The following is a 72,089-nucleotide window of genomic DNA, read 5'->3' as shown; positions in this document are numbered from 1 at the left end:
AAAGTGGTCTAAAAGCTTTGGAATTCTTTCTTTTCCATTTTACTAACTATGACCAGGAGTTTCAGAAATTTGTGGTGAGATTAGCTAAGTTTCTTTTGACACATAACTTTTTTCGCTTTGAGGGGGATTTCTTTCTCCAAAGATGTGGTACTGCCATGGGTGCCAAATTCACACCATCATATGCCAACTTATATCTTGGATGGTGGGAGATGGCACACATCTTTGGGGAGGGAAATCCCTTCAGGCACTTTATTGGAATGTACAAATGTTTCATTGATGATCTGTTGTTGATCTGGTGTGGACCAGAAAATGTAATTATGGATTTTGTAGGATATCTTAACAACAATGACATGGGCCTGCGGTTCACATTTGAGTTTAATTCGACATCCATAAACTTCCTGGATGTGACCCTAAAAGGTAATGAGGATGGTACGATGGACTCAAATGTGTACCGCAAGCCAATCTCAGGTAATACACTTCTCCATGCCTCCAGCAGCCACCCAGAGCATGTAAGATATGCAGTGGCCAAGGGTCAGTTTATGAGATTGAAACGCAATTGTAGCAATCTTTCTGACTACCGAGTGGCTGCTGATGATTTGGAGAAAAGACTACGGGAAAGGAAATACTAGAAGAGAGATATTGAAAGGGCAAAAAAAGAGGTCAACGCTATTGATAGGCGGACTCTAATCACTGAGAATAAACCACAGGACAACTCTTCACAAACACAGGGGGTTTATTTTGTAACTGGTTATAGCTCTCAATATTCAGAGGTTTGTGCAATTTTTAAGAAACACTTTTCTCTTTTATCAGCGGATGATGGGTTGCAGGAGGTGGTTAGAAAAGGTCTGAGATGCTCTTATCGTAAGAGCTGTACTCTAGGGTCTAGGTTAGCACCCACTCAACTTAAGCAAACAGGGAGCTCTACCATGGTTAAAACACCTGGGTATGTTCAGATGTGGACATAGGAAGTGCAGGCCCTGCGAGTTTGTTCAAATTACCACCAATTTCAAGTCCTGTGTGACTGAAGAAACATTTGATATTCAATCATGTCTAAACTGTACATCGGAGTGTGTAGTGTATCTGTTAGAGTGTACCCTGTGTCATATTCAATATGTAGGGCTCACAGGTAGAGATGTCAACTCTAGGATCAGGGAACACCTGTCCACACTCACTTTAGGCAAGGCTGCTACGCTATTGGTACAGCATTTTGCCACCAAACATGACAGAAAGATAGACTCTTTAAAGTGGTTTGCTATAGAAAAGGTAAGACCACCCAAGAGAGGTGGTGACCTTGAAAGGTTGTTGGCGAAACGGGAGATGTACTAGATCTTTAGGTTAGGTATGCGAATCCCCAGGGGTCTTAATTCCAAGTATGACCTTATTAACTTTTGGGAATGACAACCTTTGTTAGGGTATGGTATTCCATCATCTGGTTGTTCTAAATCTCTAGACCAGTGCATCTCCCGTTAGTTTCCAACATCCTAATTCTATTCATACATGTAGTGAATATTATTCAGCTTGATTATAGGTCCACATTGTAGGTATTTATAGGTGTTTTTGATTACTTCCCATATGGAAAATCCTCTTAGTTTAGCATATATTTTCATATTAGCGACTGCAGTATGTATTCCTTTGGTACTTTATTTTATTTTAAACATTACACTTTACTCCTTGAATATACATACATGATTTAGGATAATTCATCTTCCTTATGAGTATTGGAAAAGCTACATTAGGTCTCTTTAGGATATATTCCTTAGATATGACTTTAATTTATTTAATATTTTTTCAGTTGACTACCTTTACGCATTTTCTTAGATCATGAATGTGGCAATGATTACCACTGCCCTTTATCCTTCTAATTAATTTTGGTTAGTATATATATATATATATATATATATATATATATATATATTTTCCCCCTAAGTATTCATTCCATGAACTACATATGTATTTTGTTCTAATTTTGCTATTACCAAGTATATTTGTTCATTTGCCATCCATGTTCCTTTAACTTAAATCTTATAAGTTTATTTATGTATTTATTTATTTATTTATTAAATTTAAATGTATATCTCCTTAATAACAGTCATATGAAAAGGTGTACTAATGGATTTAGGGTAAGACATGTCGATGAATTTAATTATTAATTATTATATGTAATTTATTAGAATGATTACTTTTAAAATGTTCGCTGGCTGTGTTCTGATATTTCATATCAGTCTACCAAATATTGCAACATCTTTGTAAATATTCATAACTATTTTGTATCCTTTTGTATATATATCCTCTAATTTACATATTAATTATTGTTATAGTGTGCTAGTAGTTCCAAATTATGCAAATGCAGAGTAGGCGTACTTTGTTTATTACTTATTTCTTTGAACCAATTAAATTTTAGTGTGTGTCTTAAAAGATGGGGGAGTGGACCCAGCACCTATGGCTATGACTACGGCAACCGCCAAAACGCATAAGCCAGTTTAGGTGTCAGCCTACTCTGCTTATCCCATGCTTGTTCCATGAACTTTTTTTAAAATTTATTGAAATAAAAGAAATTTGTTTTTAACAAACTGTCCGAACCTCTTGTTGTATTTTCTAAGGACTGCCTCAGGTACTTTTGCTTGCTTGTTACCTGTTACTACAGAGTTCCAGTTTACAGCATATGCAAGTATCCTGCCTGTTATTACAAAGATCTGCATTCCTGCCTGTTACTACAGAGTGCCAGTTTAAGCCTATGCAAGTATCCTGCCTGTTCTTACAAAGATCTACATTCCTGCCTGTTACTACAGAGTTCCAGTCTACAGCATATGCAAGTATCCTGCCTGTTATTATAAATTTACCTGATTACAGCATCTCTTCATATCCTGCCTGTTACTGCCAAGTTTTGGTCTACAGCATATCTACGTATCCTGCCTGCTATTGCCAAGTTTCTTGTCTACAGTTTATTTACATTTTTGCCTGCTTAAGACTAAACCAAGTTACTTTGTATTCTTGTCTACACAGAGACTTTGCCTTTTATCTAGTTTGCATCTCAATGCATTGCTAATTAACCTATCAATAAAACCTTCACCTTTATTTTCTAAAGCCCTTGTACCAGTTTAATTATGCCAAAAAGGAAAGACTCACGCAGACAAAACACCACTTTAACCCCAGAACCTGACACCTCTGCACAACAGCTCCCAACACTTGAACCTGCTCCCTTGAAGAGTGTGACAGAGAGAAAGACAGTTAGTGATATGGGTTAGCAAGGAAGGAGATAGGTCTGGTGCAGAGAAGTAGATACTTGCGGTACTCCGACAGAAAGTGGTGACGGGGCAGAGGAGGCCCCAGAGAAGGCCACACTAAAGGTACGGTTTGACAGGTAGGAAGAGAGCCACGAGAGGGCTGTGTCACAGATGCCGAAGGATTGGAGGGTTTTGAGAAAAAGAGGGTGGTCAACAGTATCAAAGGCTGCAGACAGATCAAGGAGGATAAGCAGAGAGAAGTGGCCTTTTGATTTTTCTGTAAGTAGGTCGTTGGTAACCTTAACAATTGCTGTCTCTGTGGAGTGATGGGGACGAAATCCAGATTGCAGTGAGTCAAGGAGGGAGTTTAATGTAAGAAAATGGGATAGGCGTGCATATACTAGTTTTTTGAGAAGCTTTGAGGCAAGAGGGAGGAGGGAAAAAGGGCAATAGTTGGATGGGGAGATTGGATCAAGGGAAGGTTTTTTTGAGGATAGGTGTAAGAAGTGCATGTTTCAGAGATGAGGGAAATATACTGGTGCTGAGGGAGAGGTTGAAAATGTGTGTGAGTATAGGGGTAAGGGTAAAAGAGAGGGAGGGGAGTAGCTGTGAGGGGATAGGATCGAGGGGACAGGTAGTGAGGTGAGAGCGCAGTATAAGTGCCAAAATGTCTTCCTCAGTAACAGGGGAGAAAGAGCTAAGTTTATGGCTATGTGGGTTGTGGTTGATTGAGAGCGTTTGAGGGGGTGAGAGAATGGAATTATCTTGAGAGCTGATTTAGTTTCTGATGGAGTTGATTATGTTATTGAAGTGGCTGGAAAAGTCTTAAGCTGACAGAGAAATGGTATTAGGAGGCGGGGGTGGGTGGAGAAGAGTATTGAAAGTGGATAACAGACATTTTGGGTTTGAAGAAAGATTAGAGATAAGAGTAGATAAGCAGAGTTGCTTATAGAGATTAAGTGCAGAATAGTAGGAGTTCAAGATGAAGAGTATATTTTTTTTACTATGGATGCTGATCCCAAGCTTTCTCTGTCATTTGATAAATGTCTTTATTGTGCAGATGCCCAGGTTTTTCCTCCTGTGCAACTTTGTTCCCCTTGCCTTAATAAGGTTTTATTATCTAAGGATAAGAACTCCATATCTGAGCATTCTTTTTCTCATGATAATACTGTTCAGGGGTTGTCTCAGCCTTCCTCTAACATGTCCCAGTCTTTGACAGATTCACATGCAGTGCCCTGTGGTTCCTCTCAGTCAGTTTCTGGGAGTGTTTGTTTGCCTAAAGATTTTTGCTGAGCAGTTGACTTCTGCAGTTTCTGCAGCCCTAAGTGCTTTACCTAGTTCTGGTAAAAGGAAGAGGAAATCTAAGAACATTTCTATGGGTTCTATTTCCGCCAAGACTGATTTGGTTAGTCTTTCTCAGTTATCTAGCAAGGATCATTCCTCTGCAGCTTCTGAGGGTGAGATCTCTGATTCGGAATCTGTGATTCCTAGTACAGTCAATTCTGAGGAGGTTCATTTTAGATTTAAACTGGAGCATCTCCGTTTACTTTTGAAGGAGGTGTTAGCTACTTTGCATGACTCTGAAACAATTGCAGAGGCTCCTAAGAAGGCTAATAAACTAAATAGAGTTTTTGATGCCAAACCTAAATCTGTGGAGGTTTTTCTGTTCCAGATCTCATGACTGACATTATATCTCAGAAATGTGAGAAGCCGGGTGTTTCTTTTAACCTGTCTCCTGTGTTTTTAAAGATGTTTCCTGTGGCTGATTCAGTGCGAGATCTGTTGGCACACTGTTCCTAGAGTAGAGGGCGTTATATCTACCTTAGCCAAGAGAACTACTATTCCTCATGAGGAGAGTTCCTCTTTTAGATACCCTATGGATAAGAAACTGGAGGGTTATTTTAGAAAAATGTTTCTTCATCAGGGTTTGCAGTGGCAACCAGTTGCTAGTATTGTGAAAGTTGCTGGTGCAGCCTCTTATTGCTGTGACTCATTGTTTGTTCTAATTTCAGAGGAGACTACTATAGAGGAGATCCAAGATAGGATCAAGGCTCTAAAGTTGGCTAATACTTTTATCTGTGATGCTAGTATGCAGGTTGTCAGGCTGGGAGCCAAGATTTCTAGTTTTGGGATAATAGCCCGCAGAGCGCTTTGGTCAAAGTCTTGATCTGCGGATGTGACTTCCAAATCCAAGCTTCTGTCTCTACATTTTAAGGGTAAGACTTTATTTGGTCCTGGTCTGGCAGAGATCATTTCCATGGTTAATGGTGGAAAAGGAGTCTTTTTACCACAGGATAAGGGTAATAGACCCAAGGATCCTCAGACTTCTAATTTTCATTCCTTGCCCTTGGTCCAGTTCTAGATCAGGTAGGGGGCAGGCTTTCCTTCTTTCAGCAGGCTTGGATTTGTGATGTTTCAGATCCTTGGGCAGTAGATGTAGTCTCCAGGGATACAGAATAGGATTAAAATCTTGTCCCCCCAGGGACAGATTTCTATTATGAAGATTATCTGTAAACCAGGTAAAGACAGAGGCCTTCTTAAACTGCGTAAGGGATCTGTCTTCTCTGGGAGTAATTATCCCAGTTCCTCTAGCAGAACAGGGTCAGGGATTTTATTCAAATCTTTTTGTGGTTCCAAAAAAGTAGAGGGAACTTTTCAACCTTTTCTAGACCTCAAGTTTCTCAAGGTTCTGTCCTTCAAAATGGAGACTATTTGTTCTATTCTCCCTCTGGTTCAGGAGGGTCAATTTATGACCGCCATAGACCTAAATGATGCTTATCTTCATGTACCTATCCACAGGGAACATTTCAAGTTCCTGAGGTTTGCTTTTTTGATCAACATTTCCAATTTGTAGCCCTTCCTTTCGGCCTTGTCACTGCTCCTCGGATCTTTACAAAGGTTCTAGGTGCTTTTCTGACTGTGGCCAGGTCTCTGGGGATTGCGGTGGCTCCTTACCTTGACGATATCTTGGTTCAGGCGCCATCTTTTCAGTAAACAAAATCCCATACAGATTATCTGTTAATCATTCTCCGCTCTCATGGGTGGAAGGTGAATCTAGGGAAAAGTTCCTTGATGCCAAATACTAGGGTATGTTTTCTGGGGACAATCAAAAACAGTATCAATGAAGATTTTTTTTGACGGAGGTTAGAAAATTCAAGCTTCTGGAGGCCTGTTGTTCTCTTCAGTCCTCTGTTCGTCTATCAGTGGCAGTATGCATGGAATAATTAGTCTCATGGTGGCATCCGTGGACATTATTCCATTTGCTCACTTCCACCTGAGACCTCTACAGTACTGTATGCTCAGTCAATGGAATGGAGTTCACTTGGATCTCTCTCAGAGGATAGTTTTAGACTCTCAGGCAAGGATTTATCTTTGTGGATCTCCCAGGACCACTTGTCTTAGGGCACCTGTTTCCTAAGACCTTCTTGGGAGATTGTCACCACGGATGCCAGCCTATTAGGCAGGGGAGCAGTTTGGAGGTCCCTAAGAGCTCAGGGACTTTGGACTCAGGAGGAGTCTGCCCTCCCTATAAATATCCTAGAATTAAGAGCAATTCTCAATGCTCTAACAGATTGGCCTCAACTGAGTTTAGTCCGGTTTATCAGATTTCAATCAGACAACATCCCTTTGGTGGCGTATATCAACCACCAAGGAGGAACTCGAAGCTTGTTAGCTATGAAGGAGGTGACTCACATTCTTCAGTCAGGGTGATGGGGGAACAAAATAGAGTTGGGTGTATGCACACTACACTTTTAATATTGAAACAAGTCACTTGTCCACATACTGCTTAAACGCTATAGCAGTTACCACTGGAAACAGATAAGGGGAAGTTGACCCCCACAACAAGCCCCTATTGTTTCAAAATAGAGGAACCATCACATCAAATATTACTGAGACAGTACTTTATAATCCAAAGTGACTCACCACACTCCTGTTGCTAGGTGCAGTCCTCTTGCTCTCTCCTTGATGTGATATGCCCGTAGAGTTAGTTTCTCCACCTGTACTTTCTCTTCCTCCACATGGTTGGCAGGTGGCTGGCAGGTACCTCTTGGTGGTATAAAACTGCCCAAGCAGAGTGGTATGGAAAATTTACCTCCGCAGCAAAGGTGCAAAAATTGAACTCTCTCTCTGTGCTCACTATGGCCACTACTTGCAAATATTCAGAGAAAAAAAGGTTGTCAAGAGCACCAGAAAGTGAGTTAAAAATTAAACTTTATTTAAACAAAGGGTTAAAGTTACCCCAGGGTAAGAGACAAAAAAACTAATTGAAAAACAGTTGACAAAAAGGCTGACCGGTTTCGGCGTCTGCCTTAATCCTAGCCTGCTTAAAAACTGACTGTTTGTTACCAGTTTAAAAACCCACCTCTGTAATTCAATTGGTTGTGATATTCACACCTCTTTCTTAATCAACCAATGTTGTTGTTCTGACGTTATGACACCTGTGTTGTCTGATAAATATTATCTAGGCTATTTTTATCAAAAAGCGAATTATTTGAAGATATTAAATCACTCCGTTTAGTTAATATCTGTGTTATATTTTGAGTACCAATGTAAAAAAGCCTAGATCTCTGCCTAATATTTATAAAAAGTGATATACATGGACCAGTGGCGGTGTTTGTGCACTTTTATTGCTACAACACTGGCCGCACTTCACCTTCCAATTTGTTACAAATTAGCCATGGCCGAGTTGGCCCCACCTCTCTCTAGAGGAGCGTTTGCTAACATTTTACTACAACCGCACTGATCTGCTGTACAGACCCTTCTGTCAGTGCTGGCTGTTTTGTTTACATATAGTCGTGACGTAGGCAATCCTCCTTCTGCCTGCTCAATATGCATCCATCACCCAGTCAGCATCTGACCGCATCTACCCATGATAACATAGGTGCTCATGAAGGATTAAATTAGCTGGCATTGATCTCAGTCTAATATTTGAAAGTATGAATGTAGAGACCTAGTGCAGCATATATACAGATTGTAGCTGTATCTCTATCTTCCCCTAACTTACGGCAAATTAGCTGTGGCAATTTTGGCCCCACCCCTCACTATGGGAGTGATCGCTGTTATCTATTTCAACCGCAACAATATGCATTTGTTGTAAGGTCCCTTTTTTTCTCAGTGCTGGCTGAATTGTTTGTATATGACCTGACGTAGGGTTTCCTCCCCCCGCCTACTTGTTATGCATACTTCACCCTGTCAGAAACTGACAGCGTCTACCCATGATCAGGATTCACTCTATCCACTGTATAAGCCTATGAATCAACAAGCCTAACTCAATGATATCATGCACTGTTTACTAAATTCCCTAGTACTGTCTTCGCTATTTTGGCTATTAATCAAGGGAGTAATGTATATTTCCAAACTCTCTTTAAATTGTTAGTGGCTAACATAGTGGTGATATATGGCTAAAGATAGGTCCAGCCATAAAGAGCTCTATTGGATAGTTGCATTTTTATGGGAATTATACCATTTAAGATGGAACTGGCCTGGGAAGGAAGAAAAAGGGGGAAAGAAGAAAAAAAAGGGGGGGGGGGAGTGGAAGGGGGTGCTGAGGGGGGAAAGGGAATGGGGGGGAAATGGGGGGGGGGGGGGGGTTGTGGTGTTAGTGGGGAAAAGATAATTACCAAAAGTTTATTAGATCAAATTCTGACTTTAGACCTTCTGGAACTCTGGTTTTTAACCGGAAGATCCAGAAGGCCTCCCTTTCACACAATTTACGGGTTCTATCTTTCCCTCTACTTTGTACTTTGTATACCTGCCCTTATATCTGCCAAGTGCTTCTTTATTCTGACTCTTGCCTCCCTGGTCGTTAGACCCACATACTGGAGGGCACAGTGGGTGCACGAGATTATATATACTACAAAATTCGATCAACAGTTCAAGCAAAGGCTCTTCTGAAAGCTTTCTCCAGTGACAAGAGACACAAATGTGTCCCCTACAGTCACTCTTTCACATGCCTTACAAGAGAGATGATTGCATCTTAAGGTACCATTTAGTCTAAGCCAAGCTGAGCCACTTATTTCCTCTTGTTTCAATTTGGTAGGGGCTATTATATTACCTATTGTTCTGTTCCTCTTGTACGTGAATCTTATACCTTCCATTACTGTTTCTTTTAATGCATCATCAGCTAAAAGCAGTTGATAATTGTTATTAATTATCTCACATATCTGATTATATTGTTTTGAGTAGTCAGTTGTAATTTGAATTTTCTTAATTTCAATTTGTTCCTGCCTCTTCTAACCTTTGCTCATGTATTTATCTTTGTTTCTAGTTTGTTTGAGAAGTTCCTCTCTACTGATTCTGCTGACAATGTTCCTTTCCTTGATTACCACTGACCGTTGGTAGCCCCTCTCTACTAACCTATCTGCTAGTTCATCTGCTTGTTTCTCATATGTATGGTAACTGGTACAATTTCTCTTCAAGCGGATGAACTGACCTCTTGCTACACCTCTGAATACTCCCTTTGGGTGACAACTTGATGCATGTAGGAGGGAGTTCCCTGATATGGGTTTGCGATAGGTTTCTGTGTTAATCTTCTGGCCTATATGTCCCTTCAGTGTGATATCCAAAAAGTTTACTGTGTGTTCCTGTATGTCTGAGGTAAAGCTAATACCTACAGTGTTCTGATTCAGTCCCTCTATGAAGTTCTCAAGATCCTCTCTCGATCCTTTCCAAATGAAAAGGAGATCGTCAATAAAACGCCTCTACCACACTATCTCCCGTCTGTAGGAGTTTCGCTCTCCAAAGACGTGGGAGAGCTCCCACCAACCCATAAATAGGTTGGCATAGGAGGGGGCAAATTTTGCCCCCATTGCCGTCCCACGCCTCTGGAGAAAGAATTCCCCCTCAAACAAGAAATAGTTGTGGGTCAGGAGAAAACTGGTTACCCTCAGAATATATTTGATAAACTCCTGTTCCCCTGAGAACTCCCTAGAGAGAAAGAATTCCAATGCCTCAAGTCCTTTCTCATGGGGTATTGTGGAATAAAGGGACTTAACATCTACTGTAAGCCAATTGAAATTCTTCTGCCAGGTAACTTCCGAAAGTAAATTTAGGACATGTTTTGTGTCAGCCAGAAAACTCCAAAGGGTGTTCACAATCGGCTGCAGGATACCGTCCAGCCATTCCGAAAGGTGCTCTAATAATTAGCCAATTCCACTCACAATTGGCCTCCCTTGGACATTTTCGATGGACTTGTGTACTTTCGGTAAGTGGTTAAACACAGGTATAACTGGATTTTGCACTAGTAAATATGTTTTTGTTTCCTGGTTAATATAACCTAACTCCACCCCGTCGTCCACAAGGGAGGCCGATTGACGCTGGAACAACCTGGTTGGATCCTGCCGTAGTTTCTCATAGTGTGACTCCATTCTCAGTTGCCTAAAGGCTTCTCGTACAAAATTTTGCCTGTCCTGAACCACAATGGCTCCGCCCTTATCTGCTGACCTCACTACTATATTCTTGTTATTTCTCAAATTTTTTAAGGCTGTCTTTTGCTTTCTTGTAATATTAGATTCCTGTCCCCTCTGTGTGATATAGTGGAGCTTGACTAAGTCACTCTCCACCCGTTTCTGGAATTTCTCCAAAAGGGGGCCCCTGCTTTGTATGGGATAGAAGGAGGATTTAATCTTTAATGTTGGGGTATTACAGCCCCTGCAATCCCTGTTTTCAACATCCCCTTGGAGTGACTCCAGAACCCTAACATCACAGAGCTCTTGGAAATCCATCGCTATACTAGAATCTACCTGTGCCTGTGTACTCTCAACGGATCCTGGACTCTCATTTGGTTCACAGTAATCTCCCACTTCGGTCTTGAAGTGCTTTCTCAGGGTCAGGTTGCGTATCATTTTGTTGACGTCCAATAAAGTCTTGAATAAATTGAAATCCACAGTTGGTACAAAAGTTAAACCTAAACTGAGAACCTCTAATTCAAATTTATTCAACTCATTACTTGACAAATTAATAACATTTAGTCCCTGTAGTTGCCCCTCATCCGTCCTCTCCTTTGGGGGTATCTTCTCTGCTCTCTTGGATGTTGATAATGATCTTGACTGTCTCTTCCCCCCCCTTCTGATGCTCTTGGGGGTACTTGAAAAACCTGTTCAAGTTGGGATCTTTCTGATTCTCCTGGGTGCTCCTGGGTTGCACTCATTTGGGCAGGTTCCTCCCTGTAGTGTGAAGTAGTTGGAGCAGAGTTTGGTCCCTTGTGCTTCAGGATCGATGGTAGTCGATTGGGCCCTTCTTTTGGCCTCACCACAGGTACTTGTATTGTCTGATCTTCTCCTCCAGAGGAGGAGCCCTCGTCCCAAGACTCTCCTTCGTTTTCCTGGAAATTCACTCGTCTGTCACGGTTGTTCTTGGATCTATTGCCCCTCCTCCATCTATTGAAATGGGAAACCTGTTTGTTTTGTTCCTTTCTTAAGGCAAACCGATCTCTCCTGTTCCAAACGTAAACTCTATTCAAATTATAATCTTGTAGATCTCTCAGGTATTTTGTACGTTTTGTTTCAAGTAACACAGACTTGGCCTCTGCCAATACTTTTTGTAGAGTGGCATCAAATTTCAAGAAACTTGGTTCTTCACTTCTCTTATTGAGCTCATCTTGTAATTCATTGATTTTAATACCAAGATCCTCAATAGCTTTCTGCTTGAAATCACAGATCAATTTAATTAATTTGAAAGAGCATTGCATTAAATGGTCATTCCATTTCTCCATGAACGACTTGTCATCTGTGATAAAGGTCGGGAATTTGTTCAATCTCAAACCTCTAGGTACCAGGCCTAGCTCCAAATATTTATTCAATGTATTAACATCCCACTTTAATTGGTCCTCTTTAATGAGGAGGAATTCCACCTCTTCAAATAAATTGATCAAGCTGTAGTTTGTTTTGTTGAGAGAGAAAATTTGGTTACAGTCCCAAGCTGCTGCTTCCCTATCTTTAGCTGATCGCAGGGAAAATAACACAGGTGTCCTGATAATAGTGCTCTCACCCTGCATACCTTAAGCTGTGTAGTACCATACAATAATATTTCTGTGCAAAACACCCTGAGCTCGGCCACAGCTCAAGCAAATGCTTAATACAGTCAGGGTGATGGGGGAACAAAATAGAGTTGGATGTATGCACACTACACTTTTAATATTGAAACAAGTCACTTGTCCACATACTGCTTAAACGCTATAGCAGTTACCATTGGAAACAGATAAGGAGAAGTTGACCCCCACAACAAGCCCCTATTGTTTCAAAATAGAGGAACCATCACATCAAATATTACTGAGACAGTACTTTATAATCCAAAGTGACTCACCACGCTCCTGTTGCTAGGTGCAGTCCTCTTGCTCTCTCCTTGATGTGATATGCCCGTAGAGTTAGTTTCTCCACCTGTACTTTCTCTTCCTCCACCTGGTTGGCAGATGGCTGGCAGGTACCTCTTGGTGGTATAAAACTGCCCAAGCAGAGTGGTATGGAAAATTTACCTCCGCAGCAAAGGTGCAAAAATTGAACTCTCTCTCTGTGCTCACTATGGCCACTACTTGCAAATATTCAGAGAAAAAAGGTTGTCAGGAGCACCAGAAAGTGAGTTAAAAATTAAACTTTATTTAAACAAAGGGTTAAAGTTACCCCAGGGTAAGAGACAAAAAAAAACAAATTGAAAAACAGTTTACAAAAAGGCTGACCGGTTTCGGCGTCTGCCTCAATCCTAGCCTGCTTAAAAACTGACTGTTTGTTACCAGTTTAAAAACCCACCTCTGTAATTCAATTGGTTGTGATATTCACACCTCTTTCTTAATCAACCAATGTTGTTGTTCTGACGTTATGACACCTGTGTTGTCTGATAAATATTATCTAGGCTATTTTTATCAAAAAGCGAATTATTTGAAGATATTAAATCACTCCGTTTAGTTAATATCTGTGTTATATTTTGAGTACCAATGTAAAAAAGCCTAGATCTCTGCCTAATATTTATAAAAAGTGATATACATGGACCAGTGGCGGTGTTTGTGCACTTTTATTGCTACAACACTGGCCGCACTTCACCTTCCAATTTGTTACAAATTAGCCATGGCCGAGTTGGCCCCACCTCTCTCTAGAGGAGCGTTCGCTAACATTTTACTGCAACCGCACTGATCTGCTGTACAGACCCTTCTGTCAGTGCTGACTGTTTTGTTTACATATAGTCGTGACGTAGGCAATCCTCCTTCTGCCTGCTCAATATGCATCTGTCACCCAGTCAGCATCTGACTGCATCTACCTGTGATGAGAGCAGGATGTGATGTCACTAGTTTGGGGGCGGGGCTTAGGTCCGGTAGTCTGTGTCGCAGTTAGTTAGTACAATCAACCTGACTAGATGTGTATTGCTATGCTCTGTAATAAAATAGAGTTGTACCATCATTGCTGTGTCCTGCATATGTCCTGCATCTCATGACATGGTGTCAGAAGTTCTGGCCTGCGCTTCTGTTCCTGATCGATTGCAATGTCAAAGTTTACCCCACCTGAGCCTTTTGACTTCTCTCAGCCTGCAGCTTGGCCCACATGGTGTCAGCGGTTTCAGCGCTTCAGGATTTCTTCCAAACTGAACAAGGAGAGTGGTGAAGTACAAGTTAATTCTCTTTTATACTCTATGGGGAAAGATGTGGAGCCAGTGTTTAATGCTTTTACTTTCCAAGAAGGGGAAGAATTTAACTTTGATATAGTTATGGATAAACTCAGTGCCCACTTTGTGCCCAAAAGAAATGTGATTCATGAGAGAGCTTGTTTTCACAAACGTAATCAGCGTGTGGGAGAATCTGTGGAGTCATTTGTGCGCAGCCTGTAAGAACTGGCTGAATTCTGTGAGTTTGGTGTTGCTAAAGAAGAGCAAATCAGAGACAGAATAGTTATTGGAATTGCAGATGCTGAAGTCTCACTGAAGCTGCAGTTAGAGCCTGATTTAACATTAGATGGGGCTATTAGGATGGCCCGCCAGAGTGAACTGGTGAAAAAGCAGAGTGCTGATCTGAGGTCTGAGAGTATTGTGGATGAAGTGCAACAGTCCAGGAAAACTGCTAGTGAAAGGCACAGTGTGAGCGGTAGATCTAAAGTAATGGAAAGGCCTAGAAGTGGATGGGCGCAACATACCCGATGCACACGGTGCTACCGTGCCCATGATCAGAGTGTTATATGCCCGGCCAGAGATAAAAGATGCAGAAAATGTAACAGAATGGGCCATTTTGAAGTGGTGTGTAAAACTGAATACATTAAGGAGATGCAGGTGGACAGTGACCAGGAGGGTCAGGAAGTGTCTTTTGTGGGGTCCGTTGTGGAACGGCCAAGCTCAGAGGAAGATTGGAAAGTTACTTTTACTGTAATGGGAGCCAAAGTTGATTTTAAGATTGACACGGGAGCAGATATCACTGTAATGTCTTTTGCTGAATTTATGAAACTGCCTCGACAGCCCCAGCTGGCGAAGGTTACTACAAATGTCCATAGTCCTGGTGGCCGCATTGATTGTGTGGGGAAATTTCTTGCCAGCTGTGAGTACAAGCAAAGAAAGTTCACCATGTGGGTGCATGTGATTCGAGGCCTGTGTGTTAACAATTTATTGAGCAGAAAAGCAGCCTGTGACTTGGGCCTCGTGACCAGAGTGAATGAGATTTCCGAAGATATGTTTGGCGAGTTGGGCCTACTAAATTGCAAACCAGTCCGTATAGCACTTAAAAGTGCCGCAGTCCCATACAGTATTTCTACTCCCCGTAGAATTCCGTTCCCGCTCATGCCTCAAGTGGAGAAAGAGCTTATGCGCATGAAGTCTATGGGGGTTATTGAAGAGGTTGTTGAAGCGACTGATTGGTGTGCCCCCATTGTTCCAGTTGCAAAGAAAAACGGAAAGGTGCGCATCTGTGTGGACCTGAAAAGGTTGAATGAGGCAGTGAAGAGAGAGAGATTTGTGCTGCCGACATTGGAATATATAGCTCCAAAGTTGGCTGGGGCAAAGTTCTTTTCCACATTAGAGGCTTCTAGTGGCTTTTGGCAGATCCCCCTAGATCCAAAGTGCCGCAAACTGACTACCTTTATCACACCGGTAGGTCGGTTCTGCTTCTGCAGACTCCCCTTTGGGATATCCTCCGCTCCTGAAATCTTTCAAAGGGAAATGAGTTCTCTCCTGAGTGACCACGTGGGCACAGCGGTCGTCATGGACGACATTCTAGTGTATGGGTCTACAGTGGAGGAGCATGATCAGCGCTTAAGTTGTGTGCTACAGGCTATCAAAGAGTCTGGGCTGAAGCTGAATAAAGAAAAATGTCATTTTAGGAAAACTGAATTATGTTACTTTGGGCATATCATCAATGGGGATGGCATCAAGCCAGACCCCGAGAAAATTTGTGCTATTGAACAGATGAAAAGACCTTCTGATGTACATGAGCTGAGACAGATATTGGGCCTTGTAAATTACGTGGGCAAGTTTCTTCCAGATTTATCAACAGTTTTACACCCTATCACAGAGTTGCTTAAGAAAGACGTTGCCTGGGTCTGGGGACCTTCACAAGAAAAAGCTTTGCCAAGTCCCTGCTGGGGTCTGCCCCAGTGCTGGGGTCCTACGACCCTTCAAAAAAGACTGTTGTTAGTGCCGATGCAAGCAGTTATGGGTTGGGGGCTGCACTCCTGCAGTTAAATGAAAATAAACTACAGCCCATCGCCTACTGTTCCCGCACACTGTCGGCTGCGGAGTCAAAATACGCTCAAATTGAGAAAGAGTGCCTGGCTGCAGTTTGGGCATGTGAGCGCTTTCAGCGTTATCTAGTGGGTTTGGAGAAATTTAGGCCTAGATTTAGAGTTCGGCGGTAAAAGGGCTGTTAACGCTCCGCGGGCTTTTTTCTGGCCGCACCATAAATTTAACTCTGGTATCGAGAGTTAAAACAAATGCTGAGTTAGGCTCCAAAAAAGGAGCGTAGGGCATTTTTACCGCAAATGCAACTCTCGATACCAGAGTTGCTTACGGACGCGGCCGGCCTCAAAAACGTGCTCGTGCACGATTCTCCCATAGGAAACAATGGGGCTGTTTGAGCTGAAAAAAAACCTAACACCTGCAAAAAAGCAGCGTTCAGCTCCTAACGCAGCCCCATTGTTTCCTATGGGGAAACACTTCCTACGTCTGCACCTAACACTCTAACATGTACCCCGAGTCTAAACACCCCTAACCTTACACTTATTAACCCCTAATCTGCCGCCCCCGCTATCGCTGACCCCTGCATTACAGTTTTAACCCCTAATCTTCCGCTCCGTAAACCGCCGCAACCTACGTTATCCCTATGTACCCCTAATCTGCTGCCCTAACATCGCCGACCCCTATGTTATATTTATTAACCCCTAATCTGCCCCCCACAACGTCGCCGACACCTGCCTACACTTATTAACCCCTAATCTGCCGAGCGGACCTGAGCGCTACTATAATAAAGTTATTAACCCCTAATCCGTCTCACTAACCCTATCATAAATAGTATTAACCCCTAATCTGCCCTCCCTAACATCGCCGACACCTACCTTCAATTATTAACCCCTAATCTTCCGATCGGAGCTCACCGCTATTCTAATAAATGTATTAACCCCTAAAGCTAAGTCTAACCCTAACACTAACACCCCCCTAACTTAAATATAATTTTTATCTAACAAAATAAATTAACTCTTATTAAATAAATTATTCCTATTTAAAGCTAAATACTTACCTGTAAAATAAATCCTAATATAGCTACAATATAAATTATAATTATATTATAGCTATTTTAGGATTAATATTTATTTTACAGGCAACTTGGTATTTATTTTAACCAGGTACAATAGCTATTAAATAGTTAAGAACTATTTAATAGTTACCTAGTTAAAATAATAACAAATTTACCTGTAAAATAAATCCTAACCTAAGATATAATTAAACCTAACACTACCCTATCAATAAAATAATTAAATAAACTACCTACAATTACCTACAATTAACCTAACACTACACTATCAATAAATAAATTAAACACAATTGCTACAAATAAATACAATTAAATAAACTAGCTAAAGTACAAAAAATAAAAAAGAACTAAGTTACAGAAAATAAAAAAATATTTACAAACATAAGAAAAATATTACAACAATTTTAAACTAATTACACCTACTCTAAGCCCCCTAATAAAATAACAAAGCCCCCCAAAATAATAAATTCCCTACCCTATTCTAAATTAAAAAAGTTACAAGCTCTTTTACCTTACCAGCCCTGAACAGGGCCCTTTGCGGGGCATGCCCCAAGAAGTTCAGCTCTTTTGCCTGTAAAAGAAAACATACAATACCCCCCCCCCCCAACATTACAACCCACCACCCACATACCCCTAATCTAACCCAAACCACCCTTAAATAAACCTAACACTAAGCCCCTGAAGATCTTCCTACCTTGTCTTCACCATACCAGGTTCACCGATCCGTCCTGGCTCCGATATCTTCATCCAACCCAAGCGGGGGCTAGACATCCACTGAAGAAGTCCAGAAGAGGGTCCAAAGTCTTCCTCCTATCCGGCAAGAAGAGGACATCCGGACCGGCAAACATCTTCTCCAAGCGGCATCTTCTATCTTCTTCCATCCGGTGCGGAGCGGGTCCATCTTGAAGCAGGCGACGCGGATCCATCCTCTTCTTCCGATGTCTCCCGGCGAATGACGGTTCCTTTAAGGGACGTCATCCAAGATGGCGTCCCTCGAATTCCGATTGGCTGATAGGATTCTATCAGCCAATCGGAATTAAGGTAGGAATTTTCTGATTGGCTGATGGAATCAGCCAATCAGAATCTAGTTCAATCCGATTGGCCGATCCAATCAGCCAATCAGATTGAGCTCCCATTCTATTGGCTGTTCCGATCAGCCAATAGAATGCGAGCTCAATCTGATTGGCTGATTGGATCGGCCAATCGGATTGAACTAGATTCTGATTGGCTGATTCCATCAGCCAATCAGAAAATTCCTACCTTAATTCCGATTGGCTGATAGAATCCTATCAGCCAATCGGAATTCGAGGGACGCCATCTTGGATGACGTCCCTTAAAGGAACCGTCATTCGTCGGGAGACATCGGAAGAAGAGGATGGATCCGCGTCGCCTGCTTCAAGATGGACCCGCTCCGCACCGGATGGAAGAAGATAGAAGATGCCGCTTGGAGAAGATGTTTGCCGGTCCGGATGTCCTCTTCTTGCCGGATAGGAGGAAGACTTTGGACCCTCTTCTGGACTTCTTCAGTGGATGTCTAGCCCCCGCTTGGGTTGGATGAAGATATCGGAGCCAGGACGGATCGGTGAACCTGGTATGGTGAAGACAAGGTAGGAAGATCTTCAGGGGCTTAGTGTTAGGTTTATTTAAGGGTGGTTTGGGTTAGATTAGGGGTATGTGGGTGGTGGGTTGTAATGTTGGGGGGGGGGGTATTGTATGTTTTCTTTTACAGGCAAAAGAGCTGAACTTCTTGGGGCATGCCCCGCAAAGGGCCCTGTTCAGGGCTGGTAAGGTAAAAGAGCTTGTAACTTTTTTAATTTAGAATAGGGTAGGGAATTTATTATTTTGGGGGGCTTTGTTATTTTATTAGGGGGCTTAGAGTAGGTGTAATTAGTTTAAAATTGTTGTAATATTTTTCTTATGTTTGTAAATATTTTTTTATTTTCTGTAACTTAGTTCTTTTTTATTTTTTGTACTTTAGCTAGTTTATTTAATTGTATTTATTTGTAGCAATTGTGTTTAATTTATTTATTGATAGTGTAGTGTTAGGTTAATTGTAGGTAATTGTAGGTAGTTTATTTAATTATTTTATTGATAGGGTAGTGTTAGGTTTAATTATATCTTAGGTTAGGATTTATTTTACAGGTAAATTTGTTATTATTTTAACTAGGTAACTATTAAATAGTTCTTAACTATTTAATAGCTATTGTACCTGGTTAAAATAAATACCAAGTTGCCTGTAAAATAAATATTAATCCTAAAATAGCTATAATATAATTATAATTTATATTGTAGCTATATTAGGATTTATTTTACAGGTAAGTATTTAGCTTTAAATAGGAATAATTTATTTAATAAGAGTTAATTTATTTCGTTAGATAAAAATTATATTTAAGTTAGGGGGGTGTTAGTGTTAGGGTTAGACTTAGCTTTAGGGGTTAATACATTTATTAGAATAGCGGTGAGCTCCGATCGGAAGATTAGGGGTTAATAATTGAAGGTAGGTGTCGGCGATGTTAGGGAGGGCAGATTAGGGGTTAATACTATTTATGATAGGGTTAGTGAGGCGGGTTAGGGGTTAATAACTTTATTATAGTAGCGGTGCGGTCCGCTCGGCAGATTAGGGGTTAATAAGTGTAGGCAGGTGTCGGCGACGTTGAGGGGGGCAGATTAGGGGATAATAAATATAATATAGGGGTCGGCGGTGTTAGGGGTAGCAGATTAGGGGTACATAGGGATAACGTAGGTGGCGGCGCTTTGCGGTCGGAAGATTAGGGGTTAATTATTTTAAGTAGCTGGCGGCGATGTTGTGGGGGGCAGATTAGGGGTTAATAAATGTAATATAGGGGTCGGCGGGGTTAGGGGCAGCAGATTAGGGGTACATAAGTATAACGTAGGTGGCGGTCGGAAGATTAGGGGTTAAAATTTTTAATCGAGTGGCGGCGATGTGGGGGGACCTCGGTTTAGGGGTACATAGGTAGTTTATGGGTGTTAGTGTACTTTAGGGTACAGTAGTTAAGAGCTTTATAAACCGGCGTTAGCCAGAAAGCTCTTAACTCCTGCTATTTTCAGGCGGCTGGAATCTTGTCGTTAGAGCTCTAACGCTCACTGCAGAAACGACTCTAAATACCAGCGTTAGAAAGATCCCATTGAAAAGATAGGCTACGCAAATGGTGTAGGGGGATCTGCGGTATGGAAAAGTCGCGGCTGTAAAGTGAGCGTTAGACCCTTTAATCACTGACTCCAAATACCAGCGGGCGGCCAAAACCAGCGTTAGGAGCCTCTAACGCTGGTTTTGACGGCTACCGCCGAACTCTAAATCTAGGCCTTAGTCTGGAAACTGACCACAAACCGCTAGTCCCTCTAATCAACTCTTATGACATTGACAAAACACCCTTGAGATGCCAGAGACTTTTAATGAGACTGCTCAGGTTCAATGTTCAGGCAGTGCATGTGCCGGGGAAACAACTGGTTGTGGCGGATACACTATCCAGGCTCCCGCTGGCTGCTGCTGAAGAATCCTCCACAGAATCTGATGTGAAAGTGTATGTTGATTCAGTTCTGGCCTCTAAGTCCATTTCTTCAAGGAAACTGGAAGAGATAAAGAAAGAGACATATTTGGACATAGATCTGCAAGAGGTTATAAAGTGCATAAAAGAAGGCTGGCCCGAGAGCCGGGCAGCCTGGATGTCTTTAAGTGCTTACCAGCCAGAGAGGTCGCAGCTCACGGAGCTGGAGGGGTTGGTGTTGTTTCAAGACCGCCTCATTATTCCTGTCAGCATGAGGAAGGAGATGTTAAACAGGATTCATGATGGCCACTTAGGCATCACAAAGTGCAGAGAAAGGGCAGCTACAGCTGTGTGGTGGCCTGGGATCAGCTACAACATTGCAAATCACGTGTCTAAATGTGCCTTTTGCCGGGAATGCCGGCCTACTCAGAGAAGGGAGCCCTTGATTTCTACTCCGCTTGCCTGCGGGGCCGTGGCAGAAAATAGCTGCTGATTTGTGTGAACTGCATGGGAAAAAGTTCCTTGTTGTGATCGACTACTATTCCAGGTATTTGGAAATTGCACCCCTGAATGATATCACAAGTCAGGCCGTTATCATTCGCCTGAAGAGCTTGTTCGCCCGCTGGGGCATTCCAATGGAGCTGGTGAGTGATAATGGTATGCAGTTCACTTCTACAGAGTTCAGTGCTTTCAGCAGGGAATATGATTTTGTACATTCCACGTCAAGTCCACATTATCCGCAGGCCAACGGAATGGCTGAAAGGGCAATTCAAACAACAAAATTCATTCTAAAGAAATCTGAGCCGTACCTAGCCCTCTTGTCATACAGGGCGATGCCCATTCAAGCCACCGGGTTTAGCCCGGCACAGCTGATGCTAGGACGCCAGATTCGCACCACTTTACCCTCAGTGGGTGTCTTCAAGCCGCCTGGCCCTGTTCCTCGGGACGAAGTCCTTAGGAGGGATGAAGAGGCCAAAAAGGGTTATCGTTTCTTCTACGACAGGAGACATTCTGTCAGGCCCTTACAGGAACTGAAAGCGGGCCAAAGTGTCAGAATTAAACTGGATGATGAGAAGAAATGGAAGACGCCTGCTACGGTAGTTGGCCGCTCTCAAGAACCAAGGTCTTATACAGTCCTTACTGAGGGAGGGACGGTTACACGCCATAACCAAAGACATCTTCAGCCTGTACCTGAGAGTCTGGAACTGGATGCCTCAGTACCACCGCCGGTGGGATCCCCTGTTCTAACAGAGGTGCCTTCCCCTCAGCAAGACCACAACGGGGATATATCTTTGCCTCCAGCGGACTCTTGTTCACCATCTTCTGTATCAGAGGACAGTTCATGCAAAGTTACATCAAGCGGAAGAGTGGTGAAACTTCCGGCCCAATATAGGGACTGACTTTAGCTAGAACAGTGACCGGAAGTATGGGCAGAATAATCCCATGGTCACTGTGGACCAGGGCAGTCTACCCCGATGTCCAAGTCAGGATGTAATTTATGTGTTTATATTTTCTGAACCTATTTGTTTATATATTGTTCAAAAAAATGTTGTTGTATACTATGTTCGTATACCTTGTTATTTGTTATATTCAAATGTATGCTTCGCCTTTGAAAAAGGGGAAGATGTGATGAGAGCAGGATGTGATGTCACTAGTTTGGGGGGGGCTTAGGTCCGGTAGTCTGTGTCGCAGTTAGTTAGTACAATCAACCTGACTAGATGTGTATTGCTATGCTCTGTAATAAAAAAGAGTTGTACCATCATTGCTGTGTCCTGGATATGTCCTGCATCTCATGACACTACCCATGATAACATAGGTGCTCATGAAGGATTAAATTAGCTGGCATTGATCTCAGTCTAATATTTGAAAGTATGAATGTAGAGACCTAGTGCAGCGTATATACAGATTGTAGCTGTATCTCTAGCTTCCCCTAACTTACTGCAAATTAGCTGTGGCCATTTTGGCCCCACCCCTCACTATGGGAGTGATTGCTGTTATCTATTTCAACCGCAATAATATGCGGTTGTTGTAAGGTCCCTGATGATGCATTAAAAGAAACAGTAATGGAAGGTATAAGATTCACGTACAAGAGGAACAGAACAATAGGTAATATAATAGCCCCTACCAAATTGAAACAAGAGGAAATAAGTGGCTCAGCTTGGCTTAGACTAAATGGTATCTTTAGATGCAATCATCTCTCTTGTAAGGCATGTGAGTGACTGTAGGGGACACATTTGTGTCTCTTGTCACTAGAGAAAGCTTTCAGAAGAGCCTTTGCTTGAACTGACAATCAAATTTTGTAGTATATCTAATCTCGTGCACTCACTGTGCCCTCCAGTATGTGGGTCTAACGACCAGGGAGGCAAGAGTCAGAATAAAGGAGCACCTGGCAGATATAAGGGCAGGTATACTTACAACACCCTTAATTAACCATTTCTCAGATGTACACCAAAAAGACCCAAGATTTTTCACATGGACCATCATTGAGAGAGTCCCCATACAAAGTAGAGGGGAAGATAGAACCCGTAAATTGGGTGAAAGGGAGGCCTTCTGGATCTTCCGGTTAAAAACCAGAGTTCCAGAAGGTCTAAATTCGGAATTTGATCTAATCAACTTTTGGTAATTATCTTTTCCACACTAACACCACAACCCCCCCCCCATCTTCCCCCCCATCCCCTTCCTCCCCCCCCCCCTCAGCACCCCACCCCCACCCCCTTTTTTTTTGGTTTTCTTCTTTCCACCTTTTTCTTCCTTCCCAGGCCAGTTCCATCTTAAATGGTATAATTCCCATAAAAATGCAACTATACAACTATACAATAGAGCTCTTTATGGCTGGAGCTATCTTTAGCCATATATCCCCACTATTTTAGCCACTAACAATTTAAAGAGAGTTTGGAAATATACATTACTCCCTTGATTAATAGCCAAATAGCGAAGACAGTACTAGGGAATTTAGTAAACAGTGCATGATATCATTGAGTTAGGCTTGTTGATTCATAGGCATATACAGTGGATAGAGTGAATCCTGATCATGGGTTGCTGACAGGGTGAAGTATGCATAACAAGTAGGCGGGGGGAGGAAACCCTACGTCAGGTCATATACAAACAATTCAGCCAGCACTGAGAAAAAAGGGACCTTACAACAACCGCATATTATTGCGGTTGAAATAGATAACAGCGATTACTCCCATAGTGAGGGGTGTGCCAAAATGGACACAGCTAATTTGCAGTAAGTTAGGGGAAGCTAGAGATACAGCTACAATCTGTATATACGCTGCACTAGGTCTCAAAATTCATACTTTCAAATATTAGACTGAGATCAATGCCAGCTAATTTAATCCTTCATGAGCACCTATGTTATCATGGGTAGATGCTGACTGGGTGACGGATGCATATTGAGCAGGCAAAAGGAGGATCGCCTACATGTAAACAAAACAGCCAGCACTGACAGAAGGGTCTGTACAGCAGATCAGTGCGGTTGCAGTAAAATGTTAGCGAACACTCCTCTAGAGAGAGGTGGGGCCAACTCGGCCATGGCTAATTTGTAACAAATTGGAAGGTGAAGTGCGGCCAGTGTTGTAGCAATAAAAGTGCGCAAACACCGTCACTGGTCCATGTATATCACTTTTTATAAATATTAGGCAGAGATCTAGGCTTTTTTACATTGGTACTCAAAATATAACACAGATATTAACTAAACGGAGTGATTTAATATCTTCAAATAATTCGCTTTTTGATAAAAATAGCCTAGATAATATTTATCAGACAACACGGGTGATAAAAATCTCAGAACAACAACATTAGTTGATTAAGAAAGAGGTGTGAATATCACAACCAATTGAATTACAGAGGTGGGTTTTTAAACTGGTAACAAACAGTCAGTTTTTAAGCAGGCTAGGATTAAGGCAGACGCCGAAACCGGTCAGCCTTTTTGTCAACTGTTTTTCAATTTGTTTTTTTTGTCTCTTACCCTGGGGTAACTTTAACCCTTTGTTTAAATAAAGTTTAATTTTTAACTCACTTTCTGGTGCTCCTGACAAACTTTTTTCTCTGCACATTCTTCAGTGAGCAGAGTCTCACAATTGTCATCTCTCTGCCATTCATATCCCAGGGGTGGACACCTGGGAAGGGGATTATCTAAGCAGGCAGACGTTTCATCCAGGGGAAAGGGCTCTCCATCCAGAGGTTTTCTCATGTTAACCCTCAAATGGGGAGTTCCAGAGTTGAATCTGATGGCATCTTGTCTAAAAGCCAAGCTTCCAAAATACGGAGCAAGTTCAAGAGATCCTCAAGCAGTTCTTGTAGTCGCCCTGGCAGTGCCATGGGATTTCAGTCTAATTTATCTGTTTGCTCCAGTTGCCCTCCTTCCTTGGGTAATAGCTTGTATCAAACAGGAGCAGGCTTTGGTGATTCTAATAGCTCCAGTGTGGCCTCACAGAACTTGGTTTGCGGACCTAGTGAAGATTTTGTCATTTCCCCTGTGGAAATTGGCTCTGAGGAGTGATCCTCTTCTTCAGGGTCCCTTCCTCTATCCGAAATTAGTCACTCTGAAGCTGACTGCTTGGAGATTGAATGCTTAGTCTTGTCCAGACGAGGTTTTCCTGTGAAGGTTATTGAGACAATGATTCAGGCTTGTAAGTCTGTTACTTGCAAGATTTATTATAAGATATGGTGTAAATACCTTCATTAGTGCGGATCTAGGGGTTTTTCTTGGAGTCAGATGAGAATTTACCGTATTCTGTCCTTTCTTCAGGAAGGCCTGGAGAAGGGTTTATCGGTTAGATTTCCGCTCTGTCGATTCTTCTGGAGAAGCATCTGGCAATTTTGCCAGATGTTCAATCTTTTGTCAAGGCATTGGTTAGAATCAGGCCTGTGTTTAGGTCAATTGCTTCTCCTTGGAGTCTTAATCTAGTTCTTAAAGTTCTGCGGCAGGCTCCATTTGAGCATATGTATTCTGTTGATATTAAGTTATTGTCCTTGAAGGTTTTTGTTTCTGCTGGCAATTTCTTCTGCCCATAGAGTTTCGGGAACTTATGGCTCTACAGTGTGATTCTCCTTATCTTATTCTTAATGCGGATAAGGCGGTTCTCCGTACAAAATTAGGATTCCTATCTAAGGTGGTTTCGGAACGCAATATTAACCAAGAAATTGTTGTTCCTTCTTTTTGTCCAAATCCTTTCTCTAGGAATGAGCGATTGTTGCACAATCTGGATGTTTTGCGTGCTTTGAAGTTCTATGTACAGGTTACGGAAGATTTTCGTCAATCTTCTGCTCTTTTTTTTGTCTTTTCTGGGGTCAGAAGGCCACGGTGGGGTCAGAAGGCCACTTCTTCTACTCTCTCCTTCTGGTTGAGAAGTGTTATTCGATTGGCTTATGAGACAGCTGGACAGCAGCATTCAGGGAAAATTACAGTTCAGTCCACTAGGGCTGTCGCCTCCTCTTGGGCCTTTAAAAATGATGCTTCAATGGAACAGATTTGCAAGGCGGCCACTTGGTCATCATTGGATACTTTTTCCAAATATGATGTTTTTCCTTAGCTGAGGCTTATTTTGGGAGGAAAGTTCTTCAAACAGTGGTGCCTTCTGTTTAGGTTCACCTGTGTATCCCTCCCTTCCATTCTGTGGACTCTAGCTTTGGTATTGGTTCCCACTATTAATTGAATGGATTCATGGACGCTCCATGCCATTGGAAAGAAAACATAATTTATACTTGAAAATGTAAAATGTATGGGTAGCTCACTTTTGAATTTTATATGTAAATATATATAATATTGGACAGGTGCTAGAAAAATGAATATGAAATCCAGCAAAACGAAAGTAGATACTTCACAATGAGAAGTTTCTAAAAGTCTAAGAACAAACAGCACAACTGCACAACTGTGATGAATCTAATTTTTGTCCCCTCATTATCCTTTCTTTTAGTTTGGTACAGAAGATCTTTTCTTTGTTGTTGAGATGCTCTAAAAAGGGCTCCTGTAACACTCCTTTTAGAATAGCCTCTCTCATGGAAACGAGTCGCCATATCTTTTGCTTGTTTTTTGAATACTGAGTCCTCAGAGCAAATTCTGAATAAATGCAAAAATTGCTGTAACAGTATAACCCTGATATCGAGGGTTAATACCAGATGACTCGGGGTCTTGAAAAAGGTCTAGCATAGACCGAAACGCGTCGACTGTTGAGTCTATTTTCATATATTATACTTGAGTATTACGCTCTGAACGATTGTGTGTTTATTTTTCACTTTAGGTATTATTTGGGACTGTCGGGCATCTGAGGAGACCTTGATATACCCTTATCACCCTCCGGTCCTGCTATGGATGCAGGCACTTTTTCTTCATAGAAAATCATTAAGAGTACTATCTGCATGTTCTGTTTTGTTTTTAACAGTGGCCACTGATTTTTTGTTTGCAACACATTTTTTTGGACTGTTTTGATTTAACACTACAAATTGGATGATAACACTGTCTTTTGGAGGACTTTGAAACTAGTGTCAATCACACATTTGCTTTTTGATTAATCACACTTGTTTTGTTTACCCAGCTAGAGTTTATGCTGTAATTTATATTTGTTTTGGTTTAAGTTAGTTTCTATTAAGGATTTTTTCACCGGAACTATTTTTTGTATTTGTATTTTTTATTTTGTATTTTTAACTTTTTACAATTCACCACTTGAAAGGAGTTTTATTGGAGTGTAGCATTTAGTTTCACATTGATTCCAAATTGAATTTCGTATATAGGAATTTACACCATTTGTACAACTTTTATTATTCGTACCATTTTTGCACTTACTGATAGACATCTTTGAACACGTATCAGTACGCAAGTTAACACTATACTATTCACTATCACTGTCTATAGTCAAGGAAAGGCTAACAAAACTCGTATATAGGGCTACTGGGACACCAGTACATATCGGTCTAAACTAGTTACCCGCAAGATGATTTGGACTGTGAATTTTATATTGTTTTTATGCACATTTTTTTTTTTTGTTTAAATGATTTTTATTGAAAATTGGTACAGTGAAAATAGAACAAGTGCTATAGTTTCATTCACTTTGCAACAATAAAACAGCAGTTCTCTATATACATCGTCATCATCAGTAACCAGTAACCAAATTTCCATAATTATTTTCAAGATTAATCAGAGTTGAAAATTAAGTTTGATAATGAGTCATAACATGGCAATGTGAGGGGCCAAAGGGTTCAGTATAGTTAGAAGGGTGGGTAGAAGATTAGGATGGTGAAGTATAGAAGGTGGAATGGGGGTGAAAATAAGGGTGGGGTAGCGTCCCGTCTGGTCCGGTCAACAGGGGTGCGGGGGGACGTTTTATGTCTATGTGTCTTTACGGTCCCAGGGAGAAAGTGAAGTATAATGTTTATAGCTTCATATAGAGGATGTCGGAAAAGTATTTTCAGTGTGGTCGCAAGATCCCTGATCCCATATGAATTGAATGTTAGATATCATGTCCAGTTTACCTATATAACAGTAATGCATCTTTTCTAGTGTAAGAATGTGGTTAACTTCGAGTTTCCATTGGGCAATGGTGGGTACTTCACATGTTTTCCATTTTCGGGGGATTAGTCGTTTAGCACAGGAAAGCATTAGAAGGAGTAGCTTCTTGCGGTATACACAGGCAAGTTTAGGGGTGAGGTTAAGAAGTATGATAGATGGAGAAAGTTTGATGTTAACACCTAGAACCCTGGCAATGTGTCTTTCTATTTGGTTCCAGAAGGAGTTTAAGTAAGGACATGACCACCATATATGGGTAAGGGTACCTTCCTCTCCGCATCTCCTCCAGCAACTGGAGGAGGCGGCAGGATATATAATCCTCAGGCGCTGTGGGGTTAGATACCAACGAGCTAATTGTTTTTATGCACATTTTTAACTGTTTGTCTGTAACATGGATCCATGTATGTAAGAAAATAAAGTGTAATTTTATTTTGTATCCAAAGTCATACTGATTTTAGTCCAATAGTTCAGACCCAGCCTCTTTTGGCGCTTTGGTTTCTAATTTAATTTTATTTTATAATTCTCTTATTGACTACTAGGAGTCAATATCCAGAGCCAGGGTCTATTGAGGCAGGCGCTTAGTGTATCCCCTACTGTCACTTGTCTACATTCAACAAATCCACAGATAGCCTAGATCTGAGCACACATTATTACTGAATGGCGCTCAGGTCACACACATACAGTTCAATTGTCATGGAGACCAGGAACTAAAAATACATACAAGGAAAAAGGAGGTCTAGAATTAGCACAAATATGGCTACCCTGAAAAAAGAGGTAAGTTCCAATATACCTCCAAACAATAGCTAATGGTAAACAAAGTACAGGGAGTGCTAGTTAAATCTGCTAACAAAATAGAGGGATAAGAAAGTCAGAGCATACAATAAATTACAAATGCTGGATGGAATATTCAATTAAAAATATTTATTATACACCAATACCTAAAAAACTGACAATAACCTAACCTAAAAATTATATGGATAAAGTGAACAATAGAAATAAAAACAGTACAATAAAAAACCACCGGTGGTATAAAAATGTGATTTGAGAGATAAAAAACAAGTCCGTTGTGCAGATTGCAACTGGGAAAATAGTCCAATGATAAGAAAAAATGGTTCAGTTCTATTGGAGGAGAGAGTCTATGTCAGTCTGTAGCTGGATAAATCTGACAATTAAGTAAAAGCTTGGCAGTAGCTTGGTGAATGATCTGCGACCAGGTTAATAAACTTTGTGCAATAGTTTAAAGACAAAAGAGACTCACCCAGAATATGAAGACTATGATATAATGCTTCTCCATGTGCAGAAAATAAGTATATATGTTTGAAACACGTTAGCCCCTTTGGAAACAACAGATTACCTCTCAGGTGAACGGTATTGCTCCTTCGTGTACCGTAATGGGCTGGTTGTTCAGCGTGTGCGGGGTCACGTGATGGTTGAGAACAATCAGGAAAACGGATTACCGGGTGGTCTGTGTGTCAGCTTTCCAACGATGTCTGCAGATTCAAAGTGTCAGAATAAGCCAAGCTGGATATCAGATGGTTGGTAACAGTGTTACATTTCAAAACGGACTGCTACAATAAAGTTCCAATTCAAACAACAGAGCGCTCTGTGTGTCAGTTTCTGTCTCAGTAGTTAACAATCCCAGTAGTATAGATCAACGCGTTTCAGCTTGTGTAGCCTTTCTCAAGATGAATTCTGACTGCTCTCTACTCACTTTTTATTGGGAACCATTGAGTAAACTCCTCCTTGTTATGTGCTCATTTCTTTACTTTTTCTTAAAGGGACGGCACCTTTTAGCAGTTGAAGGGACAGCAGCTTTTAGCGGTTGAAACAATAATTACCTAACTTATTATAAAGAAATCCTACATAATAATAAACCAAATATATACATATATAAATACTTAACCTATATTAATAATTACATTTACATAAATTAATATTATAAATAACTAAAACTATGTAGAAGTGTATATCAGTGATAATATATATTTACATGGAAATGATCTTTGTTATATAATGAAACCTTAGTGTGTAATAAAAAAATCTATAATAAATATATATGTATGTAGTGAATTAATTAGTGTGTTCCTAAAAATTAATATCCTAAATGGAAAATATTATAAAGAATATTAATACCATAGATGTGAATGGGACCCATAAATATTAGGGATAATGTGACTACATATATAATCTAAAATAAGTGTAAAACAGTGGATGAAACCTAAATGAACATAGACTAAAAAGTGATTTTATATGGATATTCATCCCGACAACATCATTTTTATGTTCAATAAATATTATAGTTTTGTAGGGGATTTTATCTTAATGTTAAATCTAACCCAATAATATAAGGAAATATAACTCCTTATACTAATTATTTTGAAATTTTTTTGTTGTTGTTTCTAATATTGTCTGAGTAAGTTTTTTAAAAACTCCAATATATTTAGTAAAAAGATATACAACCTAGATTTGAAAGTTAAAGGTCTAAAATAAAGTTCTTTAGTGCATAACAGAATTCAGATCTAGCTCTGCATTTAAACCAAATGGTTCTAAGGTTTTAAATTGAAATATCAATTCAGCTTCGGCACGTAAGAGCTTTTTGTTGAGGTCACCCCCTCTCCAATTGTTAGTGATTTTTGTAATATCCCAATACTTTAGACCCTTTGTATTTTGGTCATGACACTCTTTAAAATGTCTGGATAGCAAATGTCCTGTAAAGCCGTGTTCAATATTTAGAAGATGTTCCCGGATTCTGTCTTTGAGGGGGCGTGAGGTCTCCCCCAAATACTGTTTGTCACATGGACATTGTATCAGATATACCACATTTATGTCAGTACATCTGATACAATCCCTTATTTCAAAATCTTTATTGGTGTTAAAAACTTTTACCCACTTAGTTTTATTGCTAAATTTGCAGGCTTTACAATTTATACAGGGGTTAAACCCTTTTAATTTACGTGATTCAAGATCTCCTTCAATGAATGTCTTCTTTAAATCTCTATAAAAGCACTCGGGGCTAATATGTTTTTTAGATTTTTTGCCTTTTTAAACACCACTGCTGGTTTATCAGGCAGTAATTCGCCAATAATTGGGTCTCTCTGCAATATATACTTATGTTTGTTTAAAATAGATCTGATATGATTGTGATGAATATTGTAGTCAGTTATAAATGGGATCCACAGAGGGCCCGAATCTGTGTTCTTACTATTTGGGTTTATATTATTCCTATCACTTCTCTTTAAAAGATCACCTCTATTTTTTTCACGAGCAGTGGTTTTTGCTGCTTCTATTTTACTTTTATTGTAGCCTTTCTCAAGGAACTTCCTCTCTAAATATGATGATTGTTCATCATAATTGGCCAATGTAGTACAATTCTTTCTTATTCTAGAAAATTGGTTGGGGGGAATATTCTCAATCCATTTTCTGTAGTGGCAGCTTTGACTTTGTACATAATTATTAGATTCAACTTCTTTGAAGTGTGTTTTTGTGTGGATCTCACCATTATTTATTTCAATTTTAATGTCCAGATAACTTAATGATTGTTTACTAGGTTCATAAGTGAAATTCAAACCAAAAGTGCTTGTACTTAAATCTTCTAAAAGTAATTCAAATAATTCCAAATCCCCTTCCCATATGATAAAAATATTGTCTATAAATCTACGATAGAGCACCAAGTTCGCCTCCCAAGTGCCATTGTAAATAACCTTATCTTCCAGGTGTCCCATAAATAAGTTGGCATAACTTGGGGCTAACTTGGTGCCCATCGCAGTACCTTGTATTTGTAGAAAGAATTGATCATTGAAAATAAAAGAATTATTTTCCAAAATGAATTTTATACAAGTATTAATAAAATCTATTTGTTCCTTCTTTGACTAAATGGTAATCTATAGCCTTTAGTCCTAAGTGGTGTTTTATACTAGTGTAAAGAGAACACACATCACAAGTGATGAGTGTATAATTCTCTCTCCATTCCACTGTTTGCAAAGTATTTAGGAAATCAGTTGAATCTTTCAAATAGGAAGGTAGTTTTTTGACATATTGCTGAAGAAAAAAGTCTATGTATTCAGAAAGATTGGCAGTTAATGAGTTAGTCCCTGAGATGATAGGCCTCCCCGGTGGATTATGTAGACACTTATGAATTTTAGGTAAATAATAAAAGGTGGGGGTAATGGGATGATTAACCAACAAACATTCATATTCCTTATTATTAATTATACCTGTATTATGTGCTTTTTTCAAAAGAAGTTCTAAATCCCTTTTTTGTTTATTAATTGTTTGAATTGGAACTTTATTGTAGCAATCCGTTTTGAAATGTAACACTGTTACCAACCATCTGATATCCAGCTTGGCTTATTCTGACACTTTGAATCTGCAGACATCGTTGGAAAGCTGACACACAGACCACCCGGTAATCCGTTTTCCTGATTGTTCTCAACCATCACGTGACCCCGCACGAGCTGAACAACCAACCCATTACGGTACACGAAGGAGCAATACCGTTCACCTGAGAGGTAATCTGTTGTTTCCAAAGGGGCTAACGTGTTTCAAACATATATACTTATTTTCTACACACGGAGAAGCATTATATCATAGTCTTCGTTTTCTGGGTGAGTCTCTTTTGTCTTTAAACGATTGCACAACGTTTATTAACCTGATCGCAGATCATTCACCGAGATACTGCCAAGCTTTTACTTAATTGTCAGATTTATCCAGCTACAGACTGACATAGACTCTCTCCTCCAATAGAACTGAACCATTTTTTGTTATCATTGGACTATTTTCCCAGTTGCAATCTGCACAACGGACTTGTTTTTTATCTCTCAAATCACATTTTTATACCACCGGTGGTTTTTTATTGTACTGTTTTTATTTCTTTTGTTCACTTTATCCATATAATTTTTAGGTTAGGTTATTGTCAGTTAGGTATTGGTGTATAATAAATATTTTTAATTGAATATTCCATCCAGCATTTGTAATTTATTGTATGCTCTGACTTTCTTATCCCTCTATTTTGTTAGCAGCTTTAACTAGCGCTCCCTGTACTTTGTTTACCATTATCAATTGTCATGGAGCCAAAGTCTTTCACATAGTCTTTCGTTATACGAATGGGCTCCATGGCATAGCTATCTGGGGTATTACTGTTCAAAAAGGGCAAGCACCGAACGACCCGGCCTTCATTTCCCTGCAGGGGAAAATCAAGCGTTTCATCATGGGGCCATAGTCAAAAGGCAGCAGGCGGCAACCAGGCTCCTCCAATGCACAGTGGCGAGATTGGTCTCGTCACAATTGCCCATACGGTATTCCCTTCTTCAAATTTTCAGGATGGTGACTTGATCCCAAAAGGAGGCTATTAGTTGCAGTGGGCTTACGAAAAACTTCAGTTTTAATTTTCCCTTCTTTTTTACTGATTTTAAGATCAAGAAAATTAATTAGATTGTAATCATGACTATATGTTAGAAAAATGTTAAAGTCATTACAATTTAAAAGGGAAACAACATTTTTCTCCTTGGTGCACCAGACTATTTAAAAGCCGGTTTTATTTATGTGATACTAAGGCATCCCTTGTATGTGTGTGATTTTTTTTAGTACATTAAAGTGTGTTTTGTATCTTTGGCACATTGTTTTTCTCATTTTTTCATTTATGTGCAGTTGTGCTGTTTGTTCCTAGACTTTTAGAAACTTCTCTTTGTGAAGTATTTACTTTCTTTTTGATGGTTTTCATAATTTATACTTACCTGATAAATTATTTTCTTTCCTGGCATAGAGAGTACATGACCCGCCCTTATTTTAAGACGGCTTTTTGTCATTTTCTAAATCTCAGGCACCTCTATACCCTTTGGCCCCTATTTATCAAAGGCCTTGCGGACCTGATCCGACAGTGCGGATCAGGTCCGCAAGACCTCACTAAATGCGGAGAGCAATACGCTCTCCACATTTAAGATGCTGGTGCTACGCCGCCCCCTGCTGACTCGCGGCCAATCGGCCACCAGCAGGGAGGTGTCAATCAACCTGATTGTACTTGACAGGAGTAGCAAGAAGCTGGGCAGATTGCATGCCAATTGAATGAATGTGTATATAAGCCCTATTTATTAGAAGAAAGTTGCACATAGTAATGTCCCCAAACAGATCATACTGGGAAACAGGAACAGGCAAGTGTTAGCTGGAGCAAACTGTATAAGCCAGTATATCAGATGTCATCCAAGTTCTGAAGTGCCTGCTTCAGGACCAAGGACTGGAGTACCTGCTTTATGGCTGAACAAGGGAGTGCCCGCTTTGGGGCCGAGCAAGGGATACCATGTTGCTACAGTAATTACAGGGTACAAGCAGCAGCAAACAGAGGCAGAGCTGGAGACAGGACAAGCAAAGAAGCACAGCAGGCAATATGTTACTGGAGCTGGGATAACAGAGAAAGTCCAAACAAAAGTAGTAACTGGGCCAAATGCAGAGACTAGTTCAGGTCAGTCCAAGTCCAAAACACATGCAAGGTTATCCAGTACAGAACAAACAGGTAAAAGAAATATTTCAATGCCAGAGCAAGGAGTAAAGCCCTAGGCTGCTCTTTATATTATCATAGAGCACCTCCCTGTTTGTCTGGCACCCAGAGAGGGAGGCACTGGGAGACAAACTTACTGAAGACAATATTCTTCCACAAACTCCTGTAGGAAAACATCCTCTGGTGGCAAAACCAGAGCAAGCTTTATTCTAAACCTGGAGTCTCCTGGTCCAGACACATTGAGGAAGGTAATGGGTTAACTAGACACTTGAATAGCTAAAGGTGGTACCACCATTTTTATTTGAATGGAATAGTACACCCAGTACATTGAAATGGGCCTATATGTGAAAAGTGTGCAACTTTTAACATGTATTTATTACATTAAGTTGCTGAATTCTCTTCCTTTGGGATGATACAGATAGAATTATCTTGGTAATTATTTGTCACACATCTAATATGCATTAGATGTGAGTGAGTATTAAGGGCAACCTACGATATATTGTGTGTGCAACAACTAGGGCAACAACTAAAGACTTTAGTGAGAGTTGCCCTGCTGTCATAATATAGCCACCTTAAACAGCAAACAGTCAACACACCGGTGTTACTGAATAATCAGTAAATGGCAAAATACTGCTACTGAGCAATTATTTACAGCAGCTGAGCTATACTTATTAGTGATACAGATATGCAGGCTAGATAGTAGTGCACGGACAACCAACTACTGTATATACAGGTAAGTAGGAAACATTATGAGTAGAGAGATACATACAGCACGTGTTACATGAGAAGGAGCAGTACTCCAGAGACAAGTTGGTATACGTAATTATTATGTAAAAGTCTATGGTGGTAGAGCACAATAAGAAATGTATGCCTGCAGTAATATGACCTGATGATCTGCCGGAGGGAACTGGATGGTAAGCAGACGCTAGGCAAACAGGCTGGTTGGAGACGGAAGAGCGGTCAGAGAGTTGCAAACAAGCCGGGTGCCGGATGGGCGTAGCTGATGACATCACCGGCTTGTGCGTCTTGCTCCGGACCTGTCTGTAGAGAACACTGGGGCTCCGGTATGCTGCTTGCGATGTAGCAGCTAGGAAGATGAAACAATAAAGATTGCTTGAAAGGTGGATCAGAGGTTAGAAGGCTGAACACACTTGCTGCTAATAGAAATTATCAGACTGCATAGGCTCATTAATCCAACAATGAGTAAGGAAAGGAGGAGCTAATTTATAGTGTAACAGCTCTCCTGCTTAAAGGGCCAGGTGGAGATGAGGAGATCCAGGAAGATCCTGACATAGCGCCCCTATCCAGAAGACCCAATGCAAGGGTCAAGGAGATGGTCTGTCAGGGTTTCGTCTATGGAAGATAGAGACTAATCTCGGAGCATTCAGATTTGAAGCTGGTTCCCAGGAATCCTCAGCATGAGCGTAACCCTTCCAATGCACCAAATATTCAAGGGTGTTATGGTGACGTCGGGAGTCCAAAATTGCTTGAACCTCGAATTGGTCGTCAGGGTATGATGTTACTGGGAAAGTTTTGAGAGTTGGAAGGTTGGCGTGACAAGGTTTGACAAGTGAGACGTGGAAAGTTGGATGTAGTTTACAAGTACTGGGTAACTGTAAGATGACCATGACAGGATTCAGTTGTCCGATGATAGGGAATGGTCCTATGAACAATTTACTGAGTTTCTTAGAAGGTGTTTGCAGTTTCATGTTTTTAGTGGACAACCAGACCTTTTGTCCTATGAGGTAAGACGGTTGGGGTCTATGTCTGAGATCATAGTACTTTTTATAAGTAGATTGGTCATGTTGAATATTGTTTTGGATAACAGAAAAGTTATGTGTGATATCGTTCACTGTATGTTTTTGTGATAGAACTGCCCCAATGGCAGATTCTGAGGCATCCACCTCTACTATAAACTGTGCATTCGTATTAGGGAACCGTAGTACAGGCGCTGTGGTAAAACACGTTTTGAGTTGTTCAAAAACCTTCTGTGTCTGATCTGTCCAAGCGAATGGCCTATTTTGCCTAGTTAGATCTGTCAGGGGTTTAGCAACAGTTGCAAATTTGCATAGAAATTTGCGGTAGAAATTTGCGAAGCCTAAGAACTTCTGGACGTCTTTACGGAATTTCGGTCTGGGCCAGTCTGTAATAGCGTTAATATTGGGGTCTTCCATTTTAATACCATTACGAGAAATATGATAGCCTAAAAATGAGACTTCGTTAACATTGAAGGTGCAGTTTCAAATTCTTTGTAATGTGATCTTGTTCCAGAGAATCTCTCTGGAAGAGATACCTGTGGTTCAGGAGATTTGCGAACAAGCCGGGTGCCGGATGGCCGTAGCTGATGATGTCACCGGCTTGTGCGTCTTGCTCCGGACCTGTCTGTAGAGAACACTGGGGCTCCGGTATGCTGCTTGCGATGTAGCAGCTAGGAAGATGAAACAATAAAGATTGCTTGAAAGGTGGCTCAGAGGTTAGAAGGCTGAACACACTTGCGGCTGATAGAAATTATCAGACTGCATAGGCTCATTAATCCAACAATGATTAAGGAAAGGAAGAGCTAATTTATAGTGTAACAGCTCTCCTGCTTAAAGGGCCAGGTGGGGATGAGGAGATCCAGGAAGATCCTGACATTATTCCTATTTGTATATAATATAATTAATGGGTTACCTCTGATATTTTGAATGGATTGGAATTGATTCATGTTTGCAAACCTCACAAAAATGTGAAGCACTTTGCTTAGAAGGGCAAATAAAGATTGTAATAATAATTTTTCTTTCTCCCAAGGAGAATCTGACCCCATTAACATCCCCCACTAGCACTCCACCAAGAATTTTAACTATTGAATATTTTCTCGTTAAAACAGAAGTTATCTACAGCATTTGTTTATATGTTATACATGTTTTGATTATATGTATACAATATTTATAAGTGTAGAGCAGTCTATGCACACAGTGTCCTAAAAAATGGCAGTGCAAGGTATATGAGCGCTCTATTTTAAAGAGCTTACAACACTTAGTAATCAGGTAGCCTTAAAGCTGGATATATGCATTTTATAAATATCAGAGGTGTGCTTAGAACTACTGAAATCTTGTTTCATGTTGTTATATTTTATATGCATCTTAAAGTTTCTTAGAGAAGCTTCCTGGGGGATCCTGAAACAAATAGATGCACTGGTCAAAAGTTTTTAGCTGTGAAAGCTCTCTGCAACTATTATTGATTACAAGGAGACATTCTTGAGAGAAGTGGATAAGTTGAACCAATTTGACCTACAAGAAGAGGATGAGGAATACGTAAGATTGAACTGGAGAAAATAATCATGAAGTTTCGACTTTACTTAATAGGACATCAGTTGAGGGAATTTCATGATACCAGTTGAAGCAATTCCATTGGGTAGTGGAATGAAATAGGGAGGCATCTTAAGCATCTACATATACCACAGGCTAGAAAAATAATAAGGTCAAGTATTATGAAAGAATCAATTTATTTTAACTATGGTTAATTTCTGGAAAAATAAATCAACTTTTGAAATGTCAGAGAGAAGTCAAGTGTTATAAAAGTGGTCATAAAGTATTTAATCAGCTTTTGTCTGAGTATAATTAATACACATTGTCAAAATATTATTTGTTTTAGTATCCCTATAAAGTTCAGCAAAGGGTGTTATGTTAGCAATTTATAAATTATAGACAGTAATACTACTACTACTAATAATAATAATACATAATGATGTATTCTCCTGATAGCTTTATTTCCTTTTAGGGCAGCGCCTTACATATTTACAGTTATCTTGTGTATAATAAACCCTTAAGCAGAGTTATAATGTTCATCTGCGGAAATGTAATTGAGAAAAGAGACAATAGTACTTACATTTTCTATTACTATTTTCCTTTGGTCATATCAAGATAATTTAATTTTTTATTACTTAAAGTGTCCTATTTGTTTCAACTTTATTACGTTAAATTAAAATCCTATTTGAGATATCCCGTTGAGATTCTTGAAAACTTTAATCCATTCTTTCTCTTTTTACAATAATTATAAACCCAGTTACAGGAAATGTAATTATGCAAAACAAGAAATTTAAGCGAAGCTCCATAGTCTGGTAAAATGTTGTATCATGTTAATAAAAGTGGTGTTCTTAAACAAATGGCTCTGCTATTTTATGAGGCAAAATACATTTTTACAAAGTTATGAAGTAGGCCTGTTCATCAAGTTCAAACTATATTTTTTTTCAAAGTATTCTTTTAAATATATGCATGTGATTACTGATTTTAAGACTCAAAGGAACATGAAACCCACATTTTTCTTTTATGATTCAGATAGAGTATACACTTTTAAACATATTTCCTATTTACTTCTATTGTCTAATTTGCTTTGTTCTCTTGGCATCCTTTGTTGAACAGCTTATAAAGGTAAGCTCAGGAGCTGGAAGCTAGCTACTGATTGCTACATGTATATGCCTCTTGTCATTGGCTTACCAATGTGTTCTGTTAGCTCCCAGTAGTGCATTGCTGCTCCTTCAATAAAGAATATCAAGAGAATGAAGCAAAATTAATAATAGGAGTACATTGGAAAGTTGTTTAACCCCTTAACGACATGCATCGTACAGGGTACGTCGCACACAACCTGGTCTTTAAAGACCAGCGACGTACCCTGTATGACGTTGGGGTTGAAAGCGGCTGGAAGCGATCCTGATCGCTTCCAGACGCTTTCCGGTTATTGCAGTGATGCCTCGATATCGAGGCATCACTGCAATAACATTTTACCCCATCCAATGCAGAGAGAGCCACTCTGTGGCCCTCTCTGCACCGGACATCGATGGCCGCAATCGTTGGTGGGTGGGAGCCGACGTGGGAGGCGGGTGGGCGGCCATCGGTGGATTACGTAGTGCAGAGGTGGGCTGGATCGTGGGTGGAATCGTGGGCGGGATCGCTGGGGGCACACACGGACACGTGCTCGTGCACGGGGGAGGCAGGCGGGCGCGGACGCGTGCACGGGGAGCGGGTAGGAACCATTACACTATGGAACAGATTTTGTTTAAATTTAGAGGAAGAGAGGGGGGTATATAAAATTTTAGTCTTGGGGGGGGAAGCTACACTACAGAAAAGTGGGGGGAAAAAATAAAAAATATATATTTTTTTGTAAACTGGGTACTGGCAGACAGCTGCCAGTACCCAAGATGGCTCCCAATAATGTAGAGGGGGAGGGTTAGAGAGCTGTTTGGGGGGGTGGGATCAGGGAGGTTTGGGGCTAAGGGGGATCCTACACAGCAGCATATGTAAATATGCTAAAAAAAATAATAATAAAAAAAAAGATACCTTTTATTTTAGTACTGGCAGACTTTCTGCCAGTACTTAAGATGGCGGGGACAATTGTGGGGTGGGGGAGGGAAGCGAGCTGTTTGGGAGGGATCAGGGGGTCTGATGTGTTAGGTGGGAGGCTGATCTCTACACTAAAGCTAACATTAACCCTGCAAGTTCCCTACAAGATCCCTAATTAACCCCTTCACTGCTAGACATAATACACGTGTGATGTGCAGCGGCATTTAGCAGCCTTCTAATTACCAAAAAGCATCGCCAAAACCATATATGTCTGCTATTTCAGAACAAAGGGGATCCCAGAGAAGCATTTACAACCATTTGTGCCATAATTGCACAAGCTGTTTGTAAATAATTTCAGTGAGAAACCTAAAATTGCAAAAACATTTAGGTTTTTTTAAAATTTGATAGCATTTGGCGGTGAAATGGTGGCATTAAATATACCAAAATGGGCCTAGATCAATACTTTGGGTTGTCTACTACACTACACTAAAGCTAAAATTAACTCTACAAGCTCCCTCCCTAATTAACCCCTTCACTGCTGGGCATAAAACACGTGTGGTGCGCAGTGGCATTTAGCAGCCTTCTAATTACCAAAAAGCAACACCAAAGCCATATAAGTCTGCTATTTCTGAACAAAGGGGATCCCAGAGAAGCATTTACAACCATTTATGCCATAATTGCACAAGTTGTTTGTAAATAATTTCTGTGAGAAACCTAAAGTTTGTGAAAAAATTTGAGAAAAATTTAACAATTTTTTTTATTTGATCGCATTTGGCGGTGAAATGGTGGCATGAAATATACCAAAATGGGCCTAGATCAATACTTTGGAATGTCTTCTAAAAAAATATATATACATGTCAAGGGATATTCAGGTATTCCTGACAGATATCAGGGTTCCAATGTAACTAGCGCTCATTTTGAAAAAAAGTGGTTTTGAAATAGCAAAGTGCTACTTGTATTTATTGCCCTATAACTTGCAAAAAAAAACAAAGAACATGTTAACATTGGGTATTTCTAAACTCAGGACAAAATTTAGAAACTATTTAGCATGGTTGTTTTTTGGTGGTTGTAGATGTGTGACAGATTTTGGGGGTCAAAGTTAGAAAAAGTGTGTTTTTTTCCATTGTTTCCTCATATTTTATATATTTTTAATAATAAATTATAAGATATGATAAACATAATGGTATCTTTAGAAAGTCCATTTAGTGGCGAGAAAAACGGTATATAATACGTGTGGGTACAGTAAATGAGTAAGAGGAAAATTACAGCTAAACACAAACACCGCAGAAATGTAAAAATAGCCCTGGTCTTTAAGGGAAAGAGATTGAAAAATGGCCTTGGTCCTTAAGGGGTTAATAATGAATGAAAAAATGAAAAAATGTTTATGAAGATGCAACACTCAACAACTCTAAAGCCAAATCCCAGAGAAAACAAATGGTTTAACCTCTAAAAACCAAAATAGAACAAAGAAGATTATTATTCTGGGGTGGCACTCAACAAAGGAGAGCTAAGAGAATGGAAATTTAAAATATAAAAATTAGGTGATTAATTATATGAGAACTCTAGTATAATTTGTAAATCCTAGTGATAACTTAGGGAGTCTAATAAAGGTGTGTATATGCTCTTAAATATATTCAGTATGGGTAAATAGCAATAAACTATATATAATAGGAAAGCAGTTTTGAACAGATCGAACTAATTGAATATAATAATATTTATAATATTTATTATTTAAGTTAATATAACATCAATAAAAATAACGATGCCGGCATCTAAAAACAAACACAATGTAAACAGTGAGGAATGGCAATGTTAAAATGTATACAAATATGTGTTCTCATCTGTAGCAAATAGTAACAAATAAGGGGTACATAAGATTCTTAAACCTGTATCGTCCTGTTAAAAATGCAACAATGTCCAAAGAATGGCTGTTCTTTACAAACTTGTAACCAGAAACTCCGGGTTATATATGTACTCCTTTCCTCGGTGCTGGAAGTTAGTGCAGCGTTCTCTGCAAGCGGTGGGGGATACTGTGATCCACGTGTGCACACAAACAGTTCCGGGCTGTAATGAAAAAGGTGTTCCGGTGCAGGTAACTCTTTAATGTTCACACAGGGTGAGGTAAAGAACCGAAGTTCCAAACAGAATATTGATTACACAGATGGATTAGTATGAGTAGGTCCCGGGGCAAGAATTACACATATAGAGACAGCTCAAATCAGGTTTTAATAGCTGCTCAATGTACCTGTCCTACCTACTTACGTATCCGATCTGTAGTTGACACTTAGATAGGTCTTGTACACAGGAGCAATCGGCAAATTCTACGCGTTTCAGCCGCCAGGGGCCTTTATCAAGATTGAAACTTTTTCACAATTTTAGGTTTCTTACTGAAATTATTTACAAACAGCTTGTGCAATTATGACACAAATAGTTGTAAATGCTTCTCTGGGATCCCCTTTGTTCAGAAGTAGCAGACATATATGGCTTTGGTGTTGCTGTTTGGTAATTAGAAGGCCGCTAAATGCTGGCTGCTGCACACCACACTTGTATTATGCCCAGCAGTTAAGGGGTTAATTAAGTAGCTTGTAGGGTTAATTGTTAGCTTTAGTGTAGAGATCAGCCTCCCATCTGAAACATCCCACCCTCTAATCCCTCCCTGACCCCCCTCAAACAGCTTTCTTCCCTTCCCTTTCTGTCTGCCAGTACCCAATTTGCCCCCCAATTTTTTTTATTATTTTTAAATGTAAAAAATTATATTTTTGTAGTGTAGCTGCCCCCCCTCAATACACTACCCACCCTCCCCCTCCCAGATCCCTTCCCCAGCACGTTTTATCCCACCCTCCCTCTGCCTTCTTCCCATAGCTTTCCATTAGTAGCCGTGTAAATGCGGTAATTTCCATAGCTTTCCATTAGTAGCCGGGTAAATCAGGATCGCTTGCAGAGCTTTAAACCCCAGATGATGTGCCAGGCACGTCCTTGGTCCTTAAGTGTATTTTCTTGTAATAGGTGCCTGGCACGTCCTTGGTCGTTAAGGGGTTAAACACCACCCCTACACAGGTGTAAAAAAATGAGCTGGCATATAAAATAACATTTCTTAAAGGGACACTCAGGTTAAATAAAATTTTCATGATTCAGATACAGCATGTAATTTTAAACAACTTTCCAATTTGCTTCCATTAAAAAAAATGTGCACAGTCTTTTATATTTACAATTTTTGAGTCACCAGATCCTACTGAGCATGTGCAAGAATTCATAGACTATACGTATATGCATTTGTGATTGGCTGATTGCTATCACATGGTACAAGGGGAGTGGAAATATACATAACTTTGAAATTTGTTATAAAAAAATCTACTACTCATTTGAAGTTCAGACTAAGTGCTATTGCATTGTCTTGTTATCTTGCACTTGTTGATTATGCAAATCTAATGTGTTGACTGGTCCTTTAATGAAAATGAAATTCAAGAGAATGAAGAAACACACTGAAAATAGCATGACAGTAAAGAGGTGATTTTAATTTCTGCTGTATCTGATTCATGACAGTTTAAAGTTAATATATAAATGTCCACAGCACTGTATCATTCAAAATATTTTATTCTCTGTACATAACAGGTACTCAAACAGCGACGTTTCGAGTGTTGCCACTCTTACTCATGCTAGTTACAAACTATCAATTACAGCAATTTAAAACCCTCAGTTTGGCGCCAACCACTCTTTAGGTGGATCTGCTGCCCTCTTCTGTTCATTTCTAATAATACATTAAAAACATTTCTAATTACATGATAATATGTAACCAAAATTTAAATACAATGTTTGCTTACATTCAAGTTATTTCTTTTACTCTTTGTATCTCTGATAGATCATATTTTAGCAGGATCACATTTTAATTTTATTTTTATACAATAAAGTTGTTCAACAAATTTCACACTTGGTTATATTTTAAATTTTAAATTTTAAACCATACTTTTCCAAGATTATACTTTAAACAGTGTTATACTAGACAGTAAGTAATTATACTATTTGAGAAGTGTTACACTATCCTAGGTGAAGACTATGGATGTCATTATACATCCACTGATAAAAGTAGTTTTACAGAAAAATTTCTTTGAATTAAATAAAGATTTACAAAGGTTTTTTAGGAACATAAGGTTAAAAACATGGTTCCATGATAATGTTTATATAGAGTCAGATACACGAAATGTTGAAGTTAAATGGAAATTTAAAGAACTAGATTTGAAAAATAAAAGTATATTTAATCCTACATCTACTAACCATAGTGTAAATACCTTTATAAGTCTTGTATGCAATGATATAGGCAAACTGAAACAAAAAAATGAGAAGAAAAAACTAAAAATGCCTTATAAGAGTAAAAATGCAGAGGTAAATTTAACTAAGGATGAGTTTGATGCAATAAAAACTTTGAAGAACAAATCTAGTGAAGTGACAATTAAAAAAGCAGATAAGGGCGGGGCAACAGTGGTGCTTGATAAAGGGTACTACATAAATGAAATACTAAGTCAGCTTAAAGAAGAAGATACGTATGTTAAGATCAGTTATAATCCAGTTAGTAAAATACAGAAAGAGGTGGTAGTAATTATTAATAAAGCATTTGAAAATAAATTAATTGACAAAAAACTGAAAGATTATTTATTCAATAAGGACCCCAAGAATCCCATCTTTTATACGGTACCCAAGGTACATAAAGATCTAACTAGACCACCGGGGAGGCCCATAGTCTCGAGTGTGAACTCAGCTTTAACTAATATTTCAACATTTCTAGATAAGATTTTGCAACCTGAGGTAAAAGAAATATCCTCATACCTCAAAGATACAGGAGATTTCCTAAATAAGGCCAAAGATCTATATTTTGAATCTGAAAAATTCCTATTATATACAATGGATGTAAAGAGTCTTTACACGGCCATCAAACATGAAACAGGGATAGGAATAGTAAAAAAAGTATGTAAATTGAATAAAAAATGTTCAGATTTACAAGTTGAATTTATTGAAGAATTATTGAGACTTATTCTGTATTGGAATCACTTTATGTTCCAGGATGATTGGTACATTCAGATTAAGGGTACAGCAATGGGGACCAACGTTGCCCCATCATATGCCAATTTATTCATGAATGAAATCGAGGAGAGAATAATCTATGAAAATGATAAATTTAGAAAATATGGCGCCACCTGGTGGCGTTTCATAGATGATGTATTTGGCATATGGTGGGGCAGCGTTGAGTCCCTGTTGGAATTTGTGAAAGAAATTAATGGGGCAGTCCCTGGTCTAGAGTTCACAGCAGAGAGGAGTGAAGAGACAGTGACCTTTTTAGATACTAGAGTAATTAAGGAAGGAAGAAAGCTAACCTTTGACATTTATAGTAAGGAGACAGACAGGAACACACTATTAGATTACAGAAGTTTCCATCCTAAAGGGTTACTTAACTCATTACGAAAGAGTCAACTATTAAGAGTAGACAGAATAGTCACCAATCCAGATACTAAAGAAATCAGACTTAGAGAGATGCAGCAAAAATTCCTAGATAGAGGATATCCTAAGGAAATTGTTGCTAAACACATAGATAAAGTAAGGTCTAAGGAACAAAGTTTGGTTAAAAGTAAAAAAGGAGATAAATTGGTTTTGGTTACCCAATATAGTCCTGCAAGTGAGGATGTAAAACGAATCATAAATAGACATTGGCATGTTTTGAGCGAATGCAATAAAGGTATAGAAATATTTAAAAATCCGCCATTAATGGCTTTTAAAAGAGTAAGAAATCTGAGAGATCAACTAACACATACAGACGTTGGCTCTAAGAAGCGTGAGAGACAGGCATTTATTGGTAATAAAAGTAGAGGTTCTTTCCCATGCCTGGGCTGTATGAGTTGTCACTCTATTATAAAAGGTAAATATTTCTATCACCCAAGAAATGGGAAAAAATATGAGATAAGAGATTACTATACCTGTGATTCTAAATATGTAATCTATCTCATAAAATGTTCCTGTTCTCTGATCTACATAGGGGAGACTACCCGTATGATCAGAGACAGGATATGCCAGCATCGCTCAAACATAAGGTGTAAGAATACTGAAGCCCCTGTGTCCCATCACTTCCTAAAATGTGGCCACCAGATAAGCCAATTAAGGTGGCAAGTGATCGATAGTGTGGGTCCACAGAGAAATGGAGGTGATAGAGAAAAGATACTAAAACAAAAAGAAATGTTTTGGATCTTTGAATTGGGAAGTATGGAACCAAATGGACTTAATAGGGACTTTGATTGGTCTATTTTTCTGTAAAACTACTTTTATCAGTGGATGTATAATGACATCCATAGTCTTCACCTAGGATAGTGTAACACTTCTCAAATAGTATAATTACTTACTGTCTAGTATAACACTGTTTAAAGTATAATCTTGGAAAAGTATGGTTTAAAATTTAAAATTTAAAATATAACCAAGTGTGAAATTTGTTGAACAACTTTATTGTATAAAAATAAAATTAAAATGTGATCCTGCTAAAATATGATCTATCAGAGATACAAAGAGTAAAAGAAATAACTTGAATGTAAGCAAACATTGTATTTAAATTTTGGTTACATATTATCATGTAATTAGAAATGTTTTTAATGTATTATTAGAAATGAACAGAAGAGGGCAGCAGATCCACCTGAAGAGTGGTTGGCGCCAAACTGAGGGTTTTAAATTGCTGTAATTGATAGTTTGTAACTAGCATGAGTAAGAGTGGCAACACTCGAAACGTCGCTGTTTGAGTACCTGTTATGTACAGAGAATACAATATTTTGAATGATACAGTGCTGTGGACATTTATATATTCACTATTGGAATTGGGGAGACTTGGCAGGACCCTGTCTTCACGAGCACTGCACTCCTGAGTTGCTGTACTAATCGTTGTACATATTATTGGACAGTTTAAAGTTAGGTAGACTATCCCTTTGAGCTATTTTTAATATTATATTGAATCAAACATCATTCGAATTTTAAGATCATCATCTAAAATATTACACTGTGTGGTCTAATGTCATCATCAATGTTTAACTTTAATACTAATTTCCCATATACATACTTTAAAGTATAATACACAATGTAACAAATGGCACTTACAAGTTCAGATGAGTGAGCAATGACACAAGTATTAAGCAATTTGATTCGTTAGTGATAGTAGAAAATGTATATTTAAAGTGAAGGTAAACTTTGATGAATGAACTCCAGATTTTTAAAAATATTATTAAAAACAGGGCACTTTGATTCATCAAAGTTTAGAAAGCAGCCGTTTTGTTTAAAAACTTACCTCTCTCCTCTTCACAGCTAGAGCAGCTTCCCCTGCCCGGAGATCCTCTCTTCACACGTCAGCAATGACTAATCCGGCTTCCTCCAATCACGGCTTCCCCCCCCCAGGGTAATCATTGCCTGAGGCCATGCCATGATTGGAGGAAGCCGGATTAGTCATTGCTGACGTGTGAAGAAAGGATCTCCGGGTGGGCGAAGCTGCTCCGGCTGTGAAAAGAAGAATGGTAAGTTTTTAAACAAAACGGCTGCTTTCTAAACTTTTATGAATGAATGTGCCCCTGTTTTTAATAGTACAGTATTTTTAAAAAAACGGGCCTTCATTCATCAAAGTTTACCTTCACTTTAAATCAGATTGACTAATGTCATAAAGCATGTGATTATGCATTTCCCAATCAAAAGTGGTGAAAAATATAACTTGTTTGTGGGTTGTTTTTGAGTGTTGCGTCAAATTTGGTGCAAAAAGTGTTGCATCAAATTTGGTGCAAAGTGGAGAGTGGGACTTGTATTACATGCCTTAAACATGGTGCAAGTTAGCTATATTATGTTATGTATTTTTTTCATTTGTATCTCTATATCTACTAGTGCACCAAATTTGGAGCAATACTTCGTACCAAATTTGGAGCAATAACATTGTTGGATTTAGAAAGAGTATACAATTTTAATAAAGTTTCTAATTTACTTTTATTATCTAATATGCTTCATTCTCTTGCAGCATCGAACATAACCTTTCTGTGTTTTCAGACTCCCATTGATTTCTATGGCATTAACGGCCTCAAGGGTGGCAGTTTCAACGATAGGTACGCTGCGTTGGAATTGACGCAAGCGTATCTGTTGAATGTTTGATAAATTGTCAAGAGGGTAAAATGGAGTCTAATGTGACAGAGGATGATCAGCATTGATCTGCGTCAGATTGAAATCGCTGGAGCACACATGAGAGCTGTGTCAAGTCATTCCTATTCTCACTCAGTACCTAATTTACTAACGCATTGAGTACTGCTGTAGTCATTGATCAGAATTTAGTGGTTGAAGGAAAATATTTCAGGACTGTTCAGCCTCAACAAAATCATGATACGACTACCACACCTGTTTCCCCAATATATAAAGGGGGAACTTCACTAAAACACCAACATGAGGAATACCAGCAAACTGCACTAGAAATTACAGAACACTGTCGTGTCTCAGTGGCTAAACACAAAACTAAGCCACTTTCTCTCAAAAATAGAGGGGACTCACAAAAGATTCCATGTTGCTCTATGCTGAAATAAAAAGTTTTATCCATGGTTACACAACAAAGGATTGGACTCTCTCCCTTGCAATATTTTCCTAAATCCTATGGAACTCACAAGGCTACTGTAAATTTTACTAAGAACTGATCAACATAAAATACAATAAACTATCAGTTATGCTTTATCTAAAATAGTTTTTTTTTCTACTATGTTGTTATTGCTACCTTTCCTTAGTTATGCATAGATTAACATTTTCCTCTTTTAGAAGATGTATGAGATATATTTTATATATCTAAATACTGCTTACATCTTAACCTGTTAAGTAATCATAATACAGGGGACCAGTAAGTAAATTTAGGGACTTGATTATATCTTAAATTAAAATATGTCTCATACAAATCTAAATTCTTTTTTTATAGTAATATCCCCATTGCTTAACATTATAATAATATTAAGGCCCAAAAGTGGTCTGACTAGATAAATATAGGGATAAGAAATAAAATAAAAACAGAGGACAGCAAATTTACACTGTTATACAGGCTGTACTCTCACTACTTTACATTGTTGCAAAGTGTCATTTCTTCAGTGTTGTCACATGAAAAGATATAATAAAATATTTACAAAAATGTGAGGGGTGTACTCACTTTTGTGAGATACTGTATGTGTTAATATGTGTATATACAAATATGAATACATAAATATATATGTAAGATATATTTTCATATTTCCATGTACTAATTGAGGAAGAAAATATTACCTCAAAAAGGCCAAGACTGAGACCAAAATTAGGACCGGACATTGTAAGGAAGAGCAGACCACTCACCCCCCTTTTGTTATTTAACCATATCCCAAACATGTAGTAAATGTGCTAATTTGATTTACAAAAAAACAGTTAGTCTCTAACTTCCTTCTGTTGCTGTATTTTGTAAATTTGTTGAAATGAAATTGCTATATAAGTGAAAAGTAATAATTTAAAAAAAGCAAAGCTATTGAAGTTCACATTTAAATAAAGAATAACTATGTATTGCACATTCGCCTGTGTAGTTACAGTACAGTACTTAAAATAACAGGAACCTGAATGAGGCTGGACCAGCCCAGACCTGGCTCACAGCTGGCTCATGCACAAATAATAATGGTGACTGGGTGGGGCTAAGGCAACAGTCCTCAGCCGGGGAAATGCCCTATATGCCTTATGCCTTGTCTGGGCCCTTGTCCGGGCCTGCCCTCAAGGCCAGTAGAGAGACTTATGCATGGCTTATAGACAAGAGAAAGCTTGTAAGTTACTGTAACTTGTAAAGAACTAAATTCTATTGCCCCATTATTATTTTTCTCTTACATGTATATGCCTTGCCTGCTGTTGCGGTAGCAAAAATAAAACCATATTCACAGCAAAGCCTTTCAAGATCAATTATGTCTCTTATTTTTTCTTCATTTAGAAATAGTAAGTCAAACTGCATTTAACTTGAGATTATTTTATGCTAAAATGTATATTTATTTACAGCCTCATTGATGCTGTTAATCTTTAACACACATCATAGCCAATTTAATAGACTGACCAAGTATTCTAATTAAATATGACTTTACCATCTGTAGACTATTTGATTGTGTTGTCTGGCACACCTCAAATTAACTGCCAGTGAGAGTAGAAAAAAGATTAATAAGCTTCACCCACTCACAATCACTCACAAAAAAAAAAAAAAAATAACCCTTGCAGTATTTCTTTTGCATACAGAAACAAAGAAAAACCTTTATTTAATTTAATTGTCACTGTACATTTCAGTTTATATTGTTTGAATGTGTTATATGTATATATCAGTTTGAACCAAGAATGGGTGTTTTTGAACACTTTATTTTTATTTAGCAATTAGTAGAGAAGAGTAACAATATAGGTCTCAGAGGTCTCATAGGTAAAGGGCCCACACTTCTAAGAGGCTCATACCACCCTGCAGTCAGTGGTAGCATCAGTACCTGGGGTCTTGGTGAGGTCGGGGCTCCACCATCATGGCTTGCCACCCTGTGCACCTCCTGCAAAGCAAGGTTCACAGTTTAAGGAAAGTGTACTGATTTTCCTTTACAATATGGTGCATGATTAAGGGGAGTGTTCCAGAAATGTTGCTACCTGTATACCTGTCTCTTCAATAAACTGATTGAATTGAATTAAGGAGCTGCTGTTATATTTTGATTGGATTTGTAATGGGGAGTTTGCCAGTGGCTCCTCACAGCGTGCACCTTTGGGCTCTTCTGCTGGACCTTTCACTGTTATACCTTCACAATATAGTGGCAGGGTTTCCATTGTGGCCACCAAAGGGTTGTTGTACAGAAAAACCTGTTCCTGTATTGTACATTTAGGGAGCATGTGCATATTCTGTGGTGCTGACTAACCAAAGGGGAAAGATTACTTTTTCCTATGTGGCTGCTGAGTTAACTTCTGCTTATTGCAAACAGCTAGAAAGGGTTGAAATGGTGGTGGGTGGGCTCAAAAGCCTTTTGCCCTGGGGCCCAGTGAGGCCTAGTTACTCCCCTGTATCAGAATATTTTTGGTTGTCTTCACTATATCTGGAGCACCCGGAGACCACACTTTGATAAATAGTCTACAGATATGACAATGGGATTTATTAATGGATGGACAAGGATACCAACTTGGGAATTTGCCTTCCATCTTTGTGGCAGGTGGGTAGTGGACACTGTACATCCATTACAGTATTTTCTATTGCACAAGTATTTGCTTGTGCAGTGCCTCCCCATGCTCTCATGCAACCAATCCTGTGAGAGCAGGGCCTGTCAATCACCACTGAATTTTTTTTATTTTTATCTTTGCAACCTTAGAAGAGGAAGAGATGTTACAAAGCAGATTTTTTGCAGACTGTGGAACCTACCCCACAAGGGGTCCAAAGCAGCCTCCACTATCAACTTCTCATGTGAATAAAATTTTCATTAACTTTAAAAAAAAAAAATTATATATGAAAATTACCAAATCCCTATATACTATCTATTGTTAATAATAATAACAATTATATTTTAATATAAGTTCCAAAAAATCCTATTAAATATTTTCTATTCAGTTAAACAAAAATAATTTAGTAATACATTCAAGACACCAACAGTTTGTAGGGCTTCATAGAGATTGCATTTTCAACCCCTTCTTTGTGCATCACTGATGTATTATTATAATTTTCATAATCTTTTAAGGCCCAGATTACAAGTGGAGTGGTATGTTACACAATATTGCTAGTGTAAATTGCGCTCTTGAGGAATCCATACCTTAAGTATATTGTATGCATCTATGTGCAAGTATTACAATGCGAAAGTAAAGTTTTTTTCACACAAGCACTAGTATCACTCAAGCACAAGTTCCCAGAGGTAAAAGTAAACCATGATTACTATTGTGAAGATACTAGAAACCTACCAGTTACACTTTATAAAAATGCAAATCAATAAAAGGATACTAAATCCAAATTTTTCCTTTAATGATTCAGATAGAGGGGCCAATTTATGAATGTGCGAGCGGACATGATACAATGTAGCGCATCATATTCGCCGCACATCGATAAATGCCAACAGCATACGCTATCTGCATTTTTCATTGCACAAGCAGTTCTTGTGAACTGCTTGAGCAATGCCGCCCCCTGCAGATTCGCGGCCAATCAGCCACTAGCAGGGGGTGTCAATCAGCTCGATCGTATAGGAACGGGCGGATTGATGTCCGCAGTCTCAGAGTAGGCGGACAAGTTATGGAGCAGTGGTCTTTTGACGGCTGCTTCATAACTAGGGATGGGCGAATTTTTCTAAAAATTCGAAATTTAAAACGAATTTTGATACATTCGTTCGTTTGAATCGAATTTCGAATGTTCATATAACATTCTAACATTCTATTTTTTAATTTTCGTTTTCGAATTTTTCAATAAAATTCGAAAATATTCTTTCGAATAATAGAATGTTTAGCTATGTATTCATTCAATTTCGAAATGTAATATTCGAATTCAAATGTGACATTCGAATTCGAATGTGACATTCAAATTTGAAATAGTATTTCTAGTCTACAACTGTGTTTAATAAATGTAATATTTGAATTTGAATGCTACATTCGAATTCGAATCTCACATTCGAATTTGAAATAGTATTTCTAGTCTAATAATGTGTTTTAAATGTGATATTCGATTCGAATGTGATATTCGATTTGAATGTGACATTCGAATTCGAAATAGTATTTCTAGTCTAATACTGTGTTTAATAAATGTAATATTCGAATTTGAATGTGACATTCGATTCGAATGTGATATTCGGTTCGAATGTGACATTCGAAATAGTGTTTCTAGTCTACAATTGTGTTTTATAAATGTAATATTCGAATTCGAATGTGATATTCGAATGTAACAATCAAATTCAAATTTGACATTCAAATTCGAATGTGACATTCGAATTCGAATGTGACATTCGAAAACTGTAAATAACATTCGAAAATCGAATTTTTAAGAATATTCGTTCTTATCAACATTCTATTATATAAATCGGATTTCTACAATAACATTCGCTCTAACATTCAAATTCGGATATAAACACATTCGCCCATCCCTATTCATAACTGCTGTTTCCGGCAAGCCTGAAGGAGCTTGATAATTCAGCCCCACAGCATGCAATTTTAAGCAACTTTCTAATTTACTCCTATTATCAATTTTTGCTATCTTTATTTAAAAATCAGAAATGTAAAGCCTAGTAGCCAGTCCATTTTAGGTTCAGTGCCCTGGGTAGCGCTTGCTTATTGGTTGCTACATAGTGATGTTGCGAATAGTTCGCCGACGAATAGTTCCCGGCAAACATAGCATGTTCGCGTTCGCCGCGGACTCCGAACATATGCGATGTTCGATTTGCCCCCTATTCGTCGTTCATTGAGTAAACTTTGACCCTGTACCTCACAGTCAGAAGACACATTACAGCCAATCAGCAGCAGACCCTCCCTCCCAGACCCTCCCACCTCCTGGACAGCATCCATTTTAGATTCATTTGGAAGCTGCATTCTTAGTGAGAGGAGGGACAGTGTAGCTGCTGCTGATTTAATAGGGAAATCGATAGCTAGGCTAGTGTATTCAGTGTCCACTACAGTCCTGAAGGACTCATCTGATCTCTGCTGTAAGGACAGCACCCCAAAAAGCCCTTTTTAGGGCTAGAACATCAGTCTGCTTTTTTTTTTTTTCTGTGTAATCTAATTGCAGTTGCCTGCCTGCCAGCGTGTGTGTCAGGCTCACAGCGTATACTGTGCCCACTTGCCCAGTGCCACCACTCATATCTGGTGTAACAGTAGTGTACATTAAAAAAAACAACACTTTTTTGACTGTGAAATAATAGCAGAGTCATATATGTCTGCTATTTCTGAACAAAGGGGATCCCAGAGAAGCATTTACAACCATTTGTGCCATAATTGCACAAGCTGTTTGTAAATAATTTCAGTGAGAAACCTAAAACTGCGAAAAAATTTGATCGCATTTGGCGGTGAAATGGTGGCATGAAATATACCAAAATGGGCCTAGATCAATACTTTTAGTTGTCTACTACACTACACTTAAGCTAAAATTAACTCTACAAGCTGCCTACATGCTCCCTAATTAACCCCTTCACTGCTGGGCATAAAACACGTGTGGTGCGCAGTGGCATTTAGCAGCCTTCTAATTACCAAAAAACAACACCAAAGCCATATAAGTCTGCTATTTCTGAACAAAGGGGATCGCAGAGAAGCATTTACAAACATTTATGCCATAATTGCATAAGTTGTTTGTAAATAATTTCTGTGAGAAACCTAAAGTTTGTGAAAAAGTGAAAAAATTTTTTATTTGATCGCATTTGGCGGTGAAATGGTGGCATGAAATATACCAAAATGGGCCTAGATCAATACTTTGGGTTGTCTACTACACTACACTTAAGCTAAAATTAACTCTACAAGCTGCCTACATGCTCCCTAATTAACCCCTTCACTGCTGAGCATAAAACACGTGTGGTGCGCAGTGGCATTTAGCAGCCTTCTAATTACCAAAAAGCAACGCCAAAGCCATATAAGTCTGCTATAATGGCATGTCTGGCAGACAGTGTTGGGGCAACTGATACCTGGTCTGCAAAGCATGGTCAGGGCAGGTATATCACCTACACTGCGCACTGTGAAGCGGGCGTAACCCTTACACTACCTGATCGATACAACATCATACCTGATGTTTTAAAGCACGTTATTCCAAACAATTTAGGAATGTTAGGTGATGTATGCCCTTTATGGATTAAAACCAGACTCTGCATCAACTTTGTAATTTTCCATGGGAGTTTTGCCATGGATCCCCCTCCGGCATGCCACAGTCCAGGTGTTAGGGCCCTTGAAACAACTTTTCCATCACTATTGTGGCCAGAAAGAGTCCCTGTGGGTTTTAAAATTTGCCTGCCTATTGAAGTCTATGGCAGTTCGCCCGGTTCGCCCGTTCGCAAACTTTTGCGGAAGTTTGCTTTCGCCGTTTGCGAACCCAAATTTTTAGGTTTGCGACATCACTATTGCTACATTTAGCCACCAATAAGCTAGCACAATCCAGGTCCTGAACCAAAAATGAGCTGTCTCCTAGGCTTTACATTTCTGATTTTTAAATAAAGATAGCAAGAGAATGAAGAAAAAATGATATAAGGAGTAAATGAGAAAGTTGCTAAAAATGGCATGCTCTATCTGAATCATTAAAGAACAAATTTGGGTTTAGTATCCATTTAATACAATAGCAAATTAGCATTAATATCCCTTGCAATACAAAAGTTTACATTGATGCTGTTTTATAGTGCAAGAGCACAATAACAATTTTCATATATGAAATTAACCTTTTCACTTCCAAAAGAATAGCAAAACTTGTAAAAGAATTAGTGGTACTTTTTAACTGGGTATACAGTACATGTGTGTATGCTTTGTAATTCATATGCATTATACATGTTTTCTAACTTACAAGCAACATGTTTTTGTATTTGCCATGATTTTGGTATAGAAACAAGACTAGAAGTAAAGAATATTAAAAGGGCATGAAACCCAAATGTTTTCTTTCATGATTTAGACAGAGAATACAATTTTAAAACAACTTTCCAATTTACTTCTATTATTTAATTTGCTTCCTTTTCTTGCTATCCTTTGCTGAAAGGTTTATCTAGGAAATCTCAGAAGCAGCAAAGAACCTAGGTTCTAGCTGCTGATTGGTGGGTGAATACAGTATATATACCGATTGTCATTGCCTCACCCCATGTGTTCAGACTCAGTTAGAAACCAATAGTGCATTGCTGCTCATTCAACAAATCATACCAAGAGAATGAAGAAAAAATGATATTAGCAGTAAATTAGAAAGTTGCTTAAAATTTCATGCTCTATCTGAATCATTAAAGAAAAGTTTGGGTTTCATATCCCTTTAATATCTTGCATAAAAAAATGGCTGCATTTTTTTCCAGTCAAAATTGAAAGCTTTTAGACATTTCTCATACTGTAAAACGTGTTTTGTAAAAAGTTGCAATGTCTACAATTGAAACTAATGAGCTGCTTCTTTCTTGCAAAATCTCACTGTACTTACCGCGTTCCCTCAATCCCAGTATGTACAGTGAGATATTACAGTGTGACTGCTTAACATTTTACTGTTGAAATGAACATGCTGTTTTGTATTTTTCTTCCTTTCCTGTGTAATTTACTCTTCATAGTTTGAATCTAACCACCGAAACAAGCACCTGAAAAATATTTCCTGTAACTATGGTCTATTTTATGGTACTCAGGCAATAATAGGCATTTAATGTATTTTTCTGTTAAATGGACATGAAACCAAACATTTTTCTTTCATGATTTGGGGAGAACATATAATTTTAAACAACTTTCCAATTTACTTCTACTATCAAATTTGTTTCATTCTCTTGGAATCATTTGTTGAAGGAGCAACAATGCACTACTGGTTTCTAACTGAAGACATGGATGAGCCAATGACAATCTGTATATATTCATCCACCAATCAGCAGAACCTAGGTTCTTTGCTGCTCCTGAGCTTACCTAGATAAAGCTTTCAGCAAAGGATAACAAGAGAAGGAAGCAAATTAAAGGGACAGTAAACTTATAAAATAATGTTATATAACGTGGCACATTGTGCAGCATTATATAACATTATCTTAGCGTCATGTAGCAAAAACAAAAGCATTGTGAGATATTTTATATCAAAGTTGGATTTAGCAGCTCTCTGCTACAGGATCTTCTGAGCGAGTCTTGGATTTTAAAAGCGCTTCAAGGGCGCGCTGTCTAATCACAGTGCGCCTGATCGCACCATTGAAATTAATGTAGCTCGCTCCTGCTACTAAAACCAGAGCGGGAGCGAGCTACATTTATTTCAATGGAGCAATCGGGCGCACTGTGATTAGACAGCACACCTGTGAAGGGCTTTTAAAATCCAAGACCCGCTCAGAAGATCCTGGAGCAGAGAGCTGCTAAATCCAAGTTTGATATAAAATATCTTGCAATTCTTTTGTTTTTGCCACCTGCCGCTAAGATAATGTTATATAATACTGCACAATGTGCAGCATTATATAACATTATTTTATAAGTTTACTGTCCCTTTAAATAATAGAGATACATTGGAAAGTTGTTTTAAATTGTTCTGCTCTGTCTAAATCATGAATGTCTAATTATGAATTTACTGCCCCTTTAAGTCAGAACAAAAACCTATATGGCCTGGGCAATACAGCTGTTGAATTTCTCTACCAGCATATACTATACCACTATTTATTTTGGCCTAGATTTGGAGTTTTGTCGGTAACGACCCGAAAAACTAACGCCGGCTTTTTTCTGGCCGCACCATAAAAATAACTCTGGTATCGAGAGTCCACATAAAGGCTGCGTTAGGCTCCAAAAAAGGAGCGTAGAGCATTTTTAACGCAGCTTCAACTCTCGATACCAGAGTTGCTTACGGACGCGGCCAGCCTCAAAAACGTGCTCGTGCACGATTCCCCCATAGGAAACAATGGGGCTGTTTGAGCTGAAAAAACCAAACACCTGCAAAAAAGCCGCGTTCAGCTCCTAACGCAGCCCCATTGTTTGCTATGCGGTAACCCTTCCTACGTCTGCACTTAACACTCTAACATGTACCCCGAGTCTAAACACCCCTAACCTTACACTTATTAACCCCTAATCTGCCGCCCCCGCTATCGCTGACCCCTGCATATTATTATTAACCCCTAATCTTCCGCTCCGTAAACCGCCGCTACTTACATTATCCCTATGTACCCCTAATCTGCTGCCCCTAACACCGCCGACCCCTATATTATATTTATTAACCCCTAATCTGCCCCCCACAACGTCGCCTCCACCTGCCTACACTTATTAAGCCCTAATCTGCCGACCGGACCTGAGCGCTACTATAATAAAGTTATTAACCCCTAATCCGCCTCACTAACCCTATCATAAATAGTATTAACCCCTAATCTGCCCTCGCTAACATCGCCGACACCTAACTTCAATTATTAACCCCTAATCTGCCGACCAAATCTCGCCGCTATTCTAATAAATGTATTAACCCCTAAAGCTAAGTCTAACCCTAATACTAACACCCCCCTAAATTAAATATAATTTAAATCTAACGAAATTAATTAACTCTTATTAAATAAATTATTCCAATTTAAAGCTAAATACTTACCTGTAAAATAAATCCTAATATAGCTACAATATAAATTATAATTATATTATAGCTATTTTAGGATTTATATTTATTTTACAGGTAACTTTGTATTTATTTTAACCAGGTACAATAGCTATTAAATAGTTAAGAACTATTTAATAGCTAAAATAGTTAAAATAATTACAAATTTACCTGTAAAATAAATCCTAACCTAAGTTACAATTAAACCTAACACTAGACTATCAATAAATTAATTAAATAAACTACCTACAATTACCTACAATTAACCTAACACTACACTATCAATAAATTAATTAAATACAATTGCTACAAAGAAATACAATTAAATAAACTAGCTAAAGTACAAAAAATAAAAAAGAACTAAGTTACAAAAAATAAAAAAATATTTACAAACATAAGAAAAATATTACAACAATTTTAAACTAATTACACCTACTCTAAGCCCCCTAATAAAATAACAAAGCCCCCCAAAATAAAAAAATGCCCTACCCTATTCTAAATTACTAAAGTTCAAAGCTCTTTTACCTTACCAGCCCTGAACAGGGCCCTTTGCGGGGCATGCCCCAAGAAATTCAGCTCTTTTGCCTGTAAAAAAAACCATACAATACCCCCCCCAACATTACAACCCACCACCCACATACCCCTAATCTAACCCAAACCCCCCTTAAATAAACCTAACACTAAGCCCCTGAAGATCATCCTACCTTGTCTTCACCATACCAGGTTCACCGATCGGTCCAGAAGAGCTCCTCCGATGTCCTGATCCAAGCCCAAGCGGGGGGCTGAAGAGGTCCATGATCCGGCTGAAGTCTTCATCCAAGCGGGCCAGAAGAGGTCTTCCATCCGATTGAAGTCTTCATCCAAGCGGCATCCATCCGGAGCGAAGCGGCAGCATCCTGAAGACCTCCACCGCGGAACATCCATCCTGGCCGACGACTGAACGACAAATGACGGTTCCTTTAAATGACATCATCCAAGATGGCGTCCCTCGAATTCCGATTGGCTGATAGGATTCTATCAGCCAATCGGAATTAAGGTAGGAATATTCTGATTGGCTGATGGAAGCAGCCAATCAGAATCAAGTTCAATCCGATTGGCTGATCCAATCAGCCAATCAGATTGAGCTTGCATTCTATTGGCTGATCGGAACAGCCAATAGAATGCGAGCTCAATCTGATTGGCTGATCGGATCAGCCAATCGGATTGAACTTGATTCTGATTGGCTGATTCCATCAGCCAATCAGAATATTCCTACCTTAATTCCGATTGGCTGATAGAATCCTATCAGCCAATCGGAATTCGAGGGACGCCATCTTGGATGACGTCATTTAAAGGAACCGTCATTCGTCGTTCAGTCGTCGGCCAGGATGGATGTTCCGCGGTGGAGGTCTTCAGAATGCTGCCGCTTCGCTCCGGATGGATGCCGCTTGGATGAAAACTTCAATCGGATGGAAGACCTCTTCTGGCCCGCTTGGATGAAGACTTCAGCCGGATCATGGACCTCTTCAGCCCCCCGCTTGGGCTTGGATCAGGACATCGGAGGAGCTCTTCTGGACCGATCGGTGAACCTGGTATGGTGAAGACAAGGTAGGATGATCTTCAGGGGCTTAGTGTTAGGTTTATTTAAGGGGGGTTTGGGTTAGATTAGGGGTATGTGGGTGGTGGGTTGTAATATTGGGGGGTATTGTATGTTTTTTTTTACAGGCAAAAGAGCTGAATTTCTTGGGGCATGCCCCGCAAAGGGCCCTGTTCAGGGCTGGTAAGGTAAAAGAGCTTTGAACTTTAGTAATTTTAGAATAGGGTAGGGCATTTTTTTATTTTGGGGGGCTTTGTTATTTTATTAGGGGGCTTAGAGTAGGTGTAATTAGTTTAAAATTGTTGTAATATATTTCTTATGTTTGTAAATAATTTTTTATTTTTTGTAACTTAGTTCTTTTTTATTTTTTGTACTTTAGCTAGTTTATTTAATTGTATTTCTTTGTAGCAATTGTATTTAATTAATTTATTGATAGTGTAGTGTTAGGTTAATTGTAGGTAATTGTAGGTAGTTTATTTAATTAATTTATTGATAGTCTAGTGTTAGGTTTATTTGTAACTTAGGTTAGGATTTATTTTACAGGTAAATTTGTAATTATTTTAACTATTTTAGCTATTAAATAGTTTTTAACTATTTAATAGCTATTGTACCTGGTTAAAATAAATACAAAGTTACCTGTAAAATAAATATAAATCCTAAAATAGCTATAATATAATTATAATTTATATTGTAGCTATATTAGGATTTATTTTACAGGTAAGTATTTAGCTTTAAATTGGAATAATTTATTTAATAAGAGTTAATTAATTTCGTTAGATTTAAATTATATTTAGCTTAGGGGGGTGTTAGTATTAGGGTTAGACTTAGCTTTAGGGGTTAATACATTTATTAGAATAGCGGCGAGATTCGGTCGGCAGATTAGGGGTTAATAATTGAAGTTAGGTGTCGGCGATGTTAGGGAGGGCAGATTAGGGGTTAATACTATTTATGATAGGGTTAGTGAGGCGGATAAGGGGTTAATAACTTTATTATAGTAGCGCTCAGGTCCGGTCGGCAGATTAGGGGTCAATAAGTGTAGGCAGGTGGAGGTGACGTTGTGGGGGGCAGATTAGAGGTTAATAAATATAATATAGGGGTCGGCGGTGTTAGGGGCAGCAGATTAGGGGTACATAAGGATAACGTAGGTGGCGGCGCTTTGCGGTCGGCAGATTAGGGGTTAATAAGTGTAGGCAGGTGGAGGCGACGTTGAGGGGGGCAGATTAGGGGTTAATAAATATAATACAGGGGTCGGCGGTGTTAGGGGCAGCAGATTAGGGGTACATAAGGATAACGTAGGTGGCGGTCGGCAGATTAGGGGTTAAATTTTTTTTTCCGAGTGTCGGCGATGTGGGGGGGCCTCAGTTTAGGGGTATATAGGTAGTTTATGGGTGTTAGTGTACTTTAGAGTACAGTAGTTAAGAGCTTTAGAAACCGGCGTTAGCCCAGAAAGCTCTTAACTACTGACTTTTTTCCTGCGGCTGGAGTTTTGTCGTTAGATGTCTAACGCTCACTTCAGAAACGACTCTAAATACCGGAGTTAGAAAGATCCCATTGAAAAGATAGGATACGCAATTTACGTAAGGGGATCTGCAGTATGGAAAAGTCGCGGCTGGAAAGTGAGCGTTAGACCCTATTTTGAGTGACTCCAAATACCGGCGGTAGCCTAAAACCAGCGTTAGGAGCCTCTAACGCTGGTTTTCACGGCTAACGCCAAACTCTAAATCTAGGCCTTTGTTTTTTTGTTTTGTTTAGTAAAATGTAAGCAAACCATTTTTAAAGAAAGCATTATAAGCATACTGCATACATTTTCTATTATAAAGAACATAAAAACAAATATTGGGATCATGAAGACCAGATAGTCACAAATACCTTTTTTTAAAGACACTAATAATTACCTTTACTATAGGAGTAACCATTATATACCCTGGGAGAAAAATATCCCCTACAATCAATTCTGTAGGATAAGAAAGAATTGTACCGAGAGGACATGATTTTTGAAGATCAGTCCCTGATATTAAAAGGGAACGATTTTTGGAAAAAAAGATATCCTGCAAATCTGATTGCTAGAGGTACCAACAGACCAAAGAGAAAAATAAAAATGATCTCTTGGTAAAAAAATCAACTTAAAGAATCTTCACAGAAGTGAATGATTAGATTTATTACCCAATATAACAGCAATAATAAATATATAAGGAAAACTTTGAATAAATATTGGTTCATTTTATCCAGAGATCCAGTTGCAAAACACATAATTGGATAAGCAGCTATTTGTACATTCACTCGAGCCCCTGCTTTAAAGAATAAATTGTCCTCAAGTAAGGTTCTAATGAGAAAAGCAATGTATGCCTTTTGGAAAAGAAAAATTCAGGGTTAGGTTTAGCACCTAATAGTAAATACAAATGTGTAAAAAATATTTTGTAGGATGTGTAAATTTGTGAGTGGTGGTATGAATACCTTTCAGTCTAATGTGACTTTGGAAGGATTTGAGATCACAGCACATCTCACATGTGATTCACAATTTGTGAAATACCTATTAGAGTGCATTTGTGGGATCCAATATATAGGAGAACCTCCCGACCTATCAAAAAGATGTGGGGAGAGTATCTTAGAAATTTAAACAAACCACTCTTAAAACAAAGTGTTCCACGACATGGAGTGTGTTGTTATGGAGAAGATACAGGTATCTTTAGTATTCTGCCAATTGAGTATATTAAGAAATCTTGGAGATATAATAGATATCTTAGGCTGAGACAGAGAGGATCATTTTGGATTTGGAAACTCCAAACCTTCACACCATGTGGCCTTAATGAAAAAATATATATGGCAGCTTTTTCTGTATAATGTACAGGCCATATAGAGATAATGGTAAGGATTTCTTAGTGTATGGCACAATATATAAAAGATTTGGTTTAGGGATGTAGAATTATTATAATTTTCATGTATGGCCTCATGTATACAGGATATTTGGTTTAGGGACACAGAGGTATCATAGGAAGTTGACGTATTTTTTAAAATGTAGGTGTTTTGATTTTACATCTTATAGATGATAATCAATACATATGAATGTATTAATGTGTTTCCACAGGCAATAGATAATTTAATTGTTGCTATTCATTTGATTTTCACATATATTAATAACATGGGGAAGATCTAATTTGTATTTTGAAAATGTAAATGTTCACACGGGTTTATGGCATCCAATCACAATATAATATATACAGTCATGGCCAAAAATATTGGCACCCCTGCATTTCTGTCAGATAATGCACAACTTTGCCCAGAAAATTGTTGCAATTACAAATGTTTAGGCATTCTCATGTTTATTTCTTTTGTTTGTATTGGTATGACACAAAAAATTGGAGAAAATCCAAGTGGAGACACATTCCACACAAAACTCCAAAAATGGATCGTCCTGCTGTAAGACCCATGACATCTGATGGAGACCTAACTTTCTGACACTGGGCCCTACAATGCACCACAGAATCATTTGGTAGTCTTCAGATTTCATAATGCCATGCACATAGTCAAGACATCCAGTGCCTGAAGCAGCAAAGCAACCCCAAAACATCAGTGAACCTCCAACATGTTTGACTGTAGGCAGGGCCGTCTTTAATATTGACTGGACCCGGGGCAAACATTTTTTTGGGCCCCCCCATGCAATTTCGATCTCCACCCTAACATCCCAAAAAGCAACTAAATAAATTTATTTTATAATTATTTTTATTTTTTTAATTATTAGCCCAGCTGTGGATCATCCACTGCTGGGCTAATCATTTAAAAAAAAATGATATAAATTGCAATATGTGAAACTGGACCTAAGCAGTACTAATATGTATAAATTCCTCCACTGTGGATTAATTTAATATGCTTTTGAATGTGATTCTGGTGTGAGGTTAGCTGGTTAAAGAGTTTTAGGGCAGCCAACAGGAGCAAAGCAAGGTAAAGACTGAGGAGGAAGCATGGAGGTGCAGACAAATATAAGTTTACTGACTGGAACAACAGAACTACTATGGGAAGCTGTAAAATATGAGACAGAGAGAAAAAAAAAACTATAAAAATAAACCTTACCTTGTGTGAAGTATCAGCATGACATTATACATCAGCCACAGCAGCACATGTCACTTCTTTGCTAGAAACAAGTTCTGATGCAGTGACCTTTTCTGATGCAGTGGTATTGACTGAATGCTGAGTTAGGGCTTAGCATTCAGTGCTGCACATTACACATCTAAAACAGCACATGGAACTAGCTTGGCATGTCACATGACACTGGCATATTCTGGCACAGTTTCTCACAAATTAATATTAGCAGATAACTTTTGACTGTGACAGTATTAGGACTAACTGTGTGTGTCCCCCATGTCACTTGGGCCCCTCAACAAAGACTGGGCCCTGGGCAGCTGCCCCTTTTGCCCTGTGTTAAAGACGGCCCTGACTGTAGGGACTGTATTTTTTTCTTTAAAAGCCTCATTTCTTTTTCTGAAAACAGTAGAATGATGAGCTTTACCAAAAAGCTGTAATTTTGTTTCATCTGTCCACAGCACATTCTCCCAAAAGGATTTTGATTTCCTCAGGTAAGTTTTGGCAAACTTCAATCTGGCTTTTTTATGTTACTGTGTCAGCAGTGGGGTCCTCCTGGGTCTCCTACCATAGCGTCCCTTTTCATTCAGGTGACAACGTAAAGTGCAAACTTACACATTTGTACCCTGAGCCTGAAGGTCAGCTTGAATTTGTCTGAAAGTTGATTGAGGTTCTTTATCCACCATTCAAACAACTTTGATCAATTTTTCTCTTTCGTCCACGTCCAGGGAGATTAGCTACAGTGCCATGAGCTGTAAACTTCATGACAATGTTGCATACACTGGACACAGGAACATTAAGATCTCTGGAGATGGATTTGTAACATTGAGATTGTCCATGCTTTTCCACAATTTTTGTTCTAAAATCCTCCGAAAATTATTTTCTGCTCTTTCTCTTCTCCATGCTCAGTGTGGCACAAAGAGACATAACAAAAAGGTTGAGTATATATTTTCAGCACCTGTTAATTGATACAGGTGAGTTTAATTTCAAATTACAGAGAATCACAAACTTGGAATGCAATTATTTCTTACAATTTTGAGAAGGCGCCAATAATTTTGTCCAGTCCAATTTTGGAGTTTTGCGTGGAATGTGTCAGATTTGGCTTTTTTTTCTCCACTTTGTTGTGTCATACCAATACAAACAAAATAAATAAACATCAGAATGCCTAAACATTTGTAATTGCAACAATTCTCTGGGCTAAGTGGGGCATTATCTGAAAGAAATAAAGGGGTGCCAATATTTTTGGCCATGTATATGTATATGTGGAATCTAGACATATTTATTTTATAATATATCACCAATAGTTAAATATTTTGGTTGATACTTTAAGCTTAAGTTTTTATGAGCTCATAAAGATTTATGTTATTAGTTAGATAGAGACCATCACATAACATCAAATTGTATGGATTAATGGGAAATCGAATATGACATTTTAAATTTATGATATTCCTATATTGATGACAAGTTAAAGGGCTAGATTTATCAAGCAGCGGATGCTGCAATCTACCCCCGAAATTTCAGGTCTGCCTGAAAATTAAGTTAAGAAGCAGCAGTTGTAAAACCGCTACTCCTTAACTCATCCGCCACCTCTGAGGTGGCGGACAGCAATCATCCTGATCGGATAAGATCAAGATGATTGACACTCCCTGCTAGCGGAGTAATATTACGTAATATTGCACATGCGCAGTGGGGGTAAGGCAATTTAGAGCACGTGGATTGGAACATCATAAAGGCCAAGAATATTTAAATGTGTGTACTGCAGGTTTTAATTTATATAGCTGATGAAACGGTGGAGCAAGCAACGAGAAACACGTTGTGTATTTTATGATTTGAATCATATATTAAAAAAGAATTTTATATATCGCAGTTCATACTTAATTATATCACACCAGAAGTCTTCTATTTGGAAGAACAGTATCGCATTTGTGCTCAGGAGTATTGCGGACACTTGTGTTATTGGAGTCTACTAAAGTCAAGTCGGTGACTGATCTGAAGAAGGAAGGGTTTGTGGAGAAGCTGGATGATAGCCAACTGTGCAGCATAAGGTTCAGAATGCAAATTATGCACCCTTAAGTGCACTAAAAATGTGTGAGTGTTCTATTATATTTACAGATTTATGTACTAAAGATTCTGTACCACTAGGGCACCTTCTTTTTTTGTTTTTGTGTTATACAGAATGGATCTACTTATCACTAGTGATGTCCCGAACTGTTCGCCCACGAACGGTTCACAGAGAACATAGCTTGTTCGCGTTTGCGTTTGTGGGCGAACACATGGCGATGTTCGATTCGCCCCTATGTGTCATCATTGAGGAAACTTTGACCCTTTATGTCACAGCCGCCTGACACATTAGAGCCAATCAACATCAGACACTCCCTCACAGACCCTCCCAGCTACTCGGAATCCGCCATTTTAGACTCATAACGACTTTGCTTTCTTAATGAGAGGACGTGTTGTGTTTTTGCTCCTGACATTAATAGGAAAAACATAGCTAGGCTAGTGTATTTACAGTCCAGAAGGACTCCACTCATCTCTGCTGCAAGCACAGCACCCCAAAAAGCCCTTTTTAGGGCTATATTTCGTGCCGTTTTTTTTTTTTTCCCGTTTTTTTTTTATTAGCATTTGCCTGGCTTTCAGGCTGTGTGTTTAAGGCTCACAGCATATGATGTGATTACTGCCACCACTGATATCTCCCTAACAACATTAGTTTAAATTTAACTAACCAAAAAATTTTATTATTTTGCTAGTGTAATTTTTTTTTCATTTTCTATCAGGCCAGTTTCACACAGCATATACTCTGGTTCATTGCTCTGTGCCAGCCAGCAGCCACCAGTGTTAATATCCGTTTATAACATTATTTTAAATTTAAAAATATATATATATATATTTTTCTAGTGTAATCTAATTACATTTACTATCAGGCCTGTGTCTGTCAGGCTCACTCAGCATTAATATACCTCATTTTTTTTCAGTCTTTTGGTTAATTGGTCTGTGCCAGGCAGCCACCCAGCACTCATACCTATTCTTCTTCACCTTAATTTTAATATAAAAAAAAAAGTTTAAATTTGTTTGATAGTGTAATCTAATATAATTTTCTATCCGGCCTGTGTGTTTTGCTGACATACAGAGCCTACTGTGTTTACTTGCTGCCCTCCCTAGTCTATGAGCCACAACTCATATGTGTTTAACCTTTTTTTAATCCCCCCCCCAAAAAAAATAATTTAAATCATTTCTCTAGTGTAATCTAATAGTATTTTCTATCAGGCGTGTGTGTATCTGACTTACAGAGCCTACTGTTTTTAATAGCTGCCCCTCCAAGGCTATCAGCCACGACTCATATGTATGTGCTTAACCTTTTTCTTTAAATTGCCAAAAAAAGTCTTTAAATCATTATGCTTGTGTAATCTAATTTTATTTTCTATCAGGCGTGTGTCTAACTGTCTATCTGACTTACACAGCATACTGTTGTTAATTGCTGCCCTACGTAGCAGCCAGCCAGTGCGACCACTCATAGAGTCATATGTGCATTGCACTTCTTAACATAATTTTAATATTAAAATCTATAATTTTAAAATATTTTGCTAGTGTAATGTAACTTAATTTTCTATCAGTCCTGTGTTTTTGTCACTTACACAGCATACTGTGTTAAATTGCTGCCCTACCTACCATCCACGACTCATATCTGCCAGCCTGTGTGCCAGGCCCAACTAGCCAATTAGTGGCACCAATCATAATTCTTGTAACAGTATATATATATATAAAAAAAATCATAATTTTTTGGACTGCAAATATTCAGTCTCCTAGTGCCATTGAATTGCATTTACCTCCTGCCTGCCACTGCCAGCCTTTTGTGCCAGGCCGTCTAGCCAACTATTTACACCAATCATAATTGTTGTCACAGACAGTATAGTTACTAATTAAAAATAAAATAATTTTGATTGTTGATCTTAATCCTCAGTTTGCTCGTGCCCTAGAATTGCACTTTTCTACTGCCTTCCAAGCCTGTGTGCCAGGCCTACTTGAAAAATATTTACACCAATCATATTTGTTGTCACAGTATTCTTAATAATTAAAAAATACAATTTTTGGTAATAGTTGTTGTGAATCCTCAGTTTGCTCGTGCCATTGAATTGCACTTTCCTCCTGCCTTGCAGCCTGTGTGCCAGGCCCACCTAGCCAATTATTGCCAGCAATCATATTTCTTTAAACAGTATTGCAAAAATTGTCAATCATCACTGTTTTGACTGTCAGTATTCAGTCTCCTAGTTTCCTTGAATTGCATTTACCTCCTGCCTGCCAGCCTTTTGTGCCAGGTCGTCTAGCCAACTATTTACACCAATCATAATTGTTGTCACAGACAGTATAGTTACTAATTAAAATTAAAAAAAATTTGATTGTTGATCTTAATCCTCAGTTTGCTCGTGCCCTAGAATTGCACATTTCTACTGCCTTCCAAGCCTGTGTGCAAGGCCTACTTGAAAAATATTTACAACAATCATATTTGTTGTCACAGTATTCTTAATAATTAAAAATTAAAATTTTTGGTAATAGTTGTTGTCAATCCTCAGTTTGCTGGTGCCATTGAATTGCACTTTCCTCCTGCCTTGCAGCCTGTATGCCAGGCCCACCTAGCCAATTATTGCCAGCAACCATATTTCTTTTAACAGTATTGCAAAAATTGTCAATCATCACTGTTTTGACTGTCAGTAATCAGTCTCCTAGTGTCCTTGAATTGCATTTACCTCCTGCCTGCCAGCCTATTGTGCCAGGCCATCTTGCCAACTATTTTCACCAATCATAATTGTTGTCACAGTACAGTTACTAATTAAAATTAAAAAATTCTTGATTGTTGATCTTAATCCTCAGTTTGCTCGTGCCCTAGAATTATACTTTTCTACTGCCTTCCAAGCCTGTGTGCCAGGCCTACTTGAAAAATATTTACACCAATCATATTTGTTGTCACAGTATTCTTAATAATTAAAAATTAAAATTTTTGGTAATAGTTGTTGTGAATCCTCAGTTTGCTGGTGCCATTGAATTGCACTTTCCTCCTGCCTTGCAGCCTGCTGTGTGCTAGGCCCACCTAGCCAATTATTGCCAGCAACCATATTTCTTTTAACAGTATTGCAAAAATTGTCAATCATCACTGTTTTGACTGTCAGTAATCAGTCTCCTAGTGTCCTTGAATTGCATCTACCTCCTGCCTGCCAACCTTTTGTGCCAGGCCGTCTTGCCAACTATTTACACCAATCATAATTGTTGTCACAGTATAGTTACTAATTAAAATAAAAAATTTTTTGATTGTTGAGCTTAATCCTCAGTTTGCTCGTGCCATTGAATTGCACTTTTCTACTGCCTGCCAGCCTGTGTGCCAGGCCCAACTATCCAATTAGTGCCAGCAATCATATTTATTTTAACAGTATTGCAAAAATTGTCAATCATCACTGTTTTGACTGTCAGTAATCAGTCTCCTAGTGTCCTTGAATTGCATCTACCTCCTGGCTGCCAGCCTTTTGTGCCAGGCCGTCTTGCCAACTATTTACACCAATCATAATTGTTGTCACAGTACAGTTACTAATTTAAATTAAAAAATTCTTGATTGTTGATCTTAATCTTCAGTTTGCTCGTGCCCTAGAATTATACTTTTCTACTGCCTTCCAAGCCGCCTGTGTGCCAGGCCTACTTGAAAAATATTTACACCAATCATATTTGTTGTCACAGTATTCTTAATAATTAAAAATTAAAATTTTTGGTAATAGTTGTTGTGAATCCTCAGTTTGCTCGTGCCATTGAATTGCACTTTCCTCCTGCCTTGCAGCCTGTGTGCCAGGCCTACCTAGCCAATTATTGCCAGCAATCATATTTCTTTTAACAGTATTGCAAAAATTGTCAATCATCACTGTTTTGACTGTCAGTAATCAGTCTCCTAGTGTCCTTGAATTGCATCTACCTCCTGCCTGCCAGCCTTTTGTGCCAGGCCATCTTGCCAACTATTTACACCAATCATAATTGTTGTCACAGTATAGTTACTAATTCAAATTAAAAAAAATTTGATTGTTGATCTTAATCCTCAGTTTGCTCATGCCATTGAATTGCACTTTTCTACTGCCTGCCAGCCTGTGTGCCAGGCCCAACTATCCAATTAGTGCCAGCAATCATATTTATTTTAACAGTATTGCAAAATTTGTCAATCATCACTGTTTTGACTGTCAATCTGCAGTCTACTAGTGCCCTCCTTGAATTGCATTTTCCTCCTGCCTGCCTGCTTGTGTGCCAGTCCCAACTAGCCAATTAGTGCCACAAATCATATTTATTGTAACAGGATTGGAATTTTTGTTAATCATAACTGTTTTGACTGTGATTCTTCAGTCTCCTAGTGCCATTGAATTGCAGTTTCCTTTCTCCCAGCGTGTGTGCCAGACAGGCCCATTTGCCAACTAGTGCCAAACAATCATATTTGTTGTCACAGTATTCTTAATAATTAAAAATTAAAATTTTTGGTAATAGTTGTTGTCAATCCTCAGTTTGCTGGTGCCATTGAATTGCACTTTCCTCCTGCCTTGCAGCCTGTATGCCAGGCCCACCTAGCCAATTATTGCCAGCAACCATATTTCTTTTAACAGTATTGCAAAAATTGTCAATCATCACTGTTTTGACTGTCAGTAATCAGTCTCCTAGTGTCCTTGAATTGCATTTACCTCCTGCCTGCCAGCCTATTGTGCCAGGCCATCTTGCCAACTATTTTCACCAATCATAATTGTTGTCACAGTACAGTTACTAATTAAAATTAAAAAATTCTTGATTGTTGATCTTAATCCTCAGTTTGCTCGTGCCCTAGAATAATACTTTTCTACTGCCTTCCAAGCCTGTGTGCCAGGCCTACTTGAAAAATATTTACACCAATCATATTTGTTGTCACAGTATTCTTAATAATTAAAAATTAAAATTTTTGGTAATAGTTGTTGTGAATCCTCAGTTTGCTGGTGCCATTGAATTGCACTTTCCTCCTGCCTTGCAGCCTGCTGTGTGCTAGGCCCACCTAGCCAATTATTGCCAGCAACCATATTTCTTTTAACAGTATTGCAAAAATTGTCAATCATCACTGTTTTGACTGTCAGTAATCAGTCTCCTAGTGTCCTTGAATTGCATCTACCTCCTGCCTGCCAACCTTTTGTGCCAGGCCGTCTTGCCAACTATTTACACCAATCATAATTGTTGTCACAGTATAGTTACTAATTAAAATAAAAATTTTTTTGATTGTTGAGCTTAATCCTCAGTTTGCTCGTGCCATTGAATTGCACTTTTCTACTGCCTGCCAGCCTGTGTGCCAGGCCCAACTATCCAATTAGTGCCAGCAATCATATTTATTTTAACAGTATTGCAAAAATTGTCAATCATCACTGTTTTGACTGTCAGTAATCAGTCTCCTAGTGTCCTTGAATTGCATCTACCTCCTGGCTGCCAGCCTTTTGTGCCAGGCCGTCTTGCCAACTATTTACACCAATCATAATTGTTGTCACAGTACAGTTACTAATTTAAATTAAAAAATTCTTGATTGTTGATCTTAATCTTCAGTTTGCTCGTGCCCTAGAATTATACTTTTCTACTGCCTTCCAAGCCGCCTGTGTGCCAGGCCTACTTGAAAAATATTTACACCAATCATATTTGTTGTCACAGTATTCTTAATAATTAAAAATTAAAATTTTTGGTAATAGTTGTTGTGAATCCTCAGTTTGCTCGTGCCATTGAATTGCACTTTCCTCCTGCCTTGCAGCCTGTGTGCCAGGCCTACCTAGCCAATTATTGCCAGCAATCATATTTCTTTTAACAGTATTGCAAAAATTGTCAATCATCACTGTTTTGACTGTCAGTAATCAGTCTCCTAGTGTCCTTGAATTGCATCTACCTCCTGCCTGCCAGCCTTTTGTGCCAGGCCATCTTGCCAACTATTTACACCAATCATAATTGTTGTCACAGTATAGTTACTAATTCAAATTAAAAAAAATGTGATTGTTGATCTTAATCCTCAGTTTGCTCATGCCATTGAATTGCACTTTTCTACTGCCTGCCAGCCTGTGTGCCAGGCCCAACTATCCAATTAGTGCCAGCAATCATATTTATTTTAACAGTATTGCAAAATTTGTCAATCATCACTGTTTTGACTGTCAATCTGCAGTCTACTAGTGCCCTCCTTGAATTGCATTTTCCTCCTGCCTGCCTGCTTGTGTGCCAGTCCCAACTAGCCAATTAGTGCCACAAATCATATTTATTGTAACAGGATTGGAATTTTTGTTAATCATAACTGTTTTGACTGTGATTCTTCAGTCTCCTAGTGCCATTGAATTGCAGTTTCCTTTCTCCCAGCGTGTGTGCCAGACAGGCCCATTTGCCAACTAGTGCCAAACAATCATATTTGTTGTCACAGTACTTGTAATATTTAAAAAAATTAACAATTTGTTATTTTTAAAACATCTG

The sequence above is a fragment of the Bombina bombina genome, chromosome 1, assembly GCF_027579735.1.
Source record: "Bombina bombina isolate aBomBom1 chromosome 1, aBomBom1.pri, whole genome shotgun sequence".
Classification (NCBI taxonomy): Eukaryota; Metazoa; Chordata; class Amphibia; order Anura; family Bombinatoridae; genus Bombina; species Bombina bombina.
The sequence above is the reverse complement of the archived record's forward strand: the minus strand, read 5'-3'. Positions refer to the sequence as shown.